This window comes from Sinohyriopsis cumingii, chromosome 11, assembly GCF_028554795.1.
Source record: "Sinohyriopsis cumingii isolate HCF-2022 chromosome 11, ASM2855479v2, whole genome shotgun sequence".
NCBI classification, from domain to species: Eukaryota; Metazoa; Mollusca; class Bivalvia; order Unionida; family Unionidae; genus Sinohyriopsis; species Sinohyriopsis cumingii.
The window spans coordinates 81,685,946-81,758,034 of record NC_142971.1 but is presented as its reverse complement, the minus strand read 5'-3'; the positions used below and the strand labels follow the sequence as shown (position 1 = coordinate 81,758,034).

The 72,089-nt window shown below is 34.1% G+C and overlaps 2 long non-coding RNA genes across 2 annotated transcripts; one reads left to right on the top strand and one right to left on the bottom strand.

The window, feature by feature from the left end:
* Positions 1-29,331: 29,331 nt before the first annotated feature.
* Positions 29,332-47,153, bottom strand: LOC149788838 (uncharacterized). Its single transcript, XR_016424442.1, has 2 exons — positions 46,552-47,153; positions 29,332-31,188 (listed from the first exon to the last, which is right to left on the bottom strand). It is a non-coding gene; the product is annotated as an uncharacterized LOC149788838 (long non-coding RNA).
* On the top strand, positions 35,701-40,166 carry LOC149788839 (uncharacterized). Its single transcript, XR_016424441.1, has 2 exons — positions 35,701-36,075; positions 39,889-40,166. It is a non-coding gene; the product is annotated as an uncharacterized LOC149788839 (long non-coding RNA).
* Positions 47,154-72,089: the final 24,936 nt, after the last annotated feature.

Below are 72,089 nucleotides of genomic sequence, written 5' to 3'. Positions count from 1 at the left end.
ATTCTACTAAGAGCATATTGGATTACAGAAAACGTAGTTTATAAATTTGAGCTGATACATTTTCAAAATGTGGGTGGAAACATTTCTAAAGGGCTAGAGTAAATACAAGAATATCTCTAACAGTTGAAAACAGATCTCTTGTTACAACACGGAAGAAACATTACACAAGTGCCAAAACTCCCAGCTAAATTTGGTGATATACCCTTAATCTTATGCTGTCTGTAATGCTATATCTTATAAGCCTTAGAAGCAATACAGTTCGAATATAAATCCATATATAACTTTTCCTTCTATAAATATTAGCTACCTTGGTATTCAAAAATAAGGTGAACGTTAGAAATAAGAAAAATGAAAATGAGAAATGTTTGATTTTGCCAAATACCCTACATGCTACTAAGTCAACAAGTTTGAATTGGTCAAGTTTTCGACAAGCAACTCCTGGGTCCCTAATCGGAACAAGGGTATTGTTCAGGTGCCACTGCCCCTTTTATGTAACCCTTAAGCTATCAACAAAGTTTTATAACGAGAAAAGAGCCCTGATGTCGGATCACCTGATAAAGTGATGAGTTATGCAAACCATGAGACAGAAAGTATAAGATGTGTATATTTAACAATTGCTTTCTCTAATAACCATTCAACTTAATTGAATTACATGTTCTTTACAAAACCTAAAATAAGCTTAGAGACCATATCTGCATTTCAACACCTCTGATTTGATTTTAGACTACCGAGTAATTTCCAATTTCAACAATATTTTGTATTTCAGCTGAATACTGACACATTCATGCAAACATATAACACGTCATGAAAATAATATATTGATTTATATTCAAATGTTAACACTACTTTTAAAACAAAACTATCCTAACTCAGAACTGATCCAAGGATTTACAGGTGATATATACAATGACCAGTTGAACTAGGGTACATTATATTTCCCTATATAGTCGGTACATTAGTTTGTCAGTTGTAAACTGTTCACTTTGTTGAAATCCTAATAGATCATATGTTCATGTAAGTGAATTAAGTTCTTATCACAGATTAACATACATTTTGCTTTATAGATTAAACTGAAAGTAAAATAATATGGACTTCATTTTACTTCGGAATATTCTTCAACGCGAGATTACCGTGTGTTGTTGCCAAAATACCTACATGCAAACAAACCACAGTGATCATGCTCTAAAGAACAAACAATTTCTTGTATATATACTAAAATTAACTCGATTGAAGTGAAGGATTATTATTAAATAAAAGAGGAAAAATATTCTAACAATAAACTTCACACATGGGAACTAACAATTAACTATTTATTGCAACCAGGTCTTATCAGGCCAACTTATTAATAGCCTATATTAGTAAAACAATTATATTAGCATGTCACACATATTTCAACTCTACTGAAATCTTATTGACTTTTGTGACAAACAAGGAATGCAGCAACAGTAAGAAATTGTGACAACAGTAAGCAAGTGTGAAAACTATATGATAGTGTGACAACTGTAATTAAGTGTGAAAACGCTAAGAAAGTTAGAAATGTATTTCAAGTGTGAAAACTGTAAGAAAGTGTGAAAACTGTAAGAAAGTGTGAACACTTAAAAGTGTAACAAATGTAAGATAGTGTTACAAATGCAAGGACGTGTGATGGCTCTAAGAAAGTTACAACTGTAATAATGTGCGACAACTGTAAAAAGGTTTAACAACAATAATAATGTGTTATGTTTATGTCCAGTAAGGTGCATTTTTTATATTTCCAAACGGCAAGAAGCTGATAAATTTTAAAATAAAGTTTACTTATAATTGATATTTGGGAGTGGTGGTTTTGGTCAATGCAACCTATAATATTTTGTCCAGGGGTAGTGAAGCGTGATAGATCACAGTGATTTTTGAGACAACTTGTATTATTCTTGTTTAAATGCGTACGGGTCTACAGACTACAAAAAATATGACACGTGCTATCTTACAGATTTGAATGTAATCGTGTGGATACACTACAAAAATAATGACTTGCTATTTTCCAGATTTCAATGCATACAGGTTATACGCTATAAAAATCAATGACAAGACCTATGTTCCAGATTTTGCACATAAAAAACAAGTCCTTATGTTACAGATTTCAATGCATACAGGTGTACACACTATAAAAAAAACAAAGACAAGAGCAATGTTCCAGATTTAAACGTAAACAGTTGTACACATAATAAAAAAGACAAATTAGTATGATACAGATTTGAACGTATACAGGTGAAAGCACTAACGTAACAACGACAAATGCTCATCCATTCCTCAACCAATTGTTAGTATATATAATAATATCAATTTCTAATAGGATTGACCTGGACCATGATAAATGATTTTAAGAAATAGTATTTCAATGTCAATAACAATAAAAGGTAAATAGGAAAATAAAGCTTCATGGAGACTTTGCAATACTAACCAGTGTTGTTGATCTATTTCATGGAAGATTTCAGATACGTTTATGAGGTAATATACATTAATCTGGTAGAAGGAACACATCCTGGTAAATTTGATATGAAATATGAGGATACTGCATCACCAACTAAGTTTTGAAAAGCATCCAAGCTAAGCAAACTCTTCTGCCTTGTTCAAAATATCAGTCAGACTTGAAAAAGGCAATATAACTATTTTTAATCTCATAGATTGGACAGATTTAGGTCACTTAAGTGCAAGGTTGCTAGATATGCAGATGTCAAATGTTATTTTTATACTTGCCATAACACATTACATCATGCAAAAAATGTTTTATTGCACAGCACCTGACATGACCATGCTTAGAAAAACACAATTTTTATTAATCTTTGGAAGAAATAAAAAAAAACACCACTTATGCATATGTCATGTAGAATTTATTGATGGTAAACAGTTTAGGCACGTGTGCCTACTTGATAATAGAGATTCACTATGACTAATATATGCAGACCATGACACATTAGTTCATATTCTTTTTATTGTAATAAAACTAGGGGAAACGTTCCAATCCGATTGCGCTATTACTAAACCTGTAACAGAATTGGGAAACTGTTACAATGTGCATTTACTGTTTATATTGTTTTATAAAACATTGGAGCAATTTCAATAAGAATGAGATATTTCTTTTTTGTTCGTATGAATGGGGAACAGTTAAAATTTACATAGTTCCACTTTGTCTTACAATGAGTCATCCAATTAATAATGATAGACAAACACAAGAATGAGAAGAAATACTGTAAATTCTAAGTGGAGAGACTGTATAAATAAAACCTCTGAAATTTGAAAATTTCCATAGGAATGTAACAAGCCAAACTTGTGAAACATTGATAAGAAAGTTACAGGGAATTGCCAAATATTATCAAAGTTATGGATTGAGCAGTGTGGCAATGTTGTCAGCTTTTATTATTTCTTATATTTCTCTTGTAATTTAATCTGTATTTAAAAGTGTTCTTCTGAGCTGAAAATTAGCACTTTGCCATATAATGATGGCTAAAAAATAACAGTTAAATGGAATAAAACCTGAAAAGTATCACGATTCCATAGAATGATGACTCAACTGTAGGACAGTTTCGTAGCTAAATGACTAAAATGTTGCACAGTTCCATGGAATAATTACTGAATAATCACTTGCCTCCCTGGAACAATGAAAGGTAGCACAGTTCGATGTAATACTTATTGAAACAAGACAAAGTTCCATGTAATAATTAATGAAAAGTTGCACAGCACATGTAACAATGATTGAAAGGTTGCATAGATTAGTGTACTAATGCCGGAAAGGTAGAATAGTTCAAAAGAATGATGCTCCACGTCTTCTGTGGATAATCCGATAGCCTTTCAGCCAAATCACAAAACAACATTTATGATTCGACCTAGTTTAGTGCATCATATGTAACAGAAAAAGTTCCAAATTGGTTTTAAAATGAAACTTTTTAACAGTAAATTTTGATATTAAAAGCATTCCTATTAGGTTCCAGTCAGTACCTTTTATTTTTTCTAAGCAATAAATTACAATAAGAGTACATTTTAGTCTCAAATTGCATATCCAAAATCAAATCCACCATCGTCCTAATTTTCACATTAAACAACCTCACAATCAGAAAGAGAAAATGTAAACTATAAGTAAATCTAAAGAAGTTTCACCATTGTGCTAATACATAACACACATAAAAAACATGACAACTATTGTTCTAACTGCACATTATGCAGAACGTAAATATCCCACACAACACTTAGTAATAGATAAACAAATAAATAAATACAAAAATAAATATATAGATAAATAAATATATAAATAAATATATAATTATATATAGAAAGATAGATAGAAAAATGATTCTATATATATATATATATATATATATATATATATATATATATATATATATATATATATATATAAATATATATATATATATAGATAGATACATACATACATACATACATACATACATACATACATATATACATGCATGCATGCATGCATCGATGCATGCATGCATGCATACATACATACATACATACATACATACATACATACATACAATTTAGACTGATATTAATCAAATTTATTAGATTAAAGATCAGACTGGTTTTAGCTGGAACAAAAAAAATGAACTATATCTACCTGATATATATTTTATAAATGTTTCTTTGGAAAATAATTCCCTTGTTAAATATATATATATATATATATATATATATATATATATATATATATATATATATTGCATAGCAGACGGTGCGTTTGAAAAGTTAAATAGTTTAAAATAAAATAATTTATCAATCCAGTGTTTCTGATCTTAGAAATGAGCTTTATTTCGAAAATGTATAAGAAACGTTGAATTCAAAAACCTCTAAGTTAGGGTTCCATGAGTAAAAACTGTTTATTTTGTTTATTAACATTTACGTGTTTTTCGTGACCTGTAACCCCTAATGCGCCCCTTATTTTGTTGCTCCGTCTCCACGAAATTCCTCAGGACTGTGACACTTTGATACAGGGGAATATTGTGAGAGATATAAACACTTTCTTGCTGAAAACAATAATTATATAGACTTATAAGATAAAGCGTCGTGTGACATGAAAGGAAAATTGTATTGAAACGTGAACTGTAAGGATGCACTATGTGCAAGTGAAAATACAAGAATGTAAAGACTATGAAAAACAAATCAACTTTCATTTTTGATATTGCAGATTTGAAGGGTATAGCAATGGGGTTTTATTCATATAGACCAAATAATATCAGTACACGTATTTAAGATGTGTTTTCAGTGGATTCATGTCAAATATTTGTTGTGTAGGTGACGTTTTAGAGATATCACATACTTCTGATGGAGTGACAGGTGTCAAGTATCGCTACCTGTATTTGTGAATTGCACAATGGGTAGAATGATGGCATACCTGTGTCCTCTTTGACATGTATCTACGGAAGTTTTGCATAATGCAAGGGGGCCCGGATGGCCGCGTGGTCTACAGCGCTATATTTTATAGATCAGTATCATCTCACCTCAATGGAACACCATAGCTTTTTTGTTGTTTTAACTTAGTTTAATGTAGGGTCGCCATATAAGATTTGGGGTCAAATTATACTACAAAGCCTTCTTTAAGTGTTATATCAGGTCAACTCAGCCTTATATATGATTGGTAAGCCATGATATTATATGAACTTATTTTAATGTAGGGTTCACCAGATATAATTTGGGGTCAAATGACAATACAAATGCTCCTTTAAGCGTTATGTCCGGTCATGTCAGCCTTATATTGGGTTGGTGAGCCATGATATATTGAGGAGATCGATAGTATAACATGTATTAATCAATAGACATACACAGACACATTTCTAGCAAGAAATTTTCCCTTTTATCGAATGCTATACATGTTAGTTAAAAAATGAATTAACTCTAATATTAGAACAATGTGTTTACACTTGGCTGCTTAAACTAGAATCGTGCTAAAACGTTGACGACAGATGAAACATCTTCATTCAAACAGATCAAACCGTAAATAGGGACTACTTAAGAAGCAATTGTCTGGTGGATGGGGTTAGTGTTAAATACATGGAAGTCATTTAGACATAGAAATGTCAACATGGTAGTACTAAATTAGCTTTTTTTAAACATTTCAGCTTTATTTCTTGCTTATTTCTAATACCATCCATCATTTGTGCCCTCCATCTACCATGTTCTCTCTCGTTACAAGAGTCTCTGACTGGTGGGCAGCACTTACTGTCTATGGGTCGCAGGTTCGAATTCTTCCTTGCTCGACAACGGTGTGTCTCTGGGCAACGAAAATGTCTGCCATTGCGTCGGCATGTTTAACCTTTTGTACATTGATATGTCATATGTCATCAACATCAGATGCAGAAATGCACGTATTTTACATCTGGCATCGAATGTTCTTAACGCTTTTCATATGAGTAAGTTCCACTTCTCGTCTCTGTCTCGTTATGTGTCTCATTGTCTCTCTCTCAATCTCTCACTATCTCTCTCCCCGTGTCTTGCTTCGTATCGACCCACTCTTTCCTAGGGGTAGGATCTCATGCTCTGTGATTAACATCACGAAGTAGACAACAACCTACACTACAATTTGAACTGTATTTACGCCATTGCTCGCAAAGCAGTAATAATGGAAGTCAGTGCGTTTATCCATATAGATGAGCGTTCATATACTTCTTTTCATTTTGAACAAATATGCCCCAGCAACCTAGTGCAGAGTATCAATTCTAATGTGTTCTCCATTGTATGAGAGTGTAAGCAACCAGCTTCTTGCTAATGAAAGAGAATGATGTAAGGCTGAATGCACTGTGGCTTTACACCAGCCTCACTATTGAAAAGCATAGTTCAGAAGCTGCTAAAAGAATGGAACAAATATTGTTCTTCTGCCCGAGTGTTTAGATTCAATATTGCCTTCATTATCGAGGTTATTATAACTACTGGCTCATCTCAGGAATTCTCGTCATTTTTCAAACCTGCCATTGTAAAGTCTCTGTTTAAGAAACCAACCGTTCATTCAACCTACTTAAAAAAACTACTACCTCGTTTGTAACCTCACATTTATTTATATATCCTTAGTAAAAGATTTTATATCCCAATTTGTATCTCATCCGACTGCGAATAGCTCTTTTCAGCAATATACAGTCTTGATATCGCAATCGCCATTGTATTGAATCTGCCCTTCTCAGAGTAGATATAAACCCTCCCTCTGATTTGAATAGTGGAAATAGTACAGTCCTCACCCTCCTAGTGTGCGGCATTGTACAGAATATAACTTGATGTATTAATCTACTGCCTCGATGATGTATTTGATATTGAAGATGCAGCCTGGCTTGGTTCAAGTCCGACTTGGTCAACATGACACAAAAAGTGTGTAAATGGACAACAATTCAAGAAAATTTATATATGTGTTCGTGTTCGATAAGGTTATGTTGATGGCCGATTTTCTTCATTATAAGGAATCGGTCGTTCTCAAGCGTCATATATAGACATCAGATCTCTCACCAATGTACGTTGATGACACTCAGATATTAACATCTGGCCACTCCACAGAAGTTGGGCTAACCATCAAGCATCGAGAGAATACATATTTTATTGCATTTGTTAAGGAAGTAATGCCATTTCTCAGCGCTTACTATTATATTCAAGTCAGTCAGTAAATCTGGTGGAGTAAGAACCAGGGAAACCTCCAAGAATAATCACTGACCCACCGCTCGCACGTTCCCTCGATGGCAGAGCCTAAGGCTGTAACCCACGAGAAGTTAGATTTCAGTGTTTTGAACTGGCGAATGCCTAAAATGGGCATCCGGGGTGAGTAATCAACGTGTACTTTGTTAATATTGAAAATAACAAAATATACCATACAATATCAGGCTGTGTGAATAATTTCAAAAGTCATAGTTAATCCTTATTGTTATCCAGTGTTGTTTACAAAACTTTTAATAATCTTGGACAAGGTCATCAGTGATGTTCAATTTTAAATAACCCGCAGCATATAATGAAATAAACAAACTACTTAAGAAATAACTCACATTAAATAGTAATAACACATCTACAACAGCTATCACATGTCTGTATAGTCAAAGGCATCTGACAATTTTATTTCTGTAGATAAACTTCTGTCAAGGTATGAGAATGTCCCAGATGAATGTATTACTATTATGAGCAGTCTGAGCAGTACAAGCGCAGCAGAATAGAATCATAGACCGAGGTTTCATCCAAAAATAAACACTTCTACAGAAATAATTTTATAGAAAGCCTTTATTTTCACTTTTAAGGGCTGCTACGAGGGTCATTTTTCGTCATTAACAGACCATCATGCATATGGCATATACATAAAAAACATCAGCGCGGAGACAAGTTGTTTTTGAAACAAAGCAGAAGAGAATCATAGACCGAGGTTTCAACCCAAAATAAACAGTTCTACAGAAATAATTTTATAGAAAGCCTTTATTTTCACTTTTAAGGGCTGCTACGAGGGTCATCTTTCGTCATTAACAGACCCACGTGACTATCGTCACTATGCAAAAAACATCAGCGCGGGGGCAAATTGTTTTTTAAACAAATTTTAAAATATTTGATCAAGACCAATTCGATATCTACATCGTGGATCATGCAAATTTATCGTGATGAAGCCGTGTGGAGTTGACTGAGCGCGGCTAAACAAATTCTTGAACATATTTATATCCATGTCACCGTTGCACCAAGTTTGATGAATATTTCGTAATTTATGCGTATCTACGCCGTTAAATACCGCCAAAATATTGCAATTATCTCTGATAACTTTTGGAATCTGCGTATAGCGCTGAGTAACGTAAATAACGTCGGTATTTTTGTGTCGGCCGCGAGAAAATATTCTGGCTGGATTCGCTTGCTTATCCAACATTACGTCATCGTACACGACTAAATTATTTCTTTCTCCGTTAAGATCTTCCACGGATGGCGCTTCATCGATATCTGTAATAAATTCGATGATGTTTTCGGATATTTCTGATGCATTGTCGCTAAAGTCTTTTAAAACTTGATAACAACGCTGATCGTCAACTTGTCCCATTTTAGCCATCTCATTATCAAATTTAACAACAATTGTGTTTTGCCCTATCCGGATGGACCAATTATTATCATTTTGATCGAATTCGGCAATGCCGCGTGATGTTTTACTTGCTCGCGTTTCTTCGTCGCTGAAAAATCAATTACATCCATGATATAATATATTATGGATTTATATTGTGTGAAATGTCGCACGCGTACTGGCACGGAGAACCTAACTGAGGTCAAGACGCGTAATAATAAAAATGCGATCGCGGGCACATGCGTGAAATGTGGAACACGTAAATTTAGATTTGTTAAAAAAAAAGATACGGAGGTGACATCGCCGCAAGTTTAGGTAATTTACCAGGATTGCCCTGGGCAAAATATCCAGGAGAAAAACATGTCCCCGGATATAATTATTGCGGACCGGGAACTCGATTAGATATCAGACTTGATGAAAGTGATCAACCAAAGCCGAGTGAGGATCCAATAAACTCTATCGATAACGCATGTTACATTCACGATCTCTCCTATCGTAGCGGAGATCTGCAACAAAGACATCTCGCTGTTGTAAAATTAATTTATGCAATAAACGCTATTCCTAATAAATCTTTCAGGGAAAAATTAGCAACGTGGTTGATCAAAGGTGCAATGAAGGGTAAATTAGTATTCGGTGCGGGTTATAAATAATGGAGGAAATATATTATTCTCCGCGAGGATTTTGGCGAGGAAAATCTGCAATTGCCAAACTCGCTAAGGCCGCTAAAGTAAAAATACCCGTAGCTGTTTCTTGGTTGTCGAAACAAGCCGTCTGGCAAATTTATCTTCCGCCGCCTAAGAAAATTCCTTACGCACATTTCGAAGTTAGTGTTCCTAATGAAGTTCATCAGGCTGATATTATGTTTCTGCCGCATGATATCGTTGACGGAGTCACATATAAATACGTACTAACTATCGTTGATATCGCTAGCAGATACAAGGAAGCGGCTCCATTAGCAACTAAATCGGCCAACGAAGTCGCTAACGCATTTAACAATATTTATTCGCGATCTCCATTAACATGGCCAAATCTTCTTCAGGTTGACCCAGGTAGGGAATTTCTCGGTGCGGTATCGTCACTTATGAAAATAAATAACGTTAATATTCGACGCGGTCACGCTGGAATTCATCGAGATCAGGCGATCGTTGATCGATTTAACAAAACACTCGCTGAGCGATTATTCGGATATCAGTACGCGAGAGAATTTATCAGCGATGAGAGATCTCAGGAGTGGGTATCGAGATTGCCCGATGTTATTAGCGCGATAAATAATGAGATAACATGAACAATAGCGATGAAACCAATCGTCGCTATTACAAAAGCAACTATGCCAACAAGACGAGATTTTTCAATACAGCCTGTATTAGGTAGTATCATAGTTAGATATTTATATAAGCAAGGTGAAGCTGAAGGTGGCCGAAAAAGAGCAACAGATCCGATCTGGAGCGTAACTTCGCATAAAATATCCGCCGTAACAAGGTCATCTGGAAGGCTCGCCATGTACATATTAGATTCACTCGCTCCTCAACGCGGATTCACCAAAGAAGAATTACAAGTAATTCCTGCCGATACTCAATTTCCACCAAAATCACTCAAGTAAAATTCGTCCCAATTGAGATAATTTTCTAACCCTGGATATAGCTAAATAAACTAATTTGACCACATAATTCTATCATCGACAATCCAAACCTGACTTTCTATGGTTAATCCTTGAGATGAATGTATCGTTGTTGCATAACCTAACTTCCACGGAGATTTTTCTACGTTTAGCATATCATTAACAAAATCAATATTAACATTAACAATATCATTTATCACCAGATTCTTTTTTTCTCCACAAACAATTACATCAATATTTTGTTCTCGAGTATCTGCCGGCCTATAACATAACGGTACTGGCAATGTTGGAAATTTTTCACGATGTAACTTAAATAATTTTACCTGAAGATCATCGCGAACTATTTTTCTGCTAGCGACAATTAGGTGATCAGGACGCCATAAATTAAGAAAATCACTCATCGGTGTTTCGCTAATTGCTTTTCTCATAACCATGCATTAAATTTTATCCGGTTGTAATTGGATTAATTTCTTAAATTCCGTCAATAATTTATCTGTTGATCTGTAATCGGCATCGATTTCTTCATAATAATCAAAAAAATTCTTAAGGCAGTCATGCGGTGATTCACCTTCGATCGGATTTGGTTGACCATGATCTCCGCACATTATTACGGCGGTATTTGTTTGTGATAACCACGTTAGAAATAATCTCAACGTAGACAAATTTATCGTACAAACTTCGTCGATAACTATGATTTTATTTATGTATTTATCGCCCATCCGCACAGGATCCCATGCACCACCGCTGTGTTTGAAATAACTGTAATAAGTGCAAGATTTAACGCCGCGTTGTTTCATTTCTCGTGCTAATCTATGCGTTGGCGTCAGTACAATCATATCTGAATTCGAAAATAATTTTATCACTCTTGAAGTTTTACTACTGCCGCCGGGTCAGTTCAGGTACACAAATTTATGTCTTGAAATTGGATCGTGCACAGATACTTCCGTACATACTTCTTCGATATCTCCGTGGTGAAATTCATCACGATCCTCAACATCTGAGTCTTCACAATAATCAAGAATATCTTCATCTTTCTTTCTCCAAGTGCCCCATGGACCATCTTCGGTAAGATATTTTTCTACCAGAGATAAATATTTACTATCGATGTAGAACGAATCAGTCGCCACTCGTACTGCAATATCGGAAAATTTATTTATCATTGAAAGTAAATTAATACTTACATATGCGAGCATTGACGATCTTAAATGTGTATATTGAGGAGATTCTCCGTCAAGATAACTAACTACGGTACCTAACTTCAAACCATCGACGAAAATATTTTCTCTGCCACAAAATACACCTCGCGATGTTGTATCATTGAGAATAAAATCTAATTGTGCATCATCCATGAATAACCTAGCATGACGTCGTTTATGATCAACGGAGCCACCTTGAGTAAATTTACCTATTATTTTTCTTCCTATATCTTTGGCGTTATCACAATCCGTTGGTAACCATACTTCGGTCCGTTTTTTATACGAAATAATTGCCTCGCTGACCGTCAATCGCGTTAACATTGATGAATCTAGCATATACTGCAACAGCGCTATGTGGACCCAACGTCGTTGTGAGAAATGTCTACCGAACCAAATATAACAGATTTTATGTAAATTATCTGCAAATTTGAGCGATGTAACGCGTGCGAATCCAGTTAAGGGAAAATTAGGTAATGGTCCATTTATCGCAACTCGCGTCATTTCACTGCAAGGATGCCCGTATTTAGCGAAATATTCAGCAGCGTCGCCGTATCCTAGAAAACTTCCTGGATAACACGCGGACATATCGATGGATATCATATTTGTGAAATCGTATTTAGTATTCCATAATCCTCCATGACCATATTCAACACAACTCATCTGAATATCTTTGAGAAATTCACATCGTGTTGGCTTCCATGAATTTTTTTTCTAGCGGCGTCAGCAGCAACCGACGGAATAGTGAAACAATTTGTTAATAATTGTTCTGGATTTGCTGAATATTTATACGCTAATTCGCTCATTGAGTCATGTAGAGATTTATTTCTGTAAATATCACCACGCGGCAATACAAATTGATCGTATTTATCATCGCTCGAGAATAACCAAACTGATATTGGATCTGATTTACTTAATTCACTAATAAATTTAAATATATCTTCCGCGAAGAATTTAACTACGCGTTCTCGTGGAAATATCGTTACCGCGCTCGACCATGCATGAGAATTATGATCAACAATACTATTGGCGATCCCCGAGATTTATACGGAGAATCATACAAAATTTCGCCCGATAATGTTTTGACCGCACCATCAACAACCGTTCCTGCCCAAATATTTATCTTTGCTAGCCTTAATTCAGTCAATCCCGATCCGCGTTTTGAATTTTTCATATGTTCTATTACGCGCTCAGCTGTACAATTTATTACTGAAGATTTCTTCATCAAGGGTAATTTTTTCACATCCGGATTATTATTTAGCCGATAAATTCCATAAACAACTGCGCTGACCGGATAAGCCTTAACATAATAAGGTTTATCTATGCCTAATAATAAACCAGGCCGGCTGTTCGCGCCGAGAATAACATTTTTTTTTACCTCCGATTATAGGATCTCGCTTATCACGAATAATCCATACGCCATTTGGCATTTGCACAATAAACTTTATTCCAAATATAAATTTCTCATTAGGGTGATTTTTCTTAATATAATCGATTATTTTCTTGGCTGGTTCATCGGTCATCGTATTGTCGATCGAGTTTGTTTTCCAAGTTGACCAAGAGTGAACCGCTCCGTCCTTGAAAAATTCATCTTTGGCTTGATTAGCTTCGTAAATCTCATATTCAGCCTCATCAAGATCAAATAATTTCATTATTATATTTTAAACAAATATCTAAATAATAATGAATCATTGCAAATGGCTTCCGGTTGGTTCAATAAATTACTGTGATAAATCGTGTAAAAAAGAATATTGTGGTACTCATATGCAGGCTGTTCGAGATGGAAGTTTGGGACCGCAGCGATGTATGAAATGTCAGGTTGGTACACGAGGAAAGACTAGATTATGTCTAAAATGCGGCGAAAAACGCTATCGAGAGTTAAAGCGACATTATGATAAAAAATCCGTCAATGACGTAATAACTTGCGAAGAAGATTATCCTAGTAAATTTCAAGCAAATTATGAATTAAACAATGAGAATATCATATATGAATCAAATATTCAATACTCATCCAACAATCAATAACTACGAAGCATCTTGCGATAGTATTGTCAGATATATCAAAACAAAAAATTCCGTTGCTGCCATCGATAAGTTTGGCTATCTTAAATTTACTTTTGGTACCAACAAAGAAAAAAGAAGTTATTTTAATCATAGATTTATATACGAATGTTTTCACGGACTTATCAAAGGCAAACTCGTGATTGATCGTATTGACGGAAATAAACTTAACAATAAATTATCTAATCTCCAGGCAGTTACTTCTGGCGAAAATAACTTACGTGGCAATACTGGTAAATATCCAAAACACGCCAAAGCTGTTAAATCAACAAATTTAGAAACTAACGAAGTAATAATATTTCAGTCAATGAACTCCGCTGGTAAATATTTTGGTATCAATGCAGCGTCGGTGAGACATGCCGTAGAAAAAATAATTAATTTGACATTTTCATATGAAGCTAAAAGCTGGATCGAGTTTTGTTATGTTCCGCTAATACTTGATTAAGAATCTATTTACTTACAAAATATTATTTTTACTTAAAGATACAATATTTATAATATGAACGAGGAAAATATCAATAATATTATTGACGCTATCGAAGATTTGAAAAATAAGAATATAAATTTACATGTAGATTTGGACACAGATAAAATTATTTCTGAGTTCGAGATATTAACTCAAAATAAACTCGATCATAGATACGTTCTGCCGTCCGAATATAAATTTATGAAGAAAATTCAATCAGCGATGTATCAGTCGTTGGCATCTGTCAATGAGGCACAAATTAAAGATTTTATCCCGCTATCTACATCCGTAGAAAAAATTAGATCAGAGTTATCTGAAGAATATGAATCGAGAAAAATTATTAACACTAGAGCCAGGCAACTAAACAAATTAGTAAGTGAAAATTAATTATTACATGATTTACGAAATTACACAAATTTCTTGATTAAGAATCTTCGATTCTAAGTACCATTTACCCCATAAAATTACGAAATTGTGCAAATTTCTTAATTAAGACTCTTCGATTCTAAGTACCAACTACCCCATCAAATTAAGAAATTCTTCATTTACTGAAATTATTTATTTATTTACTGAAATTATTTATTTATTTACCGAAATTATTTATTTATTTACTGAAATTATTTATTTTTTACTGAAATTGCACAAATTTATTGATTTTGAGTACCAACTACCCCATCAAATTACGAAATTCAACAAATTTATTGATTTTGACTACCAACTACCCCATCAAATTACTGAAATTGCATAAATTTCTTAATTTTGACTACCAACTACCCCGAAAGAAACAAGAAATTTCTTAATTTTACAAATTATTTATTTATTTATTTACTGAAATTGCATAAATTTATTGATTTTGACTACCAAATACCCATCAAATTAAGAAATTTCTTAATTTTAATTTATTTTACAAATTATTTATTTACTGAAAATATTTATATATTTTTATTTATTTACTGAATTAATTTATTTTTATTTACTGAAATTGCATAAATTTATCGATTTTGACTACCAACTACCCATCAAATTACTGAAATTGCATAAATTTATTGATTTTGAGTACCATCTACCCCATCAAATTAAGAAATTGCACAAATTTATTGATTTTGACTACCAACTACCCCGTCAAAAACAAGAATTTCACAAATTTTCCGGTGAGAATTAAAAAAATAAATAAATTTGATTTTTTTGCCGTGTTTTATCTATTTTTGTGTCATTTTTTCAAGGTGGACAGGCTACGATCTCACTAGGAGATTGATACTTAATGTTTCTCCGCGGATGTCAAGTAAACGTCCCTGCTGATCTGTTAACTTGAAATTAATTCTCGATAATAATCGATTATGACATCGCAAGTAGAACAGATTGACCGGCTCTTTTATAATCAGGTATCCGGGAGAAACATCTGGCGAAAACGAATATAAAACGAATCCTTGCTGTGCTCGTTCTGACACATCTGCCTCTACGCTATAACTTCCATCGATGATATCCGCGTCAAGATTAACCGCGACAACATTATTTATATTTACGATATCCGGCGAGATATGACGCCCTTGCCCTGATGGATCATTATTATGTTTAAGTATCGACGCTGGCGGTAATTGTTTGTCCATGCGTCGTGTAATTGCGAAAACAACTCATCAATGGTATCAGTGACGGCTTTTTTCATCTCAGGTGCGTTTTAACCGGGAAATTTATAATTTGGTAATGTTGCTTCGGTTATTTTATATTTGGTCATAAACATATCACTAAAATCATGACTTTGTATCTCTCTTCGTCTTTCCTCATCTAAATTTCGTTTTTGTTTTACCTCGTCTATTTTTTGTTTACCTATCACGGGGTCGTACCTTTGGTTTATCTCTTTTTTGTATATTTTTAGTTACAACCTGAATTAGTCGCTGATTAATATATTCCATGTCAGATGCAAGCTGATTTAATATTTCTAAGCGCGAAATAATTTTATCACAAGATCTTGATACGTTAAAAACGCACTCTTGAAAATATTGTCGTAACAATTGTAGTTGTTTTTTATGTTCTTGATTAATATCCTCAAAAAATTTGATAACATCTGACATATATAATTTTAATTCTTCTCCAACCCATACGAATGTAAAACGCTCATAAATACTACTTTCATCTTATTCTATATCCCATTCTCCATTACCATAAAATACAAACCGAAATCCATCACCTGGCAATGTAATAGCCTCATAGTTTTAATTTTATTTAATTTGTTTTGTACGTTGGAATAATTTCATGATAATTTCCTTTATCAGTGATATAATCAGATTTTTTAGGTTCTGGCGGAGCTGGCGGCGCTGGTGGTGCATTTTCAGGCCAACCTAATATTGATCTGATCGAAGATTTATATACATCGACGATGTACGGTGATTTTAACTCAATCGTTGAAGTTAGTGTTGGTTCGTGTAAAGATATTTTTATGCCCGGTTCCTTATCGCCAGTTATATTCGTTATTTTGTAAATAAATTCGGTATTTATTTGTTCGATCTCATAACTACCTGTTGGTAATCCAACTGTGATCCAGTCAGGAGTACCGTCAGGTTTATTTTTATTGGCGAAAACGAGCATGTTATTTGATAATAATCCACCAAATGATTCTGATCTGATATTAGGCCAACTATAATAAACACGTAACTGTGATAGTGCAATTTCATTGACGGGAATCGCCGTTGGAAAATTAATGTTAAATTCCGGCTTAGTCGAGCTTGCCGATATCATTGTTGTTGTTGGCGGTGTTGTGTTTGTCGCAATCTGAGCTAACTCCGACATTATTAATATCGACAACCTTTAACATTAGCGAGAATTCGTAATCGGATATAACTCTATCATTGAGACTTTGAGAAAGTAGCGATGATCATTTCGAATATGCGTTAGTCGCCATATTTAATTTATTTACGTACGAGGCTAACTTCGTACTCGTGCATGACGATATTTTTTTTCCAACAATGCTGAGAACACCAGCTATCGTCGTTGATACAGAAACAACTATCGTTACAGCGACCGGAGCCATCATTGTTACCGCGGACAATATTATTTCAACGCTAGCGATGACCGCACTTGTCGTATACACTGGTTCGTAATTTTCCGTGTTTATCTTGAAAAATAGCGACATCGTCAGGATCTATTCCCGCTATCGATAGGAGATTATTAAGATCGTCCTTGGTTGCGTATTTAGATAAATCAATATCGGGAGTTTTTTTTACCTTAAATACGGACCTTCCATAAATGTCAACCATATTTATTAGATGTGTATTTAAGTAATGTTTTATGATACGGATCAATTGCACGCGAAATTGCGTCAAGAACATTAATTGACTCAGGACCACATATTGGTGGATCTGTCAACGTTTGCGTTGGTAATGTCGAATAATAAACCGGAATATTTAACTTTGATGTGTATTTGATAAATTCCTTCGGTGGCGCCAACCCGTATGAGTCAAAATAAATGGCTTCGCGCGGATTTATCGCGTAAGCGACCCAATGTGTTCCCGGACCAATACTTGAATCGAGATTTATTATTCCGGTCTCGTTAATATTTGGTTTATCAGGAAGTTGATCTCGCATAAATACGCCTCTGAAGAATTTTATTCTTTTACGCGCTGCCTCGTTAGATAAATCTAAATTTGACATCGGAGTTATCCTATTTTTAGGCCGCGTCCGTATTTCGGCCGTCCTAGATAAACGCCGCTGCCGTATTTCGGGCGTCGTAGATAAGCACCGCTGCCGTATCTCGGCTGCGCCCGACTTAATATTGCCTTTTTGATTAAATCTCCTTGAGTCAGCATTGCTAATGTTCTTAGATCCAGATTGCCGCTTTTTTTTTAACATATCGTCCTCCAGTTATTTTTTCTAGTAATTTACTAGCTCCGAATCCGGCCGCGCCTGCTAGTGCGCCTTTTGCTATTATCGGAGCTGCCAAGGCCGCCTTTGCTGCTATAGCCGGAACAGCTGCGGCTAGTATTCCCGGAATTGCGGCGAGAAACGGGAAAATTCCACCAACTTTGATCATATGTTTGATGGCATTTGGACTAAGGTTAACGTGAACGCCTGAATTTGCCGATTTAGCCTTGATGAAGTGTCCGTGTTGCATCTTAGTTAATGATAATTTATTTGGCCCACCCTGAATTTTAGCGTTTTTTAACGTTAATTTTACCCCACATTTTTTCGTCATCGACGATTGGAGTTTTTTACCTGACCCGGAGTCAGAGTCACACTAACATGATCGTATGGCATTTATATTAATTCGTTTGATCTAAATTTAGATCACATTTTCTCCACTGGTGTGTCAATGACTCTCATTCGGCCGCTAACTCCTTCCAAAAGCATGGTTCTGTCGCTAAGTATCACCGCGGTTGCTCTAGCGGGTCCACCTGTGTTAATTCTAGCTCTGAAATGTATATCAACGACAGATTGTTTTATCAAATCAAGATGTTCCAATGAAAAATAATAGATCGGGTAATGACCATTAAAATCTAACTGTGATATTTGCAATCCTGTATGAATATTTTGATCTCGACCCATATAACTTAACAGGCGATGATATGCACGAACCGTTGAATTAGTTGCAAAATTAATCGATATTTCCTCGGATGGTTCTTGTTGTCCGTTTATTCTCAACGATACCTCTGTTGCAGCAAAATTATTAAATACCATATGACTATGTTGCTGATCGTATCTATCAGCGGATTGAAGAGCAATAAAGATATGTCTTGGTGCAGAGACACCTTGCTGAGCTGCAATACGCCAAGTAAAATTACCGTTGATATTTACATCGATAGAGTCGGAAGCTGTTGTTAACCACGACATAATTGATTTACCACCATGTTCCATGAACGATAATAATTTCTGATCTTCGAACATCGATGGAGTTATCGCTGGCATCCAGAGGACAAATTTATCTAATATTACTTTAGCGTCATCACCAACACCAGTACCAGCTTCTCGCCAGATGGCACGATTACTACCATTTCGAATGAAAGTAATTGTGTGCTTCGCCCCGAAAATAACTTTCCTGAAATGTCTGCAAAATCCAAATACATGTGATAATGGAATCGCGCAGGAGAATCTTCTGCGAGGATTTTGCAACATATTTTTTCGCGTGGCAAATCCGAGGTTGTAATTGGGATTAACGCGTTTTATAACATTAAATTCAGTATTATCACCTGGTCTAGCTTCGTGCTCACCATCAACAGGCTGTGCAACAACAGTACCAGAAGTTGCTGTCATTACTACTTTAGTATATTGCACATGATCAGCCGCATCAAAATTATCCTTGGCAAACATCATACTTGGACCGGCCGATCTGGTAAAATCGTCTGAGTACCTAGCTAGGCCTATAATTGTCGTAGCGATATCAACATCACTGGTAACTGACTCGATTTCTCTTCCATCAATCATGTATGTGGCGCTCTTAAATATCGGCATAATGCCGTTATTGACAAATCCGATTTTGAAATCATTGTTAAATGTGTGAATAGGACCGGCAGCTGGCGTAACTCTTAAAATTTCCCCAGTAACTTCAATAAACGCCTCAGATGGAAGAAAATATCTTGTTGTGTCATGAACCTAACTTCAACGCGATTGTCAGCATTCGGATCCACTGCGTAATACGAATAAAATTGATAATCACGCACCGACGTGTCCTTACTTACGGGTTCGTCCATGTCGAATGTCTCGTTAGATGTCCGTGCAAACATTATTATAAAGATTATCTTCTAAAACGAAGACCGCTGCCTGATATGAAACTCGTATTTGTTGGAATTTGTTGTTCTTGACGCGCTATTTCTTTACTAACTTCTTTACTAACTTCCTGATTTACTAATTCCGCTAATTGCTGATTTGCCGCGCCATTTATTATTTTACTAATATCGCTAGGCATAACTTCGGTGCTGGGTAATTTGACTGGCGCAGGTGGCGGTTTTTTCTTTCCTCGACCCATTAAATTTAATATTCTGCTTTTGACAGCCTCATAACCTTTACTAGCTAAATCATCGACTTTAGAGAGAACTTTCTCGCCAATCACTCCTATGGCTTTCATTCCTAATTGCTTAGCGGAGGGTCCAACTTTAGGGGCGATTCTTGTAGCAAAACTTGCGACGGTATCGCCCAATCCGTTGCCATGAACGTATTTGTATTCGGGCAATCGAGAATTCACTACGCGAACCTGAGTTGGTCTGCGTTGATATTTGTGAACAATCATTATTTATTTACTATAATCTAATCGCTGTGATCGTCGATGAGTTCGTCGATGAGAGTTCTGTATACATGTACATCTATGATGCCACCACGAAATAATCGTTGACAAATGTCCGAAGCCTCGTTGATTATTTCAAGCGAGTTATTTCCGGCTCGTTTCCCTCCGATAAGTACTTCTAGTCGAGATACATCGTTGATAACGCTGTCGGGACAGATTGTATTATAACCTCGGCCGGTTTGTTTGGGTGACGTTTCTGATATTCCAATCTTTTTCTTTCTTCGTAAACCTCTCTTTGAAATTTCATCAATTCATGATCATATATATTTATTTTTTCTCTCTTAGAAGCAAAGTATACCAATGGAATCCATAATGATGAAGTAACTAGATGGCGAAATTTATCTTGTATGGCAGTATCAGCCGTTTTATATTCCACAGCAATTTCAAATCTATTCTCTGGATCTTTAATCAATTCAAGTACAGCAGTAGAAAACGCATCAGAGGGTCTTTCAAGTAATTCTTTAACTGAAAGTGATTCTTGTGGGGGAGTTTTTCCTTCATCTTCTTGCGTTGGTTGAAGAATTAATTTTTCATTCCTCCCCTAACGTTTGCGTTGATTGTAGCGGCGCAGGAAGTTTATATTGTTCGTCTTCATCTTTTATTCGCATCGTAGAAGTACTTTCTGGCTTTGCATCACTTTCCACTTTCTTCTTACTAAATCTTCTTTTTATTCTCCGCTTCTTCGCTGCAGCATCAAGACGTTTTTGTTCTTCTAATGTTGGCATCGGTTGGGAAATTTCTTCTTCTTCTTCCGGCGAAGGCTCTGCCATCTTTTTTCCTTTTTGTTTTGTGGAGGCAAGATGTTCGCGTTCCATCGCGGCTCCCTCCAATGCCAAATTATAAATTGGGTCACCTCCCGGTATTGTTGATCGACCTGTTTTCACTCTATATAGCCAATTATAATAACTTTCACGCGATTTAACCTTTCCTGAACTTTCTGCCCTCAAAAATACGTGCCTTTGAGAAAAAGGGTCTTCAATAAATACACCAAATTCTCTCACGCTATCTTGATCCTTAAAAGGAAAATTCTGTATTATATCTAAGGCAGTATCGGTAAAATTTGTTTTAAGAACCGCAATTTTACTCACTTTATGTGTAACTTTTTTAGCGGCTTTAACTCGACGTTTAGGAGCGGGTTCTTCTTCTTCTTCTTCTTCTTCTTCTTCTTCCGTTTGCAGAGCTACTTCCCCTGTCACTGGTTTAGGTACGGGTCGAGTTTGCTCCTCAATTTGTTTTAACACAGGAAGAATTCCGCGTTTTCTCAGCTCAGGATCTTTAGTATCTCCAAGTAAAACTTCCTCAGTTTTTTTAGTGATAGGCTTGAATAATTCCGTGGACAATTCACTAAATCCGAGTTTCACGTCTTCGTACGCTCTTATTTTTCTCTTGAGAGATTCTCTCACAGGAAGATATGCTTTTATCGCAGCTAATTTTTCTCGTGCTAATCTAGCAGAATGTGGCTCTCCGACACTCATTATTATTTACATGTAAGTGATTTTAATTTATGACAATATTTTAATTTTGATCAAAAATATTTTAAAATTTGTTTCAAAAACAACTTGTCTCCGCGCTGATGTTTTTTATGTATATGCCATAGTCACATGGGTCTGTTAACGACGAAAAATGACCCTCGTAGCAGCCCTTAAAAGTGAAAATAAAGGTTTTCTACGAAATTATTTCTGTAGAACTGTTTATTTTGGGTTGAAACCTCGGTCTATGATTCTCTTCTGCTTTGTTTCAAAAACAACTTGTCTCCGCGCTGATGTATTTTATGTATATGCCATATGCATGATGGTCTGTTAATGACGAAAAATGACACTCGTAGCACCCCTTAAAAGTGAAAATAAAGGCTTTCTATAAAATTATTTCTGTAGAAGTGTTTATTTTTGGATGAAACCTCGGTCTATGATTCTATTCTGCTGCTACAAGCGTTTGTCCAAGGTCCTTTTCATTTTAACCAATAATACTTTTAGAAATAGTTAAGCCACATTAATCAATGATTGGTCGTCAAATCCGTTTCGAATAAAAATGTAAACAATGTTTAAGTTTCAAGTGCGGTGCAAATTTCTAGTACAGTGTGAATGTGACTCAATTACGTCTTTATTATCCAACATCATGAATGTGTTTCAGTTATGTCTGTATTCATAGAAAGAAAAAAAAAATATGTCAAAAGACGTCAGCAGTTTGAAATTGTTTCAGTTATTTCTATACACATCAACGGCATGACGAGAATATTGTAAAGTTTACAAATTAGTTCAGAAAAAGGGACAGAATAAGTGGTCGTTCAACTTCTTTTTTTTTTTTTCTTCATCTTTACAGATAAAAATTATCTTGCATTGTTTCATTATTTCATTAGATATTGATATCTTGTTTTATTCGCAGCAAGTACGTTTAAAATGATTGTAAGGTCCAACCAATCTGCGGCAACGTTATGTCTGACAAACGCTTTATCCGCAAGTTTGTTCATAGCAGCTTTACCTTTCCATTAAACCCCGAGACCCAATTCGGACATTTGTTTTGAAGTTGGTTCATTTCATGACTGCTGTTTGTGCACTTTAGCTTCCACCAGAACGCAAAGATTCACATTATCTGTTTTCAGGGATTGTATACGTCATTACATGAAAATTTGCTGCAACAGCTTTTTCCATGAAACAAATGAACTTTAAGTCAAAAGCGTCAGAAGAACTGGATTTGCTTGCTGGACACACCTTATATTATAATGCTACTGAATGTAAATTTGCCGAGTTCGAATATAGGAAGAAATGAATTATTGTGTGAGAGGGATTTTACAATTCCGACACAGAGAGGATAATCTTTATTGATATAATACATATTTGTATTACAAAAATACAACAACTGCATATAATACAATTAACTAAAATGTTCAATCACGACGAAAGACGGCACTTCCTTTAATGAGCAATTACCAAATATGATATTATCGACATTGTTGAAAACTGTGACAGCAATAGTGTGAAACGAAACGTAAGTCTGCATCTTAGATTTGGACAGAACGATCATAAGGAATGATGCCAATTTCATTATTTAAGCAAATCTTTAAATGACATTTGAATATAACTATAACCACTCTTAATTGTTCAGTGAGTGGAGCTTGTATACTATGAGACTATTAATGTTATCAGTCATAGCGTCAACTCGACACGGCTTGGTCACTATAGGACAAGTGTTTCTTCAAGCGCTGTCTAAAATGAGCACTTGAGAATTGTCAGAAATGAGCACTAGCTTAGGGTTCGAAATGACAATCCGTGTAAGGTCAAAAAGGGGCACTACAGTAAGGCCAGAGAAAAACTCTCGTGAACGGTTCTTTTTTCTTTGCGGTAAAAAAAACTTCTGCCACTAGTTGAGACAGAGGGGGTAGTTGGGGTCAACTCATTTATTCTAGTAACTAAACCAATATAATGCATATCGATAAAACAGGCCATGGAGTGATTGATGGTGAGTTGAATACTGACATTTTACGGAATTAAATTGACATTAAGGTAAATGTACAACAAGTTACGTAATTGTTTTTATTGTTTAGCATTTTCATAAACTCCATTACATTAGCTAAGTATTACAATTCACACGAAGACTGTACTTTGCACTAGCCAGGACACAACTTAGGAAAAAAGATCAACCTAAGTTGTATTGCATTGACTAGAATATACCCATTTGAATTGAATGCTGTATATATTTTTTAGACTTTCATGGAGCTTTGAAGTACATACCATTTGCAATTATCGAATTGTATCTGCTCGCCAGAAAAATAATAAATCAGATAAATTTAATAATTTTGATTACATGCAACCTTGAAGAAAACCTAGTAAGATAAAGATGAGTCAATACGTTTAGTGAAGCATTTAAACGTAAGTGCATTGGGCTTTTGTAGTTGAAACGATCATATTCAATTCTATTGCGCAATTTCGGGAATATATGTAAAGAAAAAGGCGGATCAGTCATGTGTTAGTTTTAACAATTGATGGCGTGCATGTTTACATTAAACATTCAAGATCAAGTAAAGTTTATTTTCAGTGCTTTATTATGTTTATCAGCAAAATGCATGGAACCTGTCTATTGCCAATTGACTGTTCATTAGTATTTTGTTATAAATGTTATCTCCGTACTTAGATCATTTAACATTGTATTTTGGCTCTGTGACTTCAGATCAGCACAATCTAACTGTAGATATCAACCATTAAAATTAATGTCATCATAGCACCATGATGCATTCTTATTCACTGTAATAAAGTAAGACCCTAAGATTTAAAATTGTTATAATCACTTCTAAAAACCACGTCTGAGAGGTTATTGTGTAAATATTCCCTATGTAAACAAAAGAATATTTGGTGAAACAACCTTAATGGGCTTCATGTTTTGCCACAGTAGTATCATCATCTCAAAGTGCATACATGCAGAGCTGAAAGAAGTTAAGGCCTGGTGTTATAAGAACTTACTGTTAAAATTATAAAGAGGATCTAGCATTTTTTTTATAGGTGCACATTGCCAGTAAAACTAAAATGTATACTCTGCTATAATTAAACTGACATTCAGCTTATATCCATCAATCAGACACAAACTAAAGTAAGAGTAATTTTGACAATACTTAACAGGTAGCAGGCCTTTTTAAAATATCGAGGATAATCAGTCAGGAAAATATGGGACTTAAAAAAACTTTAAACTTAAATCATTTGAAAAGAACAAAACTGTTGAGCCATGATTGTCCTTGGCTGGTTTATCGACTGTAGTTGTCTGCAGTCCATATCTCATAGTTTCATTGTTAAAACTTATGTTTTTTGCACTGTTTATCTACCTTAGTGATTGAGCATTACATTGAGGAGCTCGATAGTATAGCATTTGTTAATCGATAGACATACTCAAACACATTTCTAGCAAGAACTGTCATGTTGTTAATACTGCTGTGCATGTCAGCTAGACACATAAATTAACTCTACCATTAAAAACATGTGTTTACACTTTGCAGCTAAAATTAGAGTCGTGATAAAAGGTTGACGACAGATGAAAGATCTTCGTTGAAAAATCTGACCGTAAGCAGAGACTACTTACGAAATATTTGCTGGTGGATGGGGTTAGGGTTTAATATATGTAAGTCATTAAGACATTGGAATGTCAAAATGGTAGTATTAAACTAGGTTTTGTAAAATAAAATTACATTATTATTTCTTGCTTATTGCTAATTTCATTCATCTTTTGTGCCCTCCATCTACCATGTTATCTCTCGTTAAATCACTTTGTTGCAAGAGTATCTTACTTGTGGGCCGCACTTGCTGTCTATGGGTCGCATTATCAAATTATTCCTTCGTCGACTGCGGTGTATCTCTGGGCAAAGAAACGTTCTGCCATTTCATCTGCATGCTTAGCTTTTTGTATATTGATATGTACTGAGCATCAGGCACAAAAACAGACGAATTTTACTTCTTGCAATGAAGGACCATAACGTTTTTCATATGAATAAATTCCCCGCCCCCATTCTCTGTCTCCCTGTATCTGTCTTTCTCTCTGTCCCTCTCTGTCTCTCTCTGTCCTGTCTCTTGCTGTCTCTAGATGTTCTTGCTTCTTATAGACCCACTCTTTCCTAGGGTTAGGATCTCATGATATGTGATTAACATCACCACATTGCAAACAACTGCTACTACAATTTCAACTGTACCTACTCCATCGCTGACAAGGCTACACTAATAGAAGTCCCTTGCTTTTATCGATATAGATGAGCGTTCTTATGCATCTTTTCATCTTGACAAGTGGTTGAGTTTATTGTTTGAAAGATATGTCCCAGCAAACTTGTGTAGAATATCAATTCAAATATGTTCTCCTTTATATAAGAGTGTATGGGTCAAGCTTCTAACTGCTGAACGAGACCGCTGTAAGGCTGAATTCATTGTGGCTTTCCACCAGCCTCACTATTCAAAAGTAGATTTATGAAGCTGTTGAAAGAATGATACAAATGTTGTTCTTCTGCCCGAGTGTTTAGATTGAATGTTGTCTTCATTACCGATGTCATTATAACTACTGGCTCATCTCGGGAATTCCAGTCATTTTTCAAACCTGCCATTGTAAAGCCTCTGTTAAAGAAACCAATCCATGATCCAACCTTTCTAAAGAACTTCTACCTCGTTTGTAACCTCAATTTATTTAGAAATTCTTGGAAAAAGATTTTCTATCCCAATTTCTTTCTCATCTGACTAGAAAAAAACCCTTTCAGCAATCTATTATTTGCATATCACCCTCGCCAATGTACTGAAACAGCGCTTCACAGAGTAGATAGAGACCTTCCATTACCTTTGGATAGTCAAAATAGTATAGCTCTCAACTTCTTTCTGTGCGGTATTTGGCAAAATATACCTTTATATACCAATTTACTCTCTCCATGATGTATTTGGTATTCAAGATGCAACCTGGCTATGGTTAAAGATCAACATGGTCAACATGACACAAAAAGTGTATTTAAATGGACAACAATCCAACCAAGCTGATCTATGTTTTGGTGTTCGACAAGGTTATGTTCATGGCCACCTTTCCTTCCTTATAAAATATCAGTCGTTCTCAAGCATGATAGATAGACATTAAGTTCTCACCAATGTACGTGGATGACAAATATACACATCTGGCCGCTCAACAGAAGTTGAGATAACCATCAAGACATCGATATATCCATTTCCGATATGAAGTAAACGGATGACATAAAACATGCAGTTGATGAATGATGATGAAACTGAGGCATCCTGATGACCACGCACAGACTTTCTCATTCACATCCTTTAACACAAACGATACGTATCAGCAAAATCGACATAACATTTACTCACTACGATATCTATATATCACTGTAGACAGTACGGTCACATTACACCAACATGTAATGAACATTAACAATGTTATATATCTGGAACTGTGACACATCATCCCCACTAACAATTTTCTTTACGTTGATGCCACTAAAACACTTGTGTCACCTTAGTTTTTGCGAGACTGGACAAAGATGGTTATCCTTGGTCTGGTTTGTCTCAGTATATATTACTGAAACTTTAGAAAATACAAAACACGACTGCTCGGTTGATCATTAGAGTACAAAAACGCTGAGCACATCTACCCCTCCTCTGTAACCATTTGTGGCTACCCAATCGATCCAGAATCAAGCACAACATCAGTTCACTATGCTAGATTTCATTAGCTGGGTCCATTTTCGATATAAATATCTTACCTCACCTATGTGTAAACTCCATCTATAAACTTGCAATCACATTATTCCAAATGGTAAAACTAAGGCATAAGGAAAATAATATTTTTGCTTACCAGGGCCAATCTACGTGGAGCGAATTGCTCACCTATTTTATATACAATGAAATCGTGTTATGATTCAAGAGTGCTCATAAAACTCCAATCTTGATGCAACAAAAGGTGACCTAAAGTCTTATTAATGTATTGTCAACATGTTTCTGTTTGGTAATTTCGTGGTGTTTGGTTTAGCAATCTCGATGTTGTATATGTTTCTGATATGTTATCTAATATTGTAAAACTGTTGGAGCTTCTAAAGTTTAGACCCTGTACGAAATCCACATTATCATTATCAGTAGTATTAGTATTATTATTAGTATTAGTAATAGTAGTAGTAGTAGTAGCAGTAGTAGTAGCAACGCATTGTTGGTGTTGTTTATCATACGACGGTACGGTTTAAACCTAGTCAAAACGAATCGTATTCGCAGAGTTCTTATATGCAGCTATACCGTGTTTCTATTTGAGCACTGTCATCTTCTAGAGGTAAATTACGTTCCGACAGCAGCTTTTGTCATTCGACAATGGACTTAAAATTTCACTAACTCTATTATAATTTTGTTTTTCAAATGACAGTATGAAGTATTATTATTAGTATTGTTATTAGTTTTTTATTATTTTTATTATTAGGATTAGTATTATTATTGTTGTTGATGTTGCTGTTGTTGTTGCTGATAGAACGGTCCGGTTTAAACCTGCTCAAGCGAATCACGTGACTTCTGCTCAGTGTTCTTGTATGCAACTTTACCGTGTTTCAATTTGAACGCAGTTGTAGGGTAGAGGTATCTTACGTACCGACAGCAGGTGTTTCATGCAAGTGAAAATTCAGAAACTCAGTTATAATTGTGTATGTCAAACGGCATGAAGTTCCAAACATAGGTTGCTAATAAGACTATCCAGTGTGGCTGTATCTGCCAAAGTTGTATGTTAAGCAGTGATTTCTATTTTTATGGCGTTATCAGAATTCGGATACAGTTTTTAAAATATGGATTGGATTATTTGGGATCATGTACATTTAATTCTAGTGAACTTGATCTAGCTACAGTCGGTGGCAAATTTAAGTTGGTAAATGTGAGTATAAAATGTAATGCATTAAGGTGAGTTGATGGACATGACATCGAGTATTAAGCCTTCTGCTCATTTCAGATTTGGAATATATTAGAGTCAATTATTAAATATATTTATAAACAGTGTACATATGAGAACTAATTACTAAGCCAACAGGCAGATGTGTCTGCAACGTGCTGTCGGTGATACCACCGAATCTGTAATATCCTTTTGTTCATGCCTGCGTCTTCTAGATAGCATAGGAGATGGTGCTTACATGTTTCAGGCAATGCGATATGAGAATCTACGTAGAGTACAAATTGTATGTTCTCAAACTTTTATAAAAATGTTATTTATTCGAATGAACAATGTGTACTGTCAAAACAATTAGATAATACTAATGAACAATGTGCACTGACAAAACAATTAGATAATACTAAATTATACCAATAGTTCATACGAATAGTCGCTCAGATAATTTGCACCTCAAAATTCGAGTTACCTTATATTTACTGCACGTATGGCAATGTGTATCCAGACAGAAATCAATAGACGCATTCTTACCACGCAATAACCTACCATTAAAACTTCAGAAAGGAAGCAACCACGAGTAAGTGATGTCCACATTGTAAGCAGCTGATAACGGTGATCAGGTGATAAAAATAATCTTCCGAGATGAATAAAACCTTCTCCTGTAACCGTTGGAACCCTCATCATCACCATCATCAAAAACAACAACGATTTGTAAGGTTTACGGTTGGGTACGTTGTGAAAATTTGGTATCAATACACTTCCATAAAGGGTAAGAAAAACTGGTGCAAGTTTGGTTCGGATATATGCAGATAAAACACTATTAATCACGTGTTATCATGACTTGTTTTTATTCAAAAGGTATTCTAAAAAAGATATTTGTGACACATGTTCGATTCCGCATTTTACCCACGATTCTGTGTTTCCACTCCGTACTCCTTCCACGTTCCACTCGCCAGACTCGAGTCAACAAATGCATCAAACGTTATCGGATATCCGTTGAAGAAACCAAGCCAAATCAAATCCAAGAGATGTAGAATAATATTTGTTGGAGTACGTTTTGTTTTTCATGCATGGTTAGAGAAAGTGTGAGTGTGTATTGTCCCTAAGATGAGGTGACATTCTTATCGCTGTGGACATACATCGTTGGGGAAGGATGAACGTGAGGTATGAAATCTACTGCAAGTAAAGCGTGGCTTTAGTTCTTATGAACGAACTGATTTGCACAAAGCCGCGTATCGCTTATAAGCGATTTGGGATATATTATCGAGACCAAATAAGAACATGTGTTTTGATGCTTTTCCATCTTATAATTGCTGATAGTGCACTCTAAGCAGCTGAGAGGGTAAACATACCACTTGTTAAAAAGTCCATTTATAAACATAAAACCTCATACGAAAAAAAAACAAATAAATAAGGTCAATAACGTCAAACTCAAGCCTAAAACTTAATGAGATTTCCTCTAAATAGGTTACTTTTTCTCTATCGTTTGTGTTTTTCAAAGTTTATTTACCTGTCGTGACACTTATTTGAGGTCGCACCCTCTCTGCTGCTGTAATTAAATCGTTATTATATCAATAATGGAGTCTTACACTAGTAGACTAGCTCAAGAAAGATTAGAAGCATTTAGAAGATATCTTCCTGTTCGTGATGCTCTTAAACAAAACCTGAATGAAAGTCAAGAAACACAAGTTGATGTAGATATTCCTAATCATAAAGCAAATGAAGTTTTACACAGCGATAAATCAATGATAATTGAAGGCACTTTCGGGCGAATGCGTGCTGTTGATATACCGATAGAAAACATGTAATTAAATTCCTCACGATATTTATTTCATATCATCATGTTAGTGTCAGTCTGATCTCTGGTCATATTGAAAAGACTTTAACCAAATTCTGCAAAAGACTGTTTAATACAAATATCACAAAAGAAGATCAGAGCACAGGTGGTCAAAATATATTATCACTACCTGAACGCCAAATCAGGAAACAATCAAACACAGGCGTTACACTCAATATTTTTGCTGGTTCAGTAACAGACTCAATTAAAAGAGGCATTATATTTCCACTTCTTACAGCTCTACCAGTGTCAATAGCCGTTGCGGTCCCAGCTGTTGCAGAAGCAGCTGCACTCGGTGCTGTTTGAACTCCTCACGGGATTGCCTTAAAGAAAGCAACATGACAAGGATTTAAAACAGGGGAAGGTGTCTAAGGATAGGAGAAACTCCTCATCGATACGGCCGAGGACTGAGACTTCCGGGAACACTTCGTTGATATTTACAATGTCAAATTTTGATATACTTCATGCTGCTAAAAATTTAAACATAACAAACCTTTCAGAGGTATTTTCATTCGTGACTAATTTCAAAAAATAAAACAATATTGAAACTGGAGTCATTAATATCGATACACGTTCCAGTACTCATTTGGTGTCAAACACGATTGGTCCACGTAAAATTATTTATTTTGATTGGTATGGACTGGCGCCACCAAAAGAGTTTTTAAATTACGTAAACAAAATAAAAACTCCAGTCTGGTTTTCAACATTACCAATGGTTCATATTTACGGACTATGTTCATCTAAACAACAACAACAAAAAATCCGATGGAATAACGTATGAATATATAAGAAAACAGATTAGTGATGAAATATCTGAATTATTCAAGCTTGCAATTGTACATCCAAACGGAGTGGTTGTATTTCACGATTAGCAAGGAAAACTAAAAACAAGCAATCTTGCATTCAAAGATATCGTTAAAATTAATGGCAAAGCAACTGAAAATAACATAGATATGTTTGATGGTAATGTAAAAATTAAACCCGGTGTTATTATGTCAACGATATTAGTGAGCATTTGTGATGGAGTGCAAGTATCCGGTGATGAAATCACTAGTTCTCTCAATATGTCTAAAAATAAAATTGCTGGTCTTGGAGAACCAGAATCAGATAATGACGCTGTAACGAAAACATACACCCTACCAATAACACTTTAGTTTTAGTTAATAATGAAATGCCTTCATTAAGAACAAATTATACTAATCATGTAAAAACTGTTTCCGGTTTTCGAAAAAGAATAAATGGCATTGTTGATTGTTTTAGGGAAACACCTCAAGACGTCGATAAATAACACTCTAAAATAAAACAATTACCCACAGTGTAGTATATAAAGTAGCATCTGGACAAGCATTACGATCACCAGTCAATAATTCCATTAAAAATTTCAAACTTCGTTTTCCACTGACTGCGTCAGTTGTACCTCCTGGATATTTGTTACTGATGTTGGAGTAAAACGACAAAATATTTACTGTGGAACCCGAAAAAAAGAGATTCGGCTTAATTTACTATTGGTGTCCTGAATTAGTCGCCAAATAATTAAAATATAAGGAACATTCCCATCAACGTTCAACGTGCAGCTCAAAATTGATTATATAATCAAGCATGAGAATGGTAAACAAAACTAAAAAAATATCTTTGAACATAATACAGTAAAAGTAAAAACAATATAGCAAACGTGTAATTGTTGCTGACATTTGTTTATTCAGTGTCTGCTGTTATTGCTGGAACTGGTGAATTATTATCAACAATTACACTATCACTAGTGATGGCATCAGCAGTTGTAACAACTTGTGTTTCAGATGCATGAACAATTGCTGGCCTTCTTAATATCATCGCAAATAATATGCAGATTTCCAAGCAATAAATTGCATGCTTATATAATACAATTACGTACAGCGATACTAGCTTGCTCCAAATTATTCGATATTATCCTTTGTGATAAAATAAATATCAGATTTTGAGTTCACAGAGATGGTTAAAATCTACAAGGAAGCAATGACTTTGATAGAATCTACATCTGGTTTTAATAATAATAATAATAATAATAATAATAATAATAATGTCAACGCCGAACGAATTACTCAAGCAAATTGTAATTAATACAGCCCCGTCAAAAACAATTATGATATCAGCAACCTCCAAAAACACTGAACTTAACGTTAACTTAGCAACTGCAATTCCAGCGCAAGAAAGATCGCTAGAATAATTACGAGCTGGTCAAATATGTTATTAAAATTATTCGGTGGATTGCCAGCAACTAATTCGCTTGTATTTGCAAATAATTATAAAAATGATGAAACTCCCGATTAGCAAATTTTTGGAATTGCCACAGGTACATATCAAATCGAACAAGTCAATGATGAATTCCAGCACATAATTAAATTGATAACCAACTTTATGAGATTATGTTGCAGATACTTATAAATCTTCGATCCGATCTGTTTAAGGTTGGCCTGAGGTTTCTTCAGAACATAAAAACCAGCAGAACCAAACTTAAGTTCCTCACAAATGAAAAACAAAATTATAACATATCTGCACCATTAGTAAATCTATTTAAAAATTTTAATCTGGAGTATATTAATGATGATCAAAAATAAAAATCATTGAAACTATATAACATTTTAAAAAATCAAGTTGTATCAGAAATTGACTATTTTAATCCAACACGTATTGATCATATAACTTCGGCAGAAATTGCAATATCACCAGAGAGAGCTTTTCTCGACAGAGGTATCTTTCTTCATCTGGAGAGTTTGCAGCAAACAGAATGGGATATAATGAAGTATTATTTTCTGTCTATACTTCTTCGAATATGCTGATTTGGTTATATTATTTGCGACAATGTATACTGAATACCAGCAAATATCTAAATATTTGCCAGCTGCATATGTCGATTGAATATCTATTTTTTCGCCTGTCACTACATTTGTAGTTACAACTGCTTTGGCTTAATTATCATTACAGTCTTACCAAATTTACAATTCTCAATCAGTTTAAGTCCTCGTAAATTTTGTAATGAACTATCGAGTTTGAGCCCATTAATATGATCGGACACAAGACCGTCTTCGATTACCCCCCGAACACTGTCGTAAATAAATGTATGGCAAAGATACATTTTATTTCCCACGGTAATGAATATAAGATAACCAGTATTATTGACATGTTGATGATGAAATGTTTCACAAATTCCCCATTTATATATAATATTATTTGTCTCAATGATCATTTGTCTATATAATTATTTTGAAAATCTAGCGATATTATCTTCTGCATTTCGTATGACCTTGTCATTATTATCAGTATTACATTTTGCATCATAATATCTGTTCAGCTCTCTGTGATTTTTACCAAAACACTGCACACACAGCTGTGTTTTTCCTCTAACCACAACACCACATTTCAAACACGGTTTAGGTCCTAAACTCCCTCTCCGTACACATTGTAAGTAAAATCCTAACAGTTTACGCAAGCTTCGTAACAATGAGTTGTAGAGCCTATCATAAAAAATTTGCATTTATTATTTGTTTGAACAATGATATCTATCTATCTATCTATCTATCTATATATATATATATATATATATATATATATATATATATATATATATATATATATATATATATATATATATATATATTTCTTTTAATTATAATATACAAGAGTTATTATCAAAAATTAAGTGTATGCCTGAATATAGGTTTGATCTTGTTAGAAGGACACTTGACCCACCAAGACCAGCTCTGTTTGATGTCATATCTTATTAAAAGTATTTGTAATGTTAAAAATTAATTTCGCATAGATGGAGATGGTACGCAACACCGATGGTGTCGATGATACGACGATTATTAATTATCAGAAGAGAAAAAAAGATATTTGTTCAGGGTGAAGTAGACGGTACTTGGATTATCAGTGACAAACGTGTCCCTGCACTCTCTCTACTGCTCCTTAACTTCCGCCAGAACTCAAGTATTCACAAAATTTCGACTGTATGTTCTCTTGGCTTTTTCATGTGATTATTAATATTACTGAGTCTAAATTCGCTGACTTGGAATATTAGAAGAAATGCGCTTTTGAATGCGATGGATTTTACAACTCCCACTTTAAAACACAATTGTATTGAAATAATACATATTTGTTTTGCAATCATGGCACAAGGAGGCATATCCTTTAATGAAGAATTGTCAAATATTATACCATCGAGATTGTTGAAAAGTGCATCCGTAATAGTGTCAAGACAAAATTATGAGTAAGGTTTTAGATTTGAAAGGATAATCACCAGGAATGATGCCATTTTCATTATTCAAGCAAATCATTCAATTATATTTGATTAACATAGCCACGCGAAATTGTTTGAATTAGTGGATTTTTCAGACTATACTACGATTAACGTTTACAATCATTACTGAACCTCTACTCGGCTTTAAAGAAATATAAATAAGTGTTTCTCAAAAGCTGTCTGGAATGAACACTCGAGAACGTACCGAAATAATCATTTGTGAAAGGTTCGATATGAGCACCGATCTCAGGCCCAGAAGAAGCACTTTCTATTTTCTTTGTAGTTAAATATAACTAAAAAAATCGAATCTATATCTACAGAACAGGACATGAAGTCATTGCTTGTAACTTAAATATTTACAATACGGTACAAAATCACTCAGTTAGTAAAATATTTTGTATTGTTTAGCATTTGCATGAAATCCATTGCATTAAATGTCATCAAGACTGTAATACGCATTAACCTGCACACAGCTTAAGAGAAAGTTCTAAATGAGTTATATTGCAGACTCTATAAATATATCTATTCGAATTGAATGCTGTGTATTTTCGTTAGACTTTATTGTTGCTTTCCACTGCTTACAAGTTGAAATTTTCAAAGGGTAGCTATTCGCCAGAAAAATAATCTGATAAATGTAATAATTTTGTTTACGTTCGACCTTGAAGAAAACATTGTAAGAAGTATGATTCATTACACGTAGCACTAAATTTAAATTAAGTGATACGCAGTTTTATGTGCAACTATCGTTCCCAATTACGCTGCACAATTACAGGTGGGTATATAAATGAGTAGTCGGCCCAGTCGTACGTTCATTCTATCAGCGGAAGGCAAGCGAGTTGATATTCGACATTCACGATGAAAGAAATTTTTCTTTCTTTCTTTTTATTATGTTTCGCAGCAACATGCATGAAACCTGCATACGGCCAATTCACTGTTCGTAAGTATATTTTGTTTAATTTTATTTAAATGTTTTATTCATACATTGATCATTCTAACTTGTTTTTTCGCTGTGTGAATTCACGTCAGCAGAGTAAAACTGTATATACCCAATACATTCAAATTAATATCAACATCACTCCTAGATCGATTTCTCTCCAACTAATGTACTATCAACCTCATATTTTAACATTTTAAATCACTCTTAAAAACGTGAGAGGTTATTTTGCAAAGTCTGGGCATGTACCTTTCTGAAACGCTGATGCTGTCACCTTAATGAGCTTCATATTTGACCTATTAACTTCTAATCTTGCCTTTATCTTTGTAGCAGTTTGTTGCCCTAACGGATGGCTTTCATCCATTACACGTGGTATTGGGTAGAAATTCCTCCATTATGGATAAAAATGTATTAGCTTATGCGTCTGATATCTTAGGACTTATCATCTATGTGTATGCAATTTTCTATCTTCTGCATAGTCTTGTCTTTGCATATCAATTTGTTGGAGATGTAAAAGGTGTGTAAGGGATTTATATACTAGATATTTGCATTACCAATAAATTGAACGCATCATGTAAATGTACAATATGTTCTATTCGCGTAAATTAACTTCACTGTATTAACTTCGGAAACAATGTATATACTGGCTAGAGATTGGATGGAATACTTAAGTGTGCATTGACCAGCCATTAGGCATGTCCTTTGTTACATTGCATGTAAAATGTAGCTAGAGTAAATGTTTGTCTTCATGGATTATTAAAATATAAATTATAAATCCAGGGGAGTGCGAAGACGCATACATTTATAATCAGAAAAAATAAAAACTGTATGTATCATTTCAACTATATGTGCATGCTTAAATACATTATCATTTTATTCTTTATTGTACAGTACAAAAAAATCATTTAAATTAAGCTCATTATTTGACCTAAATCTTACTCTAATTGAATGTTTTCCACTGTCTAATGTGCATTAAATAATGGTACTTGCAGTGACGTACAACATATTTAATAAATCATCACTAGAAAAGATGCTTTCAAGTTTGTTTAGTTCTTAAATACTACATAACGTTGATCATGTCCGAACGAGTTACATTTAGTTAGGAATCAGTCTATTTAAGAGGCAGTTCGTAGTTACAATGCTGAGGTCACTTCCCCACAACAGAAAAATTAGTTTTGAATACATCGAAGCAATAATGTTCTGATCACTCATCCAAAATGTCAGAGTGTAATTTGAATAGAGATAGTTACAAAATTTAATCTACCCCCACAACATCAGAATATGTTTCGAATGCATGCCATTATGCTGTTGAGATACATCTGCATTTGCTCCCATATACATTTTGCAAGTCTTGTTTAAAAAAAACTTTTAAATATTTTGGACAGTGTTATCTTTGAAAAATTTAGAGATTTTAAAAAGCTAAATTCGTTTTCCTATTGCCAGATTGTTTGTTTTGACGTAATAGCTATGGCCAAAAATAATCTAAAAATTCGTGTTTGGTAGTAGGTGCTAAATATCATAGGTTTTCCTGTGCTCATATTAAGCCATAAGACCCATATACTTAGTATAAAAAATTCAGTATATCAAGCCATACGGCCCATATACATAGTATAAAAATAAACTCGGCATATAAAGCCGAACGGCAAACACACATGGTGTAATATTGAAAATCGGTTATAAAAACATACGGTTCATTGTCATGGTTAGTAAAGAAAATCTGTAGGTAAAGACATGCGGCCCATTTTAGCTAAATTGCATAGGTTTTTCCTGTGCTAATAAACCATTCGACCCATATACGGAGTATAAAAATAAACTCGGTATATATAGCCATATTGCAAAATACATGGTGTAATAACGAAATTATGTATATAAAGCCATACAGCCGAAAGAAATGGCGTCATAATGAAACGGCCTATTACGACATAGGGACCAAATACATTGTGTGATAATCAGACTGGACACATTAGCTGTCTAACGATAACTGCACTCTATCTCTCCGCATTTTCTTCTTGAAAAGATTTTGGTATTTGAGTCATTATTTTATTTCTGACAAAAAAACTTTCAATTCTAGTTAGTGTCGTACCATTGCTTGTCATTTGGAATGTCAACGAAATATACATTATACTAACGTCCCATCGCTTGACTTATTGAATGACAACATGTCCAACATTGTATTATCTTGCGACGTCTTGCCATTTTTAATGAAACATATCCACCATTATAGTTTTATACAATCGCATGTCATATTATCTGCCAATATTTCCAAGATTATTGTGTTGCTGTTGTTCTTGTAGGGTTTAACGCCATTTTTCAGTACAAGATAGGCAATACATGGAGGACAGTATAAATGGTGGAGGAAGAACCCTGGAAAACCCAGGAAAGAATCACGGATCGAAGAGAAGATACCGACAAGCTAACTCGCATAATCACATTAGCTGAACGAGATACTCTGTCTCAAGCAGACAGAGGTGATATGGCAGTGATCCGTAACGTGCAGTCCTCTAGGCCACTCGGCAACTCGGGGCCCCATTTTATTGTGTCGTAAGATCGATAAACATGTTGGATGGTATGAAAACATGTCCAACTGTATACCTCTTGGAGTGATGGTCTCGCGCAGATGCGAATGGGATAGATCCTTTGAGGATATTATTATACTTGTACTGTTATTATGACTCGTTTTACTACTGTTACTGCTAACTGAAGTGTTATTAGGACGCATTTTGCTACTTTTCTTGCCACGTCTACTCTCATTAGGAATCATTTTGCTACTGTTACTGCTACTCCTACTATTATTACCACTTTTGTGACTACCGTTTCAGTAGAATTACCCCTAAGTACCACTACTCCTACTGTTATAGCCGATTTTCTACTACTACTACTACTAATGCTGCTGCTTCGACTGCTACTACTGTAGCAACGATATTTAGAACTAATACTGTCACTATCGACATTTTGCAAATGCTGTTGCTAATTTGATTCGATTCGACCTATAGAGTCCAATGCTAGTAAAATAAGGAATGAATGATCCAAACACTTCTATTATGTTCCTTGTAATTCGTATACTGTTGCTGTTGTTAAATGAGTTATGTCATTTGTCAGCTCATGATATTCTATTCAAGTTGGCCAGTAAATCTGGTGGAGAAAGAACCTAGGAAAACTCCGAGAAGAATCACTGACCCACGAGAAGCTGCAACTGCTCTGGCATACAATTGAAGGCAGAATTTAAGACTAGCACCACCGCGAACGGCAGTTAGATGTTAGTGTTCTAAAATGGCGTATGCCCTAAATGGAATTTCTTGGGACAATAATCAACGTGTACTTAGTTAATATTGAAAATAACAAAATAGATACTTTTACATTTTAACCTCGCTAGGCTGGTAGTGTGTCATTAGTATTTATATATTTATAATGTAACAAATATATAAATTATGGGTCCTCCCATCTGTCCGTCGGGGGAGTTCAATTTTTGAGGGCTGACCAACATGTGTTCAGGTGTGTAGACCGTATATTTGAGTTTATGTCTGTGTGCATTATCCTAAACTTCCGCATCGGCGAAAAGTTTTGTTGCAAGTAATCTGTATTATTATTAGTAGTAGTAGTAGTTACAGTAGTAGTACTTCGTGCTCGGCAGCTTTATTAAAATGATATTGTTACATCTTGTGTACATTTTATCGTTGATATGTTCCTGGTATGAAGCTGTTTCTTTCCTCTTCGTCTTCTTCCACGACTTCTTCGGCCCTATTTTTATTATTGTCATTATTAGCACTATTATTATTATTATTATTATTGTTATTATTATCATTATTATTATTACAGCGTGTGGAGTGATTAAATGTACTAGCTGCACTGCATGGTACTCGTGTGATGCCTGCATGATGGGTTATACATTGAGCGGGGACAAACGTCATTGTACCAGACAGGGGCGTATCGGATCGAGCCTCTATGGAAAGTGAAAATGAAGAGATAAAACATGTTTCTTATGAACATTTGTTACAAATTAAAATATACTACATTATGATCAAGTCAGAACTGTCATATTGGACATGTACTTCAAATGATTAATGTATTTCTTAATAAACGTTGATGCAAGTCTCTTTCGTGTATGTCAACCTCAGCGTCACTCTCTCTCTCTCCAAACAGAACCAATCTAAAAAACAAATCAATCTGCAAACGGTCAAGATGACTTTTAAAATACGCTGATAAATAATATATATATATATATATATATATATATATATATATATATATATATATATATATATATATATATATATATATATATATATATATATATATATATATATATATATATATATATATATATATATATATATATATATATTATGTTGTGTGATGAGAACATCATGGGGGTAAATCATCGGTATACCATTTCATAAATTTAAAATTACTTCCTTAAGACTAAATTAAACATACGTTATGATTTACGAAGAATGGTGACATATATAGGATTATATTTTCTGACTAGATTCTTATCTCTACAACATTTTCCATGTCAAAAGGTTTCAGGGTTTAAATCAAATCCTTTCCATTTTCAGATATGAATTATTTAAAAATTCGACAGGGAGATCCAATTGTCAAATGTATTGAGAGAAAAGACGTGTCTGTCAAATATATTAACATAGCGGAATGTCTGAGAAATGTATTTACAGAACGATGCATCCGACAAACGTTTTTGTATAAAGATCATTTTTAAAGACCCTATGTTCTAAATCTATGTGTCAGAAAAGAGTTATAAGCAGCATGCTTTGTTAAATTCAACAAATAATGTATACGCATAGGTGACATGTGATAATGTCAGAATAACCTACGGCATTGCGAATTAAATACCAAATAGTCTTCCTATTGCTAACACAATTCGTAGTGAGCAAAGTTCTGCATAATCGAAAGTGCTATTCAAAATAATCTCCGAGCTGAAGATTGAAATGTACCTGTAGTGGCCAGTAGTCTTAAATCTAATAATATATCAATGGCTTAAATTGTGCCACCAGTCTTTAGTTGAATTGAAATTAAATAATCCAAGATTCCCCAGGTTATATTCACTATATTTCAAAATCACTATGGCTAAGAGCTTTATTTCTGAGACCTTTTCTGTACACTTAAGAACTATCTGATTACATTAACTTCACCCAAATCAAATATACTGCCCAATCGATTCTGCTCAGATGACTAATTTACAAGTCAACAAGATTTATAATATACTAGAAACGTTTTTTATTATATTTAAAAGAGAAGTCAAGATAAGGGTCAAAAGAGCATTAATCTAGAAAATATAGTTGGTTTGTTACAATAGAGTATGTACACAAGGTCTGGCTGCGTGAAGATATTATAATCTCCTTGACTCACCATAGCTTGTTAATCCTTATTGTTATCCAGTTTTGTTTACAAAACTGTCACTGATCTTGGACAAGGTCATTAGTTATGTTCAATTTTCCATTACCAGCAGCATATAATGAAATAAACGAACTACTTCACAAAACAAACACAAATTAAATACAGATAACACATATATCAAGTGTTTTTATAGACACATGCATCTGGCAATTTTATTTCTGAAGATAAACTACTATCACGATAATTTTACAGAGATATCCACCTGACGAATGTATTTACATAGATACCCTCATCTGTCAAATATATTTACAGATAGGCCGATCAGTCGAGTGAATGTATAGGATGACCATTATGTCAATGGTATTTACAGCAATATCCTTCTGTCAATGATATTTACAGACATGCAAATGTGTCAAATGAATTTATTACTATTAATTGCAGTCTGAGCTAGACACGCTTTTCGCTAAGGTCTTCTTCACTTTAACCATTTTTCTTGGAGTATGTCACTTTTAGAATGAGCTATGCCACATTAAAAAATGATTATTCCACAGATCCGTGTCTTAGAAAAGAACGGGATAAAAATGACAAACTGTTTAATTTTCAAGTGCGGTGCAAATGTCAAGTACAATACTAAATTGGATCAGTTACGTCTTTATTCCCCAACAGCATAGAAGTGTTTCAGTTATGTCTTTATTCATAGCATTTATAGTTTTAAATTATGTCTATAAATCTCAGCAGTTTGAAAATATTTAGTTATTTCTATGCATCAACGGTATGATGAGAATATTGTTTGCAAGTTAGTTCAGAAAAAGGGACGGAACACGTGATCGTTTAACATTTTTGGTGCCTCTTCACAATAACTCTAAAATTATCTTGCATCCTTTTCTGTAACAGATTGATATCTTGGTGTTTTATTCCCAACAAGTATGACTGAAAACATTGTAATGTCCAACCAGTCAGCGGCAACGTAAGGTCTGACAAACGATTTATCCGAAAGATTGTTGATAGCGGCTTTACTTCTCCATTAACCCTCGATACCCAAATCTGACATGTGTTTTGAAGCTTGTTCATTTCAAGACTTATGTTTGTGCTCTTATACTTCCACCAGAACGTAAAGATTCATAAACTTTCAAGAATCGGTTCTCTGGAATTTTATACGTCATTACATGAAAATTTGCTGCAACCTCTTTTTCATGAAATACATGACCTTTAAGTTAGTAACGTCAGAACCATTGCATTTGCTTGTTGGACACACCTTATATTATTATGCTGCTGAATGTAAATTTGACGAGTTAGAATATAGGAAGAAATGAGTTATTGTATGAGAGGCATTTTACAATACCTACACGAAAAGGACAATATTCTATTTTGAGATAATACATATATGTATTACAAGAATAAAACAATTGCTTTTAGTACAATTAACTAAAACATTCAATCATGAGAAAAGGTGGCACTACCGTTGACGATCTATTACCAAATATGATACTATCGATATAGTTGCAAATAGTGACAGCAATAGTGTGACGCAAAACTGACGACTCCATCTTAGATTTGGACAGTATGAAGTGAATGTATAGGGAAACAATGCTGAAAAATATATTTACAGCAATATCCATGTGTCCAATTATTTACAGACATGAGAATGTCTCAGATGAATGTATTACTATTATGAGCAGTCTGAGCAGTACAAGCGTTTGTCCAAGGTCCTTTTCATTTTAACCAATTTTACTTTTAGAAATAGTTAAGCCACATTAATCAATGATTGGTCGTCAAATCCGTTTCGAATAAAAATGTAAACAATGTTTAAGTTTCAAGTGCGGTGTAAATGTCTAGCACAGTGTGAATGTGATTCAATTACGTCTTTATTACCCAACATCATGAATGAGTTTCAGTTATGTCTGTATTCATAGAAAGAAAAAAAAATATGTCCATATACGTCAGCAGTTTGACGTTGTTTCAGTTATTTCTATACACATCAACGGCATGACGAGAATATTGTAAAGTTTGCAAATTAGTTCAGAAAAAGGGATGGAATAAGTGGTCGTTCAACTTCTTTTTTTTCATCTTTACAAATAAAAATTATCTTGCATTGATTCATTATTTCATTAGCATATTGATATTTTGTTTTATTCGCAGCAAGTACGTTTAAAATGATTGTAAGGTCCAACCAATCTGCGGCAACGTTATGTCTGACAAACGCTTTATCCGCAAGTTTGTTCATAGCAGCTTTACCTTTCCATTAAACCCCGAGACCCAATTCGGACATTTGTTTTGAAGCTGGTTCATTTCATGACTGCTGTTTGTGCACTTTAGCTTCCACAAGAACGCAAAGATTCACATTATCTGTTCTCTGGGATTGTATACGTCATTACATGAAAATTTGCTGCAACAGCTTTTTCCATGAAACAAATGAACTTTAAGTCAAAAGCGTCAGAAGAATTGGATTTGCTTGCTGGACACATCTTATATTATAATGCTACTGAATGTAAATTTGCCGAGTTCGAATATAGGAAGAAATGAATTATTGTGTGAGAGGGATTTTACAATTCCGACACAGAGAGGATAATCTTTATTGATATAATACATGTTTGTATTACAAAAATACAACAACTGCATATAATGCAATTAACTAAAATGTTCAATCACGACGAAAGGCGGCACTTCCTTTAATGAGCAATTACCAAATATGATATTATCGGCATTGTTGAAAACTGTGACAGCAATAGTGTGAAACGAAACGTAAGTCTACATCTTAGATTTGGACAGAACGATCATAAAGAATGATGACATTTTCATTATTTAAGCAAATCTGTAAATGATATTTGAATATGACTATAACCACACATAATTGTTCAATGAGTGGAGCTTGGACGCTATGCTACGATAAACGTTATTAGGCGTAGCGTAAACTCCACACTGCCTGGAAACTATAGACCAAGTGTATCATCAAATGCTGTCTGAAATGAGCACTCGAGAATTGTCAGATATGGGTGCTAGCCTGGGGTTAGAAATGACAACCCGTGTCAGGTCCGAAAAAATACTAAGGCCCGAAAAGAGCAATTGTGAAAGGTTCTCTTTTCTTTGTGATAAAATAAACTTATCTCACTAGTTGAGGGGGGGGGGAGGGGTAGGGTGGTTAATTCATTTATTGCAGTAACTAAACCAATTCAATATATATCCATAGAACAGGCCATGCAATGATTGGTGATGACTTAATTACTGACATTTTTGCGGAATTAAATTTACATTGGTATATATGTACACCACGTTACGTAACAGTTTTATTGTTTTGCATTTGCATAAACTCCATTGTATTTGCTAAGTTTTAAAATTCACGAAGACTATACTTGGCACTAGCCAGGACACATATAATGAAAAAAGGTCAACATAAGTTATATTGCATTAACGAAAATATAACCATTCGAATTGAATACTTTATATTTGTTTAAACTTTCATGTTGCTTTGAAGTACAGATCATTTGCAATTTTTTTAATAGTAGCTACTCGCCAAAAAAAATAATCAGATAATTTTAATCGTTTTGTTTACATGCGGCCATAAAGAGATCATTGTAAGAAATAGCTGAGTCATTATAATTAGTGATGCATTGAAACGTAAGTGCATTGTTCTTTTTTAGTTGAAACGATAATATTCAATTCTACTTCACAATTTCAGGAATACATATAAAGAAACAGGCGGACCAGTCATATGTTAGTTTTATCAATTGATGGCGTGCAAGTTTACATTCGACATTCAAGATCAAGGAGAGTTTATTTTCATTGCTTTCTTATGTTTTTCAGCAAAATGCATGGAACCTGACTACTTGTAATTGACTGTTCATTGGCATTTTGTTCTAAATTGTATCTCCATACTTTGAACATTTAGCCATGTATTGTGGGTGCGTGACCTCAGATCAGCATAGACGAACTGTGGATATCACCCATTCAAATTAATGTCATCATAGCACCTAGCTGCATTCCTCTTCACAGTAATAATGTAAGAACCTTAGCTTTCAAAATGTTTAAATCTCTTTTTTAAAAAACATGTCTTAGGGGTGATTGTATAAATATCCCGAATGTAAAGACACGAATAGTTGGTGAAGCAACCTTGATGGGCTTCATCCTTTGCAACAGTAGTATCATCATCTCAAAGTGCATACATGTAGAGTTGAAACAATGTACGGACTAGTGTTAAAAGAATTTATTATTCAAATCCAGGGAGTAAACATTTTGGTATAAAAACTTGGTCTGTTCGCTCTCTCTTCGTAGGAAGCTTTATTATATTCTAAATTTTTGGTCTATTCACCCCCTCTGCTGCTGAGCTTACTTTTCAAATCCATAGAGTTAAAATTATCAGGCGGATCTAGCAGGTTTTTTCTTGTCTATAGTTGCACATCGCCAGTAAGACTAAAATGTATACTCTGCTATAATTCAACTGTCATTCAACTTATATCCATCAATTAGACACAAACTAAAGGGAATGTAAGAGTATTTTTGACAATGCTTAACATGTATCAGGCCTTTTTATAAATATCCTGTATAATCAGTATGGAAAATCAGGGAATATTAGTAACCTTTAAACGTAACTGGTGTGAAAATAATCAAATTATTCAGCCATTAATGTGATGGGCTTTTTTATTGACTAGATTTTTGGCAATCCATGACTCTCGTTTTTCATATTTCATCGTTAAAAGTTATGTTTCTTTGCACTGTTTATCTACGTTAGTGCTCAATCAGTTAATTGAGGAGCTCCATAGAATAACATGTTTTAATCGATAAATATATTCAAACACATTTCTAGCAAAACTTATTTTAACGACTGCTGTACATGTTATTTAAACACATAAATTAACTTTATCATTAAAACCATGTCTGTAAACTTGGCTGCAAAAGTAGTGTCGTGCTAAAACGTTGACGACAGATGAAACAACTTTAAAAAATATCTGACCGTAAGCTGATACTACTTACAAAGCGATGTGATTATGGATAGGGTTAGGGTTCAATATATGGAAGTCAGTCAGACATTGGAATATCGTAATGGTAGTAGTAAACTAGATTTTTTTTAAACAGTACATAATTATGTTTTGATTATTGCTAATTTAATCGATATTTGTACCCTTCATTTACCATGTTCTTTCTTGTTAAATCACATTTGTTACAAGAGTCTCTGACTTGTCGGCCGCACGTGCTGTTTATGCGTCGCAGGTTCGAATTCTTCCTTCATCGAAAGCGGTGTGTCTCTGGGAAAAGAAACGTTCTGCCATTGCATCAGGATGCTTAGCTTTTTGTACATTGATCTGTCCTTAACATCAGGTACAAACATGCAATAAATCTTACTTTTTGCAGTGAAGAACCATATTTCGTTTCCAGTGAATAAATTCCTCGTCTCCCCCATCCCTCTATCGCTCTGGCTCTGTCTCTGTCTCTCTCCCTCTCTCTTTCTCTCTGTTTCTTGCTTCTTTTCGGCGCACTCTTTCCTAGGGATATGATCTTATAATCTGTGATTAGCATTGACAATTCGTATTTAGGACAGCAGATATATATGTAAAGGCTTCAAGCGAAAACAACACGTTGACATGAACATCCATTTCATGGGGGTATAGATAATAATACTTTCAAGATGGATGCCATTCCTGCCATATCGGATGTCTGATCAGCAACATTTTCACTTAGGACATACTAGACTGTTCTTCTTAGTCAAGATGAGTGCAAATGAGGACAAAAGAAATAAAGAAAGATAATTTAATCTAAAGGATATTTTTTCACGCTATACTATATATATATATATATATATATATAATCTAAAGGATATTTTTTCACGCTACACTATATATATATATATATATATATATATATATATATATATATATATATATATATAATCTAAAGGATATTTTTTCACGCTACACTATATATATATATATATATATATATATATATATATATATATATATATATATATATATATATATATATCAACGTCATTTCGACAAAGTTAGCTTTTGAATTTCTTTCTCTTCGGCATTTGTTATGAATATTTGTTCACATGACTTTTTTATCTCATTTAGTCAAGGCAAACTAATTGTAATGCATATTAAGTGAATCTCAATGACATGCCTTTATATACAGCTCACCTAGAACAAATACCACAGCTACACAATGCTCAAGAAATCACATACACCTTTGAAAGTAAAATATCCTCTAAAATCTCTAAGGCAGAGCACAGCAATCAATCATAAACCAAACCACATATTCAATATGTTTGTAATACTAACTTTCTAAAAGGGTATGCTCAGTGTATTATATTTTTTTATTTAAAAAGTCTAGTGTGACAGATATGAAAACAGTAATATATTTCAGAGCCAGGTTATTGGAATAAGGAAGAATCGGTCCTCAAACAAGTGTAAAGGAGACTTTTAAATTGGGCACCTTGAAGCAAACAATAATTCCGAAAAGATTACATTCACCATGAAGGTCAATGCGTACAGTTATAATACTGATCAAGTTTCTGGGATATGGAATGTGCTAATTAATGCTGCAGAAATGAAAATGAACAAAATAGTCTGTGTAAATATAATTCCATACAAACATAAAGGAGAGCTTGATAACATTTTTAAAAATGATCCATGTCTAATGTCAAAAAATCACAGATAGGTCTTTAACACGTTCAAGGTTTGTTGAGCATGAAGGAACTCAGGAAAACAACAACTACAGTGAAATGTCCAAATCTTTTTTTTTTTAGAAAATGCTTCAAGATCTCATAGGACTTCATAATAAATAACACTGAAAAGCAAAATACTAGAGAGGCATCCGAAGCACATAAAAGATAGAGGATCCATAGGGAGAAATTTTAGTCATCATTAGTCTTGTAAAATATGTTATGTACAAAACAAAATACAAGTCTAAGTAAGAAACAATGAATGCTTATTTGCCTTTTCTGCAAGCTATATCTTTCTAATATGTTGATGGGTTTTGTAATAGCTTAAGAAACATTTCATTTGTTTTTTTGACATTTGAAAAGTTTGAAAATTGCCAAATTAAATTTCTTTCATTGTATTGAAAACTAATAAATTCTTCCCCAGGATGCATTTCAAAAGTACTTTTAACCATCTGGTCAAGTATATCTGAGTTCAAAATTAATAACACTAAAAGTCTTTAACCATCTTTTCTATTGTAATATATTTACTTGTTCATTAATGTATTTAAATTTCAAGACAATTTCATATTCTTAATTTATTATTATAAATTAGTGGGTTTTTTCAGAAACGTGAATTTTTATAAAGATGGGACATTTGGAAAATGTGTCTTTTTGGATTGTGGATATTTGATTGCATGCTTTGTGTACAGTGACTGTCCTTTATACTAAATGTTATTTACTCGTAGATACTATTCATACTGGGGTTTTATTGCCTGAATATTAATGGTATTATTTGCATCTATGATAGGATGAAGAGAGTATATACTATTCATGCTAGGTTTTGCATTACCTGAATATTTGTGTTTTTAAATGGTTTGATCTGCAGCATGTACGATTATGTAATATGATAGGGAGAATATAAAAAGTTTACTATTTTCAGTCAGCACTTATAGATCAGCAGAAGAAAACTGCAATGCATAATAACCTACTTTACATTTTTGCAAGACCTTTATTTTATGTGCAGGTTACTTTAATATTTTTGTTTTGTTTCATTTTATCATTCACAATACAATCCAGAAATGCTTTTTAAAAAAATGTTTATATTGAGTATATCATCCTTGTCTCACACATAAAACAGATTAAATATTCCGGTTCTCACAATACTGTAAAACCTCCCTTGACAGCACTACCATCAAATACCATATTTTATATACTCATATTAATCGGTCATGTTGATAATGACCTTCTACAATTAGATTACCTGGTCTGAGAGACCATATCTTTGCTGAGAGAATGGGTGGCCTTTTCATAGCAAATTAAACTGTATTATAGTCAGTGATGTCTTTTCAAGCCTTTTTATCTTTGCCTATTCAGTCCTCACCCCTCACTATTGCATTATATTTTTAGAGAGCTACCTTTAAAACGTTTAGTAACATTTCCTAGTCCCAGGCAATTTTGGACTAACGTTAGAGTAAAATCATAAAGACCTTGATTCATAAATGAAGATGCATTAATTGTATGGAGACATCGTGTTTCAGAGACCCACCATCCAATTACTTGAATGATGCATAATCCTACAAGGATCTATTTGATTAATATTAAATAGTGCAGTATTACATCAATGTTCAAAAATTTAATACAAAGGAGTATGCTTGTTCCAGGATTCTTTTTTAATATTAAAGCACAAAACAAGTTTGTAACAAAATAATCTTGCTCAGATTTGCAGAAAAAAAACATTATTGAAGACATAATTTTAGTTGGAAAAACATTAAAAGGTGATAAACTACATAAACGATACTGCTAAATGAAGACGAATTAATTGTATGGAGACATCATGTCTAAGAGGTTCACTATCCACTTACTTGGATGATGCCTAATTTCACGATGTTCTATTTCATTAATATTAATTCATGGCATGAGCAGCACTGATTAACTATTTCAGTATTGCATTATGGTCCAAACATTTAATACAATATGTTATTTGTTCTATGAATCTTTTTTAATATTACAGCAGAAAAAAGCTTGAAACAAAATTATTTTGCTCTGATTTGCAGAAAGGAAGACAGTATTGAAGACATCATTTTAGTTGGAAAAACATTATTAGGTGGTAAAAGTCAAATACAATATACTCGTCAGAAAGAGTGTATGAACCCCCATCCCATTCCACGGAAGCAACTTACAGAATACTGAATACTTCCTTGAGTCGCAGTGACCTCTCCTCCCTATTTCTCTTTATATTAGTTGCATCAAACATTTGTCAAAATCCAATGACAGATAAAACTGTATTATGCGTTGATCTTTAGAGTTTTGAAAATAATATGATTTTTAATAAATTTGCTCCCTACATTTCTTATTAATATGATCAATAAGTATTAAATTAAAAAAATCTAGATTTTTGTGCTTCTGGGCCACGGCCATAATTAAAAAATGATAACTAAATAAGGGACAAATGTTTAACATTTTTAACTTCTACCATTTATTCTCTAACACAAAATATTAAGAACTAAAGTGTTATTCATGAGGCATCAGAAACACATTATGTTACACACAACATAGCACTATTATGATAAAGGCAGTATTTACTAACATTGCTTCAAAAGGTTTGAGTCGTCTAAATTTACCCTTAAGTGGCTTTCAAAGCTTCATGGGAACTAAGAGATACACCTAAAAATGATGTGTAAAAACGATATTAGCATCGCAAAAAGCTTGCAACCATATGTAATGACATGCCTTCCTGTTCAGACATGTTTGTGTAAAATGCTTGGGTACTCTTACTTTAGCATGTGTACAAAGCAGGGCACTCAACATTCCCATGAAGCTTAAGGTAATATGAGTACGTAGCAGGACACCAATTATTTGCAGGTAGCTTATGCTAATGTGGGTACGAAGCAGGGAACTCATAATAAATATGAGACGTATGTTAATGCGGGTACCATCCTGGGCACCATGTATTCCCAGGAAACGTATGCTAATGTGGGTACTAACAGGAAAACAACTCATTCCTAGGAAGCTGTATCTTTCCATAAACATGTTGATGGTATCTTACATTTCATAATCCTCTGGATAAGCAAATAATATCTGAGATTATTTAAAACTGTCTTGATTGTTTGAGACTGGCACAATATCTCGGAATACTAATGCCCAAGCACGTCAACTCTCTTCTTGAAGTTATCAAGGCCCCCAAGATAACTTCATGTAATATGCAATTGTGTTTAAACTGAGATGGTCTTCTTTTAACCAGTTCTCTCAAAATGAAATTCAGGACAGTGTTAACGATAGTTGACGCAGGCTTCAAAATTGGGTTTTGATATGAGAAGCAGTCAGCAAAACTCATCATCCATATATGTAGGAATATCAATGTCATTCTATAACACTAATCATCACTCTTTGCAGGAATCACATTTTGACCATAGCCAAATAATCTAGATTCATACTGTAATAAAAAGTGAGATAAATCAACAAATCTAGAGCATCTCTTAAACACTCACACAGAAGTCTGTGCGCATGAGAAAGCTCTTCCAGAGCAGCAGATAGTTTTTTCCAGCTGCCTTACAGGGCAAGAATTCAATTCAACTGATGTAAAAATGAACAGTAGATTGATTTAACATACCAGTAAATGTTTTCTAATAAATATGTACCTAGGAAGCCATATATAAGAGGTGTGATCATATCCAGGGCCCATTATTCTGACATTTGACAACTTGGATCTATAGTTTATTGGAGGAAATTCAGGCTTATAAATACACTGAGATTTTATACATAAGCTTTCTTTCAAACCCTATGTGTGATTCCTTATAAACATGCGAACAAGGCCTCCAGTCAATGTTTCAACACCTGAGATCAAAATATCACCAATGAACCAAAGGGTACCTATTTTCTAGAGTAATTTTCATGTCAGGTTGTCATATGAAAGTAGGATTTCGAAGTGGAAAGTAGGTGGTGTGATTTTGTCAATATTAGTTTCTTTATTCTTATTCCAAACAAGAATATTAAAAGCACCATAAAAAACTATCAATATAAAATAAAATATTTTCTGAAAATTTGATAGATTTTTAGAAATGTTTGTTTGAAATAAACCTACACAATAAACCTACCAGTATCAAAATTATCCCGAAGTCTGTTTTGATTATTCTTTCCAAAATGGTAAAGATATTGTTAAGGTTAGATATATACTGAATAGCCATGTGTCTAAAGAACTTTGACATGATATGGCATGTGCCAGGTGACAGAAAGGCCCATTACATGATATATCGTGAGTCAATTCCTAGGAAGCCTGGTGACATGGCATGATATGTATGAAGTGCCTGGAAACCCAAGTACCTGAAATGATATGTATCAAGTGCCTGGAAACCCAGTGACTTGACATGCTATGTGACAAGTGCCTGGAAACCCAATGACCTGAAATGATGTGTATCATGTGCCTGGAAATTCAATAACACGACATGCCATATGCCTGGAAGTTCAGTGACATGACATGTAAGTGTCAAATACCTTGAATCCTGATAACATGAAATATAATTGTCAAGTGCCTTGGAAGTATGACAACATGGCAGAGTATGTTTCAAGTGCCTGGGAGGCAAATGACATTGCATATCATGTGTCAAAGCCTTGAAGCCTCATGACATGACATCTCATGTATTAAGTGACTTGGAAGTCGACTGACATTACATATATTTGCCACTGCATTAAAGTAAATAATGTATATTTGAAATTGTAGTCTCATAGAGAATTGTTGGGAATACAATCACAAACAAATCATATTTTAAATGTCTCGTTTTGATGCAGGATTTCAATAAAATAAAGACCAAAGAAAATAAGAAACACAGAAAAGGGCCATTACATAATATTTATATGTAATCAAGCTATATGACAATACATGCTGTGCCAAGTCCAACAGTCCAGGTACATTACTATGCTAGCTGTGCCAAGTCTAAAAGTCAAGCTACATGACTGCATTTAACAATCACGCTACATGACTACGAGTAATGTACCTAGTTTATACATCAAGCTAGATGACTATGCATATTGTTCCAAGTCTAAGCGTCATGCTATATGACTACGATTACAACGCCTAGATTACCCATCAAGCGTGAAGAGGACGAATGCTGTGCACATCTAACTATCACGCTATAGGACTATGAGTACTACACCCAGATTACCCATCAAACTAGATGACTCCTAATGCTGTCCAAAGTCTAAACATCACGCTACATGACTATGATTGCTACGCCTAGTTTACCCATCAAGTTAGAGAACTGTTAATGCTGTTGCAAGTCTAACCATCAATCCGGACGACTAAGATTTACCACGCCTAGTTTACCCATCAAGCTAGATAAGCATGAATGCTTATACATGTATACGCATCAAACTACAACACTATTACTACGCCTAGTTTACCCATCAAGCTAGAACAGTATGACTGATGTGCACAGTCTAACTATCAAGCCACATTACTACGATTACTACGACTAGTTTACCCATCAAGCTAGATGACTATGCATGCTTTGCCAAGTCTAAGCATCCAGCTACATGCCTATGATTACTACGCCTAGTTTGTCCATTAATCTTGATTAATATGAATGTTATGACAAGTCTAGGCATCAAGCGACATGACTGTGCTTACTAAACCTAGTTCACTAATCAATCTAGATGACAATGACGAGTTTAATCATCAAGGTGCATGATTATGATTAGTATACCGTGTTTACCCATTATTTGCATGTTGTGCCTAATATAATGCAAATATATTAGTAAGTATCATGTCCCATGCTCATGAAGGTAAGTTCAGATCACCTTAACAGTTGAGAGAGATGTTACAATATGTGAAGGATTTAAATTCTGAAGAACAAGTGCAAGATGGATGGAAATAATTGCTGGGGTTTTGAAATTGAAGACAAAGAGAGATAAAAATGGTGAAAATGAGCTATCATTTTGAATGAAATTATTACACATTGAGTTATCTTGTACTATACTAGTTTCATTTATTTACTCGCTCATTAATGTATTAAAATTTAAAATCCAATCTACAATAGAGAAGATGGTTAAAGACTTAGTATTTTCAGCACTAACTATTCTTTCCATAAAAGTCTGTAACATATGGTAGAAATTGGAGACGAGTATGTGGGTATGCTATGGAAATGATTTTATAAGGTCAGAAGATTATTAACCATTCTGTCTATCGATCTAATGCTCTGTCATGATATAACAAACTTGGAATCCTTTGCTAACGCTATGTTTAAATTGCAACATAGCATACTTTGTAGTACGAAAAATATTGCAAATAGCTGAGTTTTGATTTTCATTTCCATCATAACTTATTCTTGTTATAACGTTGGGCTGATATATTTTAATATTTGGGTCAAAACATTGTTTTAAAAAGAAGGGGTAAAATACAATAGTATCTCGTCCAAATCAGCATGAGTTTTGTTATGAAATAGAAAAACAAATACATGAATGACTGTGCCTAAAGATTAAATTGAGAATTAACTGGCTAGTTAGAAATGACACAGGCATCTGTTTGATCAATTGAACCCTCTTACCTTACTATACTAATGTCAACAAAGTGTTCTCTGAGGGAGATGCAGTACTTCAGTGTTTAAAGCGTATAAAAGGCACTGGAATATTTTATCATGCAACATAAGAAAAAATTATAATGCATATCAATGTTAAATTAAAAGTATCTTATGTTAACCTATAACAGCTGGTAACAGTTGAGGAATGTAGAAAACCAGTTGAGTGAATATATATTTTTAGTTTTCTTTCACTATTTTCTTTCCTAAAGTTTGTACCTTGAGAAACCGTCATGTGCAGGTGTGTACTTTAATGACCTAACCTATTTTAGCCTCTCTAAGTTTTCTAAGCATTCTATTTACAGAATAAATTACAACGCTAGAAAACTTTTGTAATGAAATTTAAGTGTGGTATTAGCAGTGGTCTACAGAGATCAGCAAGATTGGGGTTTACTAATAAAACCTTATTTCCAAAATTATTGATTGATCTTGATTTTGGAGACATGAAAAGTGGTACATGTTACAAAAAGTCTGGTTTCAAAAATACAATCAATTAAAAGGTGAAATATAGAATTAAAGTGTTAGTTGTAATATATTGGATATATTAATATTGATATTACCCCTTAAGCCCCTGGAAAAGTTAACCTATATGACGATGCATTTTTCACACAGATTTCAGCAGTTAACTTTATCGTCATTGGTTTCGTGACTCACAAGAAGAGGGTCAAGTTAGGGCATTTTTAAATATGTCAGATGTAAGAAAACGTGTCTGTGATTAAATTCTAATGAATAAGACAAACATTTCAAATGAATAAAAAACAAGGAATGCGGGTGCAAGATGAAAGATAAAGGTATAAAAGAGTCTTAAAATGAAAGTTAACTGGTGTATTTGATGAATTTATTGGATCCATGTGTTCTTGGATCTTTTTTATATTTATTCATCGGTTATTACGTTTAAATATGTTTTAGTTTATTTCCAAGCAAAGTTTTATAACATACCATAATGTATTGTACTGACATGTGACAACACAGAAAAACTTGAATACCTTAGCTATTTTCATATACAATCTTTATAAAACGATTGGATGGACTTGTAGCTAGTTAAAATATATTAGGTTTGTTTTAGTAATAATTGTACGTTTCCCTACAGGTCAAAACGTCTGCAAGACATTGGGATTACAATTTGTCCGTATGAGATGGAAATGGGTCAGACATGACTAACCAGTTTATCTAATTAGTTTATCTTGTTATAAAATAATTCTAATTCTTTACAAACTTGAGGTGTTTTTGTTCGGTTCAAACTGCAATATGGCTGAATAGTGAGTAAGATAAATATTGCAAGTGGCTGATCTTCGACATAAACTAAGCTATTTAAAATCTGACAACCTGGGAATAAATTATCTTCTTTTACCTAACCAATGTGATTAAAACGTGTTTTATGAGGGCAATAATGTATTTCAATATTTTGAAAATAATTGACATATATAACCAACATTTTTTTAAATATATGATCCATTAAATTGTGAAAAACAAAACTAAAGTGTTACTTGTTAATGCATATGATATATTAATACTGACAACACTCATTTATACCCAGTTAATGATGATACATGTCATACCTTGTGTGATGCAGTGTACTCATGATAATGAGGGACAGATCAGGACACTTTAAACATGCGAAGCTTGATATGATGTGTCTGGAATTTAAGTCTGAAGAATAAATAATTAAAAGTTGTTAAGATAGCAAGATGGGGGAGAGAGATCAGTTATGAATGGTGTGTGTGTGTGTTTGATTTTTAATGTAGCTTTAGCACTTTTTTAGTCGTATTGCTTTGATATCAGCGGTGGGACAGTCTATAGTTATGTCTAGCACTGGGGCATCATGTCGCCACATATAAATAGCATCATGTCCCACCCAGTCACATTATCCTGACACCCTGACGACAAGTTCTAACACTCACCTTTTAATGCCAAGAGCCAATCGAAGAGGTTGCTAGTACCATTTTGGTATGACTTGACCAGGTTTTGAACCCGCGACATCCCGCATACGAGGCGGTCGCTCTAATCACTTGGCAAATTATAAATGGTAAAACAAATATAAATTCAGAAAGTGAATTCTGGCACTTGAAATGTCTTGTAATCATATAATCTTGTGACCTGCTCTGATTTTATTATTCTAAGGACCAGCTCTATCGCTATTTATTTATTCATTAATTCGTTTATTTTTAACATTTAAAAACCACAAACCAGGTTTTATTGCATTTCGTAATGTGTTATATTGATAATGCATGAGCACAGACAGATTTGAATATCATGGCATTTTTTAAATTCGACGTATTATAGATAAAAATGTATGCAAAAAGACGGTGTCAAGATATGTCGATATGGGATGGCCAGGCATGTGATTAACCATGCTCACAATTACTTACCACCAAATACTTTATGACAGGTTCAAATTCCAATAACATAATTTAAAGTAAGTTGATATTTTGATAGATGATTTGTGAACTTTATAATTTATCATAAATTACTCTTTTCATAATTATGGGTATTCACATTTTTTATATTTGGATCAACATTTCCTTGTATAGGGCAGGGGTAAACATCCACAATTGTTTCATCCAACTGAACCCGTCTTTTGATATGACTAGGAAGAAAGAATACAGGAGTGGCTAAGAGACCCAAGGCTGAACATGAGATGGTGATTTGCAATATGCTGAACCTATCGTTTTATAAAAACATAATTATGGTATATTATCCTCTTTAAAGCAATACATTTTGGATTTAGGCCAATATGTTACTTTTGATTACATAAATATGGGCTATTCTGGACTTTAACGAATAAGTTGAAGCTTGGATTAAGAAATCTGAGGATGCCAAATTCCTAACAAACAGTCCAAAATCTGCCTAACATGTGTTATACATTCAGTAGGTCCTCGCTATTCCATGTTTGCACGATCTGGTTCAAACCAACAGTAACCTGGAGGTTTAAATGCAAACACAGACATCCATGGAATGAATTGCGCAATCTTATCTGACCTTTGTACTGTCAGCAAAACATTATCTCTGGGAGATAAAATACTTCAATGATTTATGAGCATAAAAGGCGCCAGTAGGTTTTGTCCTTCCAAATACCGAAACTAATCATATATGAAGGACAGGTCAGGGCACTTTAAACATGAGAAGCATGATATGTGTATGGAATTTAAGTCTGAAGAATAATTAACAAAAAAATATAAAGAAAGCATAATGAGGGAGACAAATCAAGTATACAGTGATTTGTGATCATAAAAGGCACCAGTAGGTTTCGTCCTTCCAAATACCGAAACCAAAAATGTTTTTATCAGTTTTTAATTATGGTTGTCTCGTGTTCACCTGTATTAGTTTACAACGTTTGAAATATATATATGTATATAAGTGATACAATGTATATATTTGATCTTCATTCCCTTCATTCTTCTCTTCGTTTTATATCTTCTGAAACAGTCATCTGCTTGCATTTGTTATGATGACCTACCCTATTTTGAACCTCACATACATTTTCCAATTATTCTGCTTTCGTGATTAAATGACACAATTATGAAATTTCAGTTAGTAACCTAACATAAGTGTCATCTTGATAATGGTCTACAAAGATAAGATAGATGTCCTAACTACTTATAAAACCTAATTTCCAAACATTAATGATTAGTTTTCATTTTGGAGTTTTGAAAATTGATGTATATTACAAAGATATGATCAATTAAAATATAATATGATCAATTAAAATGTTAAATGCAGAATTAAAGTATTATTGGGTAATGTATAGGATATATCAATATTGATACCAACCCATAATGACTGGGAAATACAGAGCTACAGGACAATGGATGTTGTACACAGCTTATTGCAGATATCTTCCTTGTATCATTACTCGCACGACTGGGTGTAAGACTAGGGCATATTAAATGAAATAAAAGTGATAAAATGTGTTTGTAATTTTGGTTTGGGAAACAAATTATAAAAGGTTCGAAAGATTGAAACATCGGGGAGGATATTGATCATAAAAGGTTAGATCTTGACGAAATAACATGAACCAGCATTTCAAATGCATTTATTAGACCAATGTGTTCTCCTGACCTGCTCTGGCTGTATTTATTTATTTATGTATTTATTTATTTATTTTTATTTATTTTTTTTTAGGTTCATTTTGCTATAATTTCTAATAGAAATTTTATAACATTTTAAAATGTATTCTACTAAGAGCATATTGGATTACAGAAAACGTAGTTTATAAATTTGAGCTGATACATTTTCAAAATGTGGGTGGAAACATTTCTAAAGGGCTAGAGTAAATACAAGAATATCTCTAACAGTTGAAAACAGATCTCTTGTTACAACACGGAAGAAACATTACACAAGTGCCAAAACTCCCAGCTAAATTTGGTGATATACCCTTAATCTTATGCTGTCTGTAATGCTATATCTTATAAGCCTTAGAAGCAATACAGTTCGAATATAAATCCATATATAACTTTTCCTTCTATAAATATTAGCTACCTTGGTATTCAAAAATAAGGTGAACGTTAGAAATAAGAAAAATGAAAATGAGAAATGTTTGATTTTGCCAAATACCCTACATGCTACTAAGTCAACAAGTTTGAATTGGTCAAGTTTTCGACAAGCAACTCCTGGGTCCCTAATCGGAACAAGGGTATTGTTCAGGTGCCACTGCCCCTTTTATGTAACCCTTAAGCTATCAACAAAGTTTTATAACGAGAAAAGAGCCCTGATGTCGGATCACCTGATAAAGTGATGAGTTATGCAAACCATGAGACAGAAAGTATAAGATGTGTATATTTAACAATTGCTTTCTCTAATAACCATTCAACTTAATTGAATTACATGTTCTTTACAAAACCTAAAATAAGCTTAGAGACCATATCTGCATTTCAACACCTCTGATTTGATTTTAGACTACCGAGTAATTTCCAATTTCAACAATATTTTGTATTTCAGCTGAATACTGACACATTCATGCAAACATATAACACGTCATGAAAATAATATATTGATTTATATTCAAATGTTAACACTACTTTTAAAACAAAACTATCCTAACTCAGAACTGATCCAAGGATTTACAGGTGATATATACAATGACCAGTTGAACTAGGGTACATTATATTTCCCTATATAGTGGGTACATTAGTTTGTCAGTTGTAAACTGTTCACTTTGTTGAAATCCTAATAGATCATATGTTCATGTAAGTGAATTAAGTTCTTATCACAGATTAACATACATTTTGCTTTATAGATTAAACTGAAAGTAAAATAATATGGACTTCATTTTACTTCGGAATATTCTTCAACGCGAGATTACCGTGTGTTGTTGCCAAAATACCTACATGCAAACAAACCACAGTGATCATGCTCTAAAGAACAAACAATTTCTTGTATATATACTAAAATTAACTCGATTGAAGTGAAGGATTATTATTAAATAAAAGAGGAAAAATATTCTAACAATAAACTTCACACATGGGAACTAACAATTAACTATTTATTGCAACCAGGTCTTATCAGGCCAACTTATTAATAGCCTATATTAGTAAAACAATTATATTAGCATGTCACACATATTTCAACTCTACTGAAATCTTATTGACTTTTGTGACAAACAAGGAATGCAGCAACAGTAAGAAATTGTGACAACAGTAAGCAAGTGTGAAAACTATATGATAGTGTGACAACTGTAATTAAGTGTGAAAACGCTAAGAAAGTTAGAAATGTATTTCAAGTGTGAAAACTGTAAGAAAGTGTGAAAACTGTAAGAAAGTGTGAACACTTAAAAGTGTAACAAATGTAAGATAGTGTTACAAATGCAAGGACGTGTGATGGCTCTAAGAAAGTTACAACTGTAATAATGTGCGACAACTGTAAAAAGGTTTAACAACAATAATAATGTGTTATGTTTATGTCCAGTAAGGTGCATTTTTTATATTTCCAAACGGCAAGAAGCTGATAAATTTTAAAATAAAGTTTACTTATAATTGATATTTGGGAGTGGTGGTTTTGGTCAATGCAACCTATAATATTTTGTCCAGGGGTAGTGAAGCGTGATAGATCACAGTGATTTTTGAGACAACTTGTATTATTCTTGTTTAAATGCGTACGGGTCTACAGACTACAAAAAATATGACACGTGCTATCTTACAGATTTGAATGTAATCGTGTGGATACACTACAAAAATAATGACTTGCTATTTTCCAGATTTCAATGCATACAGGTTATACGCTATAAAAATCAATGACAAGACCTATGTTCCAGATTTTGCACATAAAAAACAAGTCCTTATGTTACAGATTTCAATGCATACAGGTGTACACACTATAAAAAAAACAAAGACAAGAGCAATGTTCCAGATTTAAACGTATACAGTTGTACACATAATAAAAAAGACAAATTAGTATGATACAGATTTGAACGTATACAGGTGAAAGCACTAACGTAACAACGACAAATGCTCATCCATTCCTCAACCAATTGTTAGTATATATAATAATATCAATTTCTAATAGGATTGACCTGGACCATGATAAATGATTTTAAGAAATAGTATTTCAATGTCAATAACAATAAAAGGTAAATAGGAAAATAAAGCTTCATGGAGACTTTGCAATACTAACCAGTGTTGTTGATCTATTTCATGGAAGATTTCAGATACGTTTATGAGGTAATATACATTAATCTGGTAGAAGGAACACATCCTGGTAAATTTGATATGAAATATGAGGATACTGCATCACCAACTAAGTTTTGAAAAGCATCCAAGCTAAGCAAACTCTTCTGCCTTGTTCAAAATATCAGTCAGACTTGAAAAAGGCAATATAACTATTTTTAATCTCATAGATTGGACAGATTTAGGTCACTTAAGTGCAAGGTTGCTAGATATGCAGATGTCAAATGTTATTTTTATACTTGCCATAACACATTACATCATGCAAAAAATGTTTTATTGCACAGCACCTGACATGACCATGCTTAGAAAAACACAATTTTTATTAATCTTTGGAAGAAATAAAAAAAAACACCACTTATGCATATGTCATGTAGAATTTATTGATGGTAAACAGTTTAGGCACGTGTGCCTACTTGATAATAGAGATTCACTATGACTAATATATGCAGACCATGACACATTAGTTCATATTCTTTTTATTGTAATAAAACTAGGGGAAACGTTCCAATCCGATTGCGCTATTACTAAACCTGTAACAGAATTGGGAAACTGTTACAATGTGCATTTACTGTTTATATTGTTTTATAAAACATTGGAGCAATTTCAATAAGAATGAGATATTTCTTTTTTGTTCGTATGAATGGGGAACAGTTAAAATTTACATAGTTCCACTTTGTCTTACAATGAGTCATCCAATTAATAATGATAGACAAACACAAGAATGAGAAGAAATACTGTAAATTCTAAGTGGAGAGACTGTATAAATAAAACCTCTGAAATTTGAAAATTTCCATAGGAATGTAACAAGCCAAACTTGTGAAACATTGATAAGAAAGTTACAGGGAATTGCCAAATATTATCAAAGTTATGGATTGAGCAGTGTGGCAATGTTGTCAGCTTTTATTATTTCTTATATTTCTCTTGTAATTTAATCTGTATTTAAAAGTGTTCTTCTGAGCTGAAAATTAGCACTTTGCCATATAATGATGGCTAAAAAATAACAGTTAAATGGAATAAAACCTGAAAAGTATCACGATTCCATAGAATGATGACTCAACTGTAGGACAGTTTCGTAGCTAAATGACTAAAATGTTGCACAGTTCCATGGAATAATTACTGAATAATCACTTGCCTCCCTGGAACAATGAAAGGTAGCACAGTTCGATGTAATACTTATTGAAACAAGACAAAGTTCCATGTAATAATTAATGAAAAGTTGCACAGCACATGTAACAATGATTGAAAGGTTGCATAGATTAGTGTACTAATGCCGGAAAGGTAGAATAGTTCAAAAGAATGATGCTCCACGTCTTCTGTGGATAATCCGATAGCCTTTCAGCCAAATCACAAAACAACATTTATGATTCGACCTAGTTTAGTGCATCATATGTAACAGAAAAAGTTCCAAATTGGTTTTAAAATGAAACTTTTTAACAGTAAATTTTTATATTAAAAGCATTCCTATTAGGTTCCAGTCAGTACCTTTTATTTTTTCTAAGCAATAAATTACAATAAGAGTACATTTTAGTCTCAAATTGCATATCCAAAATCAAATCCACCATCGTCCTAATTTTCACATTAAACAACCTCACAATCAGAAAGAGAAAATGTAAACTATAAGTAAATCTAAAGAAGTTTCACCATTGTGCTAATACATAACACACATAAAAAACATGACAACTATTGTTCTAACTGCACATTATGCAGAACGTAAATATCCCACACAACACTTAGTAATAGATAAACAAATAAATAAATACAAAAATAAATATATAGATAAATAAATATATAAATAAATATATAATTATATATAGAAAGATAGATAGAAAAATGATTCTATATATATATATATATATATATATATATATATATATATATATATATATATATATATATATATATAAATATATATATATATATATATATATATAGATAGATACATACATACATACATACATACATACATATATACATGCATGCATGCATGCATCGATGCATGCATGCATGCATACATACATACATACATACATACATACATACAATTTAGACTGATATTAATCAAATTTATTAGATTAAAGATCAGACTGGTTTTAGCTGGAACAAAAAAAATGAACTATATCTACCTGATATATATTTTATAAATGTTTCTTTGGAAAATAATTCCCTTGTTAAATATATATATATATATATATATATATATATATATATATATATATATATATATATATATATATATATATATATATATATATATATATATATATATATATATATATATATATATATATATATATATATATATATATATATATGTATATATATATATATATATATTGCATAGCAGACGGTGCGTTTGAAAAGTTAAATAGTTTAAAATAAAATAATTTATCAATCCAGTGTTTCTGATCTTAGAAATGAGCTTTATTTCGAAAATGTATAAGAAACGTTGAATTCAAAAACCTCTAAGTTAGGGTTCCATGAGTAAAAACTGTTTATTTTGTTTATTAACATTTACGTGTTTTTCGTGACCTGTAACCCCTAATGCGCCCCTTATTTTGTTGCTCCGTCTCCACGAAATTCCTCAGGACTGTGACACTTTGATACAGGGGAATATTGTGAGAGATATAAACACTTTCTTGCTGAAAACAATAATTATATAGACTTATAAGATAAAGCGTCGTGTGACATGAAAGGAAAATTGTATTGAAACGTGAACTGTAAGGATGCACTATGTGCAAGTGAAAATACAAGAATGTAAAGACTATGAAAAACAAATCAACTTTCATTTTTGATATTGCAGATTTGAAGGGTATAGCAATGGGGTTTTATTCATATAGACCAAATAATATCAGTACACGTATTTAAGATGTGTTTTCAGTGGATTCATGTCAAATATTTGTTGTGTAGGTGACGTTTTAGAGATATCACATACTTCTGATGGAGTGACAGGTGTCAAGTATCGCTACCTGTATTTGTGAATTGCACAATGGGTAGAATGGTGGCATACCTGTGTCCTCTTTGACATGTATCTACGGAAGTTTTGCATAATGCAAGGGGGCCCGGATGGCCGCGTGGTCTACAGCGCTATATTTTATAGATCAGTATCATCTCACCTCAATGGAACACCATAGCTTTTTTGTTGTTTTAACTTAGTTTAATGTAGGGTCGCCATATAAGATTTGGGGTCAAATTATACTACAAAGCCTTCTTTAAGTGTTATATCAGGTCAACTCAGCCTTATATATGATTGGTAAGCCATGATATTATATGAACTTATTTTAATGTAGGGTTCACCAGATATAATTTGGGGTCAAATGACAATACAAATGCTCCTTTAAGCGTTATGTCCGGTCATGTCAGCCTTATATTGGGTTGGTGAGCCATGATATATTGAGGAGATCGATAGTATAACATGTATTAATCAATAGACATACACAGACACATTTCTAGCAAGAAATTTTCCCTTTTATCGAATGCTATACATGTTAGTTAAAAAATGAATTAACTCTAATATTAGAACAATGTGTTTACACTTGGCTGCTTAAACTAGAATCGTGCTAAAACGTTGACGACAGATGAAACATCTTCATTCAAACAGATCAAACCGTAAATAGGGACTACTTAAGAAGCAATTGTCTGGTGGATGGGGTTAGTGTTAAATACATGGAAGTCATTTAGACATAGAAATGTCAACATGGTAGTACTAAATTAGCTTTTTTTAAACATTTCAGCTTTATTTCTTGCTTATTTCTAATACCATCCATCATTTGTGCCCTCCATCTACCATGTTCTCTCTCGTTACAAGAGTCTCTGACTGGTGGGCAGCACTTACTGTCTATGGGTCGCAGGTTCGAATTCTTCCTTGCTCGACAACGGTGTGTCTCTGGGCAACGAAAATGTCTGCCATTGCGTCGGCATGTTTAACCTTTTGTACATTGATATGTCATATGTCATCAACATCAGATGCAGAAATGCACGTATTTTACATCTGGCATCGAATGTTCTTAACGCTTTTCATATGAGTAAGTTCCACTTCTCGTCTCTGTCTCGTTATGTGTCTCATTGTCTCTCTCTCAATCTCTCACTATCTCTCTCCCCGTGTCTTGCTTCGTATCGACCCACTCTTTCCTAGGGGTAGGATCTCATGCTCTGTGATTAACATCACGAAGTAGACAACAACCTACACTACAATTTGAACTGTATTTACGCCATTGCTCGCAAAGCAGTAATAATGGAAGTCAGTGCGTTTATCCATATAGATGAGCGTTCATATACTTCTTTTCATTTTGAACAAATATGCCCCAGCAACCTAGTGCAGAGTATCAATTCTAATGTGTTCTCCATTGTATGAGAGTGTAAGCAACCAGCTTCTTGCTAATGAAAGAGAATGATGTAAGGCTGAATGCACTGTGGCTTTACACCAGCCTCACTATTGAAAAGCATAGTTCAGAAGCTGCTAAAAGAATGGAACAAATATTGTTCTTCTGCCCGAGTGTTTAGATTCAATATTGCCTTCATTATCGAGGTTATTATAACTACTGGCTCATCTCAGGAATTCTCGTCATTTTTCAAACCTGCCATTGTAAAGTCTCTGTTTAAGAAACCAACCGTTCATTCAACCTACTTAAAAAAACTACTACCTCGTTTGTAACCTCACATTTATTTATATATCCTTAGTAAAAGATTTTATATCCCAATTTGTATCTCATCCGACTGCGAATAGCTCTTTTCAGCAATATACAGTCTTGATATCGCAATCGCCATTGTATTGAATCTGCCCTTCTCAGAGTAGATATAAACCCTCCCTCTGATTTGAATAGTGGAAATAGTACAGTCCTCACCCTCCTAGTGTGCGGCATTGTACAGAATATAACTTGATGTATTAATCTACTGCCTCGATGATGTATTTGATATTGAAGATGCAGCCTGGCTTGGTTCAAGTCCGACTTGGTCAACATGACACAAAAAGTGTGTAAATGGACAACAATTCAAGAAAATGTATATATGTGTTCGTGTTCGATAAGGTTATGTTGATGGCCGATTTTCTTCATTATAAGGAATCGGTCGTTCTCAAGCGTCATATATAGACATCAGATCTCTCACCAATGTACGTTGATGACACTCAGATATTAACATCTGGCCACTCCACAGAAGTTGGGCTAACCATCAAGCATCGAGAGAATACATATTTTATTGCATTTGTTAAGGAAGTAATGCCATTTCTCAGCGCTTACTATTATATTCAAGTCAGTCAGTAAATCTGGTGGAGTAAGAACCAGGGAAACCTCCAAGAATAATCACTGACCCACCGCTCGCACGTTCCCTCGATGGCAGAGCCTAAGGCTGTAACCCACGAGAAGTTAGATTTCAGTGTTTTGAACTGGCGAATGCCTAAAATGGGCATCCGGGGTGAGTAATCAACGTGTACTTTGTTAATATTGAAAATAACAAAATATACCATACAATATCAGGCTGTGTGAATAATTTCAAAAGTCATAGTTAATCCTTATTGTTATCCAGTGTTGTTTACAAAACTTTTAATAATCTTGGACAAGGTCATCAGTGATGTTCAATTTTAAATAACCCGCAGCATATAATGAAATAAACAAACTACTTAAGAAATAACTCACATTAAATAGTAATAACACATCTACAACAGCTATCACATGTCTGTATAGTCAAAGGCATCTGACAATTTTATTTCTGTAGATAAACTTCTGTCAAGGTATGAGAATGTCTCAGATGAATGTATTACTATTATGAGCAGTCTGAGCAGTACAAGCGCAGCAGAATAGAATCATAGACCGAGGTTTCATCCAAAAATAAACACTTCTACAGAAATAATTTTATAGAAAGCCTTTATTTTCACTTTTAAGGGCTGCTACGAGGGTCATTTTTCGTCATTAACAGACCATCATGCATATGGCATATACATAAAAAACATCAGCGCGGAGACAAGTTGTTTTTGAAACAAAGCAGAAGAGAATCATAGACCGAGGTTTCAACCCAAAATAAACAGTTCTACAGAAATAATTTTATAGAAAGCCTTTATTTTCACTTTTAAGGGCTGCTACGAGGGTCATCTTTCGTCATTAACAGACCCACGTGACTATCGTCACTATGCAAAAAAACATCAGCGCGGGGGCAAATTGTTTTTTAAACAAATTTTAAAATATTTGATCAAGACCAATTCGATATCTGCATCGTGGATCATGCAAATTTATCGTGATGAAGCCGTGTGGAGTTGACTGAGCGCGGCTAAACAAATTCTTGAACATATTTATATCCATGTCACCGTTGCACCAAGTTTGATGAATATTTCGTAATTTATGCGTATCTACGCCGTTAAATACCGCCAAAATATTGCAATTATCTCTGATAACTTTTGGAATCTGCGTATAGCGCTGAGTAACGTAAATAACGTCGGTATTTTTGTGTCGGCCGCGAGAAAATATTCTGGCTGGATTCGCTTGCTTATCCAACATTACGTCATCGTACACGACTAAATTATTTCTTTCTCCGTTAAGATCTTCCACGGATGGCGCTTCATCGATATCTGTAATAAATTCGATGATGTTTTCGGATATTTCTGATGCATTGTCGCTAAAGTCTTTTAAAACTTGATAACAACGCTGATCGTCAACTTGTCCCATTTTAGCCATCTCATTATCAAATTTAACAACAATTGTGTTTTGCCCTATCCGGATGGACCAATTATTATCATTTTGATCGAATTCGGCAATGCCGCGTGATGTTTTACTTGCTCGCGTTTCTTCGTCGCTGAAAAATCAATTACATCCATGATATAATATATTATGGATTTATATTGTGTGAAATGTCGCACGCGTACTGGCACGGAGAACCTAACTGAGGTCAAGACGCGTAATAATAAAAATGCGATCGCGGGCACATGCGTGAAATGTGGAACACGTAAATTTAGATTTGTTAAAAAAAAAGATACGGAGGTGACATCGCCGCAAGTTTAGGTAATTTACCAGGATTGCCCTGGGCAAAATATCCAGGAGAAAAACATGTCCCCGGATATAATTATTGCGGACCGGGAACTCGATTAGATATCAGACTTGATGAAAGTGATCAACCAAAGCCGAGTGAGGATCCAATAAACTCTATCGATAACGCATGTTACATTCACGATCTCTCCTATCGTAGCGGAGATCTGCAACAAAGACATCTCGCTGTTGTAAAATTAATTTATGCAATAAACGCTATTCCTAATAAATCTTTCAGGGAAAAATTAGCAACGTGGTTGATCAAAGGTGCAATGAAGGGTAAATTAGTATTCGGTGCGGGTTATAAATAATGGAGGAAATATATTATTCTCCGCGAGGATTTTGGCGAGGAAAATCTGCAATTGCCAAACTCGCGAAGGCCGCTAAAGTAAAAATACCCGTAGCTGTTTCTTGGTTGTCGAAACAAGCCGTCTGGCAAATTTATCTTCCGCCGCCTAAGAAAATTCCTTACGCACATTTCGAAGTTAGTGTTCCTAATGAAGTTCATCAGGCTGATATTATGTTTCTGCCGCATGATATCGTTGACGGAGTCACATATAAATACGTACTAACTATCGTTAATATCGCTAGCAGATACAAGGAAGCGGCTCCATTAGCAACTAAATCGGCCAACGAAGTCGCTAACGCATTTAACAATATTTATTCGCGATCTCCATTAACATGGCCAAATCTTCTTCAGGTTGACCCAGGTAGGGAATTTCTCGGTGCGGTATCGTCACTTATGAAAATAAATAACGTTAATATTCGACGCGGTCACGCTGGAATTCATCGAGATCAGGCGATCGTTGATCGATTTAACAAAACACTCGCTGAGCGATTATTCGGATATCAGTACGCGAGAGAATTTATCAGCGATGAGAGATCTCAGGAGTGGGTATCGAGATTGCCCGATGTTATTAGCGCGATAAATAATGAGATAACATGAACAATAGCGATGAAACCAATCGTCGCTATTACAAAAGCAACTATGCCAACAAGACGAGATTTTTCAATACAGCCTGTATTAGGTAGTATCATAGTTAGATATTTATATAAGCAAGGTGAAGCTGAAGGTGGCCGAAAAAGAGCAACAGATCCGATCTGGAGCGTAACTTCGCATAAAATATCCGCCGTAACAAGGTCATCTGGAAGGCTCGCCATGTACATATTAGATTCACTCGCTCCTCAACGCGGATTCACCAAAGAAGAATTACAAGTAATTCCTGCCGATACTCAATTTCCACCAAAATCACTCAAGTAAAATTCGTCCCAATTGAGATAATTTTCTAACGCTGGATATAGCTAAATAAACTAATTTGACCACATAATTCTATCATCGACAATCCAAACCTGACTTTCTATGGTTAATCCTTGAGATGAATGTATCGTTGTTGCATAACCTAACTTCCACGGAGATTTTTCTACGTTTAGCATATCATTAACAAAATCAATATTAACATTAACAATATCATTTATCACCAGATTCTTTTTTTCTCCACAAATAATTACATCAATATTTTGTTCTCGAGTATCTGCCGGCCTATAACATAACGGTACTGGCAATGTTGGAAATTTTTCACGATGTAACTTAAATAATTTTACCTGAAGATCATCGCGAACTATTTTTCTGCTAGCGACAATTAGGTGATCAGGACGCCATAAATTAAGAAAATCACTCATCGGTGTTTCGCTAATTGCTTTTCTCATAACCATGCATTAAATTTTATCCGGTTGTAATTGGATTAATTTCTTAAATTCCGTCAATAATTTATCTGTTGATCTGTAATCGGCATCGATTTCTTCATAATAATCAAAAAAATTCTTAAGGCAGTCATGCGGTGATTCACCTTCGATCGGATTTGGTTGACCATGATCTCCGCACATTATTACGGCGGTATTTGTTTGTGATAACCACGTTAGAAATAATCTCAACGTAGACAAATTTATCGTACAAACTTCGTCGATAACTATGATTTTATTTATGTATTTATCGCCCATCCGCACAGGATCCCATGCACCACCGCTGTGTTTGAAATAACTGTAATAAGTGCAAGATTTAACGCCGCGTTGTTTCATTTCTCGTGCTAATCTATGCGTTGGCGTCAGTACAATCATATCTGAATTCGAAAATAATTTTATCACTCTTGAAGTTTTACTACTGCCGCCGGGTCAGTTCAGGTACACAAATTTATGTCTTGAAATTGGATCGTGCACAGATACTTCCGTACATACTTCTTCGATATCTCCGTGGTGAAATTCATCACGATCCTCAACATCTGAGTCTTCACAATAATCAAGAATATCTTCATCTTTCTTTCTCCAAGTGCCCCATGGACCATCTTCGGTAAGATATTTTTCTACCAGAGATAAATATTTACTATCGATGTAGAACGAATCAGTCGCCACTCGTACTGCAATATCGGAAAATTTATTTATCATTGAAAGTAAATTAATACTTACATATGCGAGCATTGACGATCTTAAATGTGTATATTGAGGAGATTCTCCGTCAAGATAACTAACTACGGTACCTAACTTCAAACCATCGACGAAAATATTTTCTCTGCCACAAAATACACCTCGCGATGTTGTATCATTGAGAATAAAATCTAATTGTGCATCATCCATGAATAACCTAGCATGACGTCGTTTATGATCAACGGAGCCACCTTGAGTAAATTTACCTATTATTTTTCTTCCTATATCTTTGGCGTTATCACAATCCGTTGGTAACCATACTTCGGTCCGTTTTTTATACGAAATAATTGCCTCGCTGACCGTCAATCGCGTTAACATTGATGAATCTAGCATATACTGCAACAGCGCTATGTGGACCCAACGTCGTTGTGAGAAATGTCTACCGAACCAAATATAACAGATTTTATGTAAATTATCTGCAAATTTGAGCGATGTAACGCGTGCGAATCCAGTTAAGGGAAAATTAGGTAATGGTCCATTTATCGCAACTCGCGTCATTTCACTGCAAGGATGCCCGTATTTAGCGAAATATTCAGCAGCGTCGCCGTATCCTAGAAAACTTCCTGGATAACACGCGGACATATCGATGGATATCATATTTGTGAAATCGTATTTAGTATTCCATAATCCTCCATGACCATATTCAACACAACTCATCTGAATATCTTTGAGAAATTCACATCGTGTTGGCTTCCATGAATTTTTTTTCTAGCGGCGTGAGCAGCAACCGACGGAATAGTGAAACAATTTGTTAATAATTGTTCTGGATTTGCTGAATATTTATACGCTAATTCGCTCATTGAGTCATGTAGAGATTTATTTCTGTAAATATCACCACGCGGCAATACAAATTGATCGTATTTATCATCGCTCGAGAATAACCAAACTGATATTGGATCTGATTTACTTAATTCACTAATAAATTTAAATATATCTTCCGCGAAGAATTTAACTACGCGTTCTCGTGGAAATATCGTTACCGCGCTCGACCATGCATGAGAATTATGATCAACAATACTATTGGCGATCCCCGAGATTTATACGGAGAATCATACAAAATTTCGCCCGATAATGTTTTGACCGCACCATCAACAACCGTTCCTGCCCAAATATTTATCTTTGCTAGCCTTAATTCAGTCAATCCCGATCCGCGTTTTGAATTTTTCATATGTTCTATTACGCGCTCAGCTGTACAATTTATTACTGAAGATTTCTTCATCAAGGGTAATTTTTTCACATCCGGATTATTATTTAGCCGATAAATTCCATAAACAACTGCGCTGACCGGATAAGCCTTAACATAATAAGG